Source organism: Porites lutea, chromosome 5 (genome assembly GCF_958299795.1).
Source record: "Porites lutea chromosome 5, jaPorLute2.1, whole genome shotgun sequence".
Taxonomy (NCBI): domain Eukaryota; kingdom Metazoa; phylum Cnidaria; class Anthozoa; order Scleractinia; family Poritidae; genus Porites; species Porites lutea.
Window position 1 is genome coordinate 19,729,512 of NC_133205.1, and position 72,089 is coordinate 19,801,600.

The 72,089-nt window shown below is 39.3% G+C and overlaps 2 protein-coding genes and 2 pseudogenes across 2 annotated transcripts; 3 read left to right on the forward strand and 1 right to left on the reverse strand.

Moving 5' to 3' along the window:
* Positions 1-20,491: 20,491 nt before the first annotated feature.
* LOC140938043 (uncharacterized) lies at positions 20,492-23,055 on the forward strand (the record flags this gene model as incomplete). Its single annotated transcript, XM_073387587.1, has 3 exons — positions 20,492-20,573; positions 21,032-21,216; positions 22,747-23,055. Coding segments are annotated over exons 1-3 (576 nt in total), but the record flags the coding sequence as incomplete, so codon positions are not given.
* A 49-nt stretch (positions 23,056-23,104) lies between these two features.
* Positions 23,105-31,515, forward strand: LOC140938844 (fibroblast growth factor receptor 2-like; annotated as a pseudogene).
* Positions 31,516-34,314: 2,799 nt separating this feature from the next.
* LOC140938044 (SUN domain-containing ossification factor-like) lies at positions 34,315-47,000 on the reverse strand. The gene is given in 8 exon segments (XM_073387588.1): positions 34,315-35,340; positions 38,422-38,534; positions 38,979-39,282; positions 40,874-40,961; positions 42,513-44,578; positions 45,173-45,773; positions 45,943-46,298; positions 46,983-47,000. Coding segments are annotated over 8 exon segments (4,101 nt in total). The 3' UTR covers positions 34,315-34,785.
* Positions 47,001-61,959: 14,959 nt separating this feature from the next.
* LOC140938845 (uncharacterized) lies at positions 61,960-63,817 on the forward strand (annotated as a pseudogene).
* The last annotated feature ends 8,272 nt before the right edge of the window (positions 63,818-72,089 follow it).

Sequence of the window (72,089 nt, forward strand, 5' to 3'; positions counted from 1 at the left end):
TAGACAGTCAGTGGATGGTGGCATTTATTATATTCAGAAGGAATATAGCTGGAGCGGTCAGCTCTTAAATCTTTTTACGGTGAGAAATCAAGTTTACGAACTCCGTCGATAAAACTACCCCCCCCCCCCCTCCCTCCGCCCATACCTCTGCAGCGCCAAAGTTCCAAGTAACCTTGCGATATTAAAAAAAAGGCGTGTTTTTTTTTTCGCGAGAGCGCGAAAATCACCTAAAAGTCGCCTCCAAAGGGAGAAAAGGGACAAAAACCGCCTTATCACTGGTTATTTCTGAGTTAAAACTACTCAACCAGGTCCTTAATTTCTAAGTTGTAAGTTACAAACTAAGAAAAATCTTGCAAGGCAATGTATCAAAAAGGTATAACGTAGGAAAGTACAGGCGCACTTATTTTAAAACACTTCGAAATGACCGACGTGCATATTAAATCAGCAGTGCACGAAAAATTTCTAGATTAACACCAAATATTTGCTTGGGGCAAATATGATGCAAAGAAGTGCAAAGTACAGTGTAGGAGGAAATCTGGGTGAGGGTAAATACCGCAATTGAATCCTAATGTACAAGATACGGTTGCAAATTCAGGGTCAAATGCGGGATTTACCAACTTTGCCCCTAATTTCCTCCTAGTTTGTACTTTTCAGTATTGTGTTTGCCCAGAGCAAGTTTAGTGCAAATCTTATTTTATGCGAGGTGATGAAATATTTAGAAACTTCACCGGATTTTAAAATTCAAAGATGTATCTCAAATCTGAATTTAGTGCCTAATCTGTAAGCATAATAGGGAATCAGCCCAGTCATAAACTCAGTTGAAGAAATTACGACCCTGACCTCAATTTTTATATAATCATCTTTTATAGGTTGCCCTCTTGATTGGACTCAACACCAATCTACTTGCTATAAACTATCCTCTAATACCCTGGAATGGAAAGCGGCAAAATTTGCGTGTGAAGCACTCGGATCTAATCTCGCAATGTTGGATTCACCAGCTAAACAAGAAATTGTTTGGGGAAGCAGGACATGGATTGGTTTGCACCGAGACTCAAGTAATAACTCACTCTGGCAATGGATTGATGGTTCGTTAGCGGTTTATCTAAACTTTCCTGATAACCAGCCAGACAACTGGAAAGGCACTGAAGATTGCGTAGAAAGGCATCCAGGCTGGAAATGGAAATGGAATGACTTGAACTGTAATACTCCTCTTCATTATTCTTGTGAATTGTCCTCGGGTAGGTCACGTTATTTCCGGACAACGAGAAATGAAATAGTTTTATATTCAAAGAGACGTATCTCAAATGTTTTCTGGCAATTTTTTTTTTTTTTTTAAGAAAAGCCACAATCTTATGGTGTAGATTGAAATAATAATAGCTCCTACAGGACTAGCTTAGTATTTTATATTTGATAGTAACTAATGCCATGCACTTGTGTAGCGCATTTTCAAAAGTTACCAGTAAGGGGGCTTACCTACCTATTTATATTTTCTACAAACACACATACACACACACACACACCCACACACACACACACCCACCCACCCACACACACACACACAATCTTTACTGTCTTTAAATCGCTGTTATTTGTCTGCGGTCATTGCCCAATAGCGGTTTTCTGGAGAATTGGATAATATTTTACCAGATTTGTAATACGATTGCACTTGGTTCGATTCTGCAGTAAACACATCCTCGTTCCGAGGGTCCTCTCCTACTCACAGGAATGAGAGACAGAGGCGCTCCGGAGAAAGAGTAGAATACTCCTGACCCTGGAAACTAAATTGCAGCAAACTACGGCGAATCGCGAATTTAACTGAAATCAAGGACACAGATAACTCCTCCGCGAAAAAGTATGTTGCTAAAATGGCCTTACGTCCACGAGCACAAGGCCGGTGACTGCATGGTCGAGCAGACAGCGAAAAGAAAAGTGCGATTTATTTTTCCTTTTTTGGCTGGTGGAAGAAGTTTCATTCCATTGTCTGGAGTATTCTAATGAAATTGAATTAAAAAGACAACAAATGAAAGAAAAAAGAAAAAAAAAACAACAGCAACAACAAAAAACAGAAATTTCAATTAATGAAGAGCCTAAATTGAGGATCAATTCCGAGATAACAGTTATTATTAACTACAGTAGACAACGGCAAAACACGGTTATGAACTTTTTGACACATTTAAAGTTCCATTAAGTAATCTACTAATCAGTATCTTCATTGTTTATCTTCTTAACTTTTTTAACCTTGCTTCATATCTCCTCTTTTAAAGGATTTACGTGCGGAAAACTCTCCTCCTTAAATGATGTACAAATTTTGCCCGACAGTTGTGTTTTAAACAATCAAAGATACGGCTCAATTTGCTCAATTTCCTGCGCTAATAAAAAACAAATTAGTGGCCCTTCATCTGTTCGGTGCGGAATAAGAGGATACTGGAGCGAGAAAGTGAACGAAGTCAGCTGTAATGGTTCGTATAACTCAAATTTTTGTTTCGTACTTCTTTTTACCATTGTTTTTCTCTTGATGTTCCAAGTGGCGAGGATGTTGTAAAAGAATTAAAGCGCAAAGTCACTGGTTAAGTCACGTCCGCCATGTTGGTGTGCCAATTTGCGTAGCAGCTAGCCACGTGGGTGAAAACGCTCTATAGGTGGTTTTCACGTTACGTCATTGCCGCCATGCTGGTGGACGGGAAACAAAAGATCGCTCATTAGCTCGCTTTGTTTGTCCACCAGCAATTGTTCATTTCACCATTGTTATTTGTGTCTCCCGAGATTGCATGAAAACCACCTATACCAAAACATTGCGAACAGTGAAAACGTCGCCCTAATGATTTCTTTTTTCAGACCCAGTTCAAACGTCGAACTTTTCATTACCGAACCTAATCCTTCAATTAAGTACAAGAAAAAGATTAGCGTTTGAATCAATTAAGTCTGACATATCTTATTTGGGTCTACCCATGTGCACATGAGAATTTCGACTTAGGAGCGACGTCGACTGACTTTTCATGTGCCGAACCTAATGCATAAATTGCTATAATTTATTTTCACTGGTAAACATTGTAGACTATGTACATCTTGAAAATGAATCGAGTCCAACTAATTAAGTTTGACGTAGGAAAAAACCATCGGATTTCATCAATTGGGTCGACCCAAATAGCTATTAAGTTCGGTATAGATGAAAAATTCGATGTTTGAACGGGGCCTTAGTCCCTCTCTTTCCCATTCGCCCTTGGTGAATTGTCGTTTTCAACACTTTAATGTATTGTTTCATAACTCTTAAAAAGGGCAAGGCAGCTTCTTATGGAATTTTTCATTAACAGAAACACATCCATGGGATTTCCAAGTAGCACTCAATCTTTGTGGCATTGCCTTTTAATTTGTTGTGTTATTTAGAATGTCAAGAGGCTCTAGGTATGGAAAAAGGAGCGATCTCCGACGGCCAGATTAGTGCTTCGTCACAGCTTGATGCCAACCATGAAGCCAGCCAGGGTAGACTGAATTTGAAAGGATCGTGGTCAGCTTACGCTAATGACGCTGAGCAATGGCTACAGATTGATCTAGGTATCAATCCTGTCACTGTCACACGGGTGGCAACGCAAGGAAGTAATTTAAAGAGCCAGTGGGTAATAAATTACACGCTGAAATACAGCGACGACGGTGTGAATTTCCAGTTGTACAAACAACAAGGACAAAGTCAACACAAGGTTAGACAACTCTGCAGACATTTATATTGCGAGGAGTTTGTTACTTTTTTAAAGAAGTGATCGTTGCTTGTCCAAAAAAAATTAGTAGATACAGCAAATAGTTGGCTAAGGAAGCAAAATTAAGTTCAGTAATCTGTTTCACTGCATGTAACCGTTAAACCCCAAAAAGTTATTATCAAAGTAACGATCTTGTACGTTTTGAGATCTTGTGCATCCTTTAGTGAACTGTACTTTTGTTCTTCGTCATTTCGTTCACCATACTTAATATCCCATTCAACTCCCTCTGAGGAGTCAGTTGGGGTGAGTGAGGCTGAAAAAAGTTTCCAGCAACAAGCTAACAAGAATGGGGATCTTTTGGGGTCGAGGATAATTTTTGGTCCATTTTAGCCACCCTTTCCCTTTTGAGGTGTATTTGTGGTCGGGGCTCATTTGCGGTGCTGTACAGTTCCCCTGTTCCCCACAATAATTTTGAATTTCACTCTGTTTTCTAAAATTAATTTCAATTAACATGTTCCCCAAAATTCAATGTTGTCAGCTTTACGAATTCGAAGTTTCCAACGCATAGAGTTGTGGTGGAGATCAGGCCTAACCTATTGCAGAACCTGAAAAGGCATCCGGGTAACGCGTAAACAAAAAATAATCAGCAGTTCTTTTGAAGAAAAAAACGACTTCAGGCCCCAGTCTACTCGCAACCAAGTCACAACCGACTGCAATAGACCAGAGAAGCATCAAAATTGTCAAACAATAGTAGTCTGACAGTTAAAGTTTATTCGGAAATGATATATTTTAAACTAGCTTGAACATCAATGTCCCCCTGTTTCTGTTAACCCTTTAACCTGTTCCCTGGAGGTCATTTCAGGACACCTCTTGTTTCGTCCTAAAAGTAAATGGTCAAGGTCCCTTTTGTTCCCCATACCCCTGCTCAAATTTCATATTCATAGTGTTTGTCTCAAAATCCCTTGTAGAAAAGTACGATAATCGAGTGAAAAACTCCTCCATACTATTACAACATCTGTAACATTCACCAGAAAGCACTAGGTTTCATCCGTATCAGAGGTTAGGTCTAGTTGTGCAGGGACCAGTGGTGATCTGAAATTCAGTGCCTAGTGACACAGAATGTCATCCTTCGATATTGAATAGCAGGCAAATGGCGCCAAAACCGCGACTAAATGTCCATCTAACTACTGTTTTTTCTTTTGTTTTTTGTTGGCCTGCTTCAGGTGTTTATTGGCAACACAGACGAGAATACTATCGTTTATAACGAACTCAATGGGTCGATTGTAGCACGCTACACGCGTTTTCAACCAACAGCTTGGTGTAACCACATATCAATGAGGGTGGAACTATATGGCTGCAAAGGTAATTTTTGTTGGTAACATCCTTCTTTTGTGGAATTCGGAAAAAATACAAACAAATCCTTATTTATTTTATCACTTTTGGCGGCCTTTACTACTGTATTGTTAATATAAATAATTACATTTACCGTCATGGTGTTTCGCGACCTTTGAAGAAACCTATTCAATTTCCTATTGAATAGGTTTCTCCCATTGAAGAAACCTTGAATTCTGATACTTTGACTTCGGCGTGACTTCATAGAATGCCCAAGATAGAGAAGAAGGAATTCATGACACAAGTTGTTCCTAAGCATTGTGGAGACCCTTTGGGAAAACAACAAACAGTAACAAACAAACAAAAATAAAGTTCAGACGAACTAAGAAATATTTCATCTCAAAGTTTTGTTATTGAGCGTATATGTTGTGGTTCAATTTTTTTCTTGGTTTAAATTTCATTTTCCTGTGTTTTAAACTCATTATCATACATTACCATACCCCGAAACTGAGGAAGATAAAATTTAAACCATGGATAAAACTAAACCGCAAAATAAACATACCTTTTTCGGTCGCAGTTAAAGATTCCTAGGTCTACTTTAAATCCTTATGATTCTAAAGATTATAAAGGGCCGAGGAAGACCGAAGTATAAGGAAATAGAGAGTAGCATATTATTACAGGTTTGTTTGATATCGCCATCTTCACAATTGGAATGAATTGCGAACATGTTCGTTTTGTTAGGAAACCCTGTATACAGCCGCTGGTTTCTAGATGGCAGTGATCCAGATGTGGAGTAAGTTGGATCATATATATATTGTTTGTTCAAGGTTGGGGGATGGGCGGGGGCGGAGATGTGGCGTTTAACTTATGCCTTGCCCTTATTTTCGGATTTCTCTTACCTTTTAACTTTCTCTAACTCTTAAATATATTTTCTGATTAATCATTTTCTCCTGATGACATCCAGGTTTCAGCATCGCCTCAAACTTATGCATTTTTCTTTCCGACTGCTGCAGGTGGCATTACACTCATAGCGTTATCTGGTTAAATTTTTGTCTTATTGCATAGGATTCAACATGATATTAATTTGAGGAGGACTCGGAAAAAAAATCCGAGTCCCACAAGAAGTGAAGAACTCACTAACAGCATCGCGCTGTCACCTTAAAGCATATCAAAGATGCGGCCAACCAACCTCCAAAGTGAGTATATTAAAGATGAAACAACAACAACATGATATTAATTTGAGGAGGACTCGGAAAAAAAATCCGAGTTCCAGATGGGATTTGAACCCACGACCCTCCTCCCTCCTCTTGTGTGCCTATCATTACTTGGCTGTGTAGCCGCGTGATGCGGTTCCAGTCGAGACCCACAAATTGGCCCTTGCTCACCATAGAGTCTCCAGTAGCTCAAGTGGTTAGAGCATCCGACTAGATCACGGAGGGTCGTGGGTTCAAATCCCATCTGGGACTCGGATTTTTTTTTTCCGAGTCCTCCTGAAATTAATATCATGTTGTTGTTGTTTCATCTTTAATATACTCGCATAGGATTCGAGGGTAAAATAGTGGCTTGTATGTTCCTATGACGGGTAATTCTTTTACTCACAGCTAGATTCTATTTATGGTTTTGGTGATCTTACAGGTATTTTGGTACCGTTAACCATACTGAAGGCTGGTGTCTTGGAAGCAAAGCGGCGACTTTCAGTCAGAATGGTTCCTATGCTACTGTGCCCAACATTAACATAACAACCTGTGACTTTACAATTGCATTTTGGGTAAAGTATATTGGTGATGACGGGCCTATACTGGCACTTTGGTCAAAGGGTGGAAAACTATTTTACGTTACAGTCAAGAAATCCCGTCTTCTTTTATCGATAGACAACACTTTCCACTTACAAATCAGTTACTGGAATCACGTAGCAGTAACTTGTCAGCTGCATAAGATCAAGGTGTTCGTTAATGGTACGGAGGAGGCATTGATAGACCAATGGAATGAGTATTACTTTTCATCGTTAGGCCATCATCAGCCAGAGTACATCATAGGGAATGAACCAGGTTTAGTTCAGATGCCAATGGCAAATGGGGTGTTTGCTGGAGCAGTCATGGATCTTTATGTGACTGGAATAGCTTTATCTGCGAAGCAGGTCTCTGACCTGAGTAAAGGTGAGGGTAGTATCTATTCAAGGGTAAGTCTTATTCTTCGACTGCAGTCTCAAATTCTCAATAGAGGTCTGTTGGATGTTAAAATGCGTATATTGTTCTTTTACAGTCTTTGCTTGACAATGTAAGGGCAGCTTGGAACTTTTAAAAAACGCAAACTTAATTTGAGTTATGCGTGGAAATAAACAATTAATTGTAGTATTATTCTCATTATTTAAAGGCAAACCAATTACACCCATAATAATCAAAGAAGAGTCGGAAATACATGGTTGCAAAGTCAATGTAAAATGGAGAAGAAAAGAACTGTGCACCATAACGAAGAGCACTGTACGCTTCAGGGAGATAAAGCCTCGAGGCGATGAAGCAGAATGGACAGAATATAATGTTTCTTCAACCACCACTTATCTCCTATGTCTGGAATGCGGCAAGAGATACGAAATTGCAGTATCTTCTTGGTTTGAGGAAGTTCAAAGCGACTGGTCAGTCTCTTGGAAATTTAAAACCCGCTCTGCAGGTGCGACATTATCTTATGTACACTGTATGTCCAATAGCTGGTAGCTATAGGGATTTGGTATTTGACATGAAACTATTTCTAGTCCGGCAAACCTCTGCAAGGGGCCATGAGCGGAGCGGTCACCTCTTTTTAGTAGCCTGCGTGGCAGGCGCAAAAAGGGGAGGGGGAGGGGGGAGGGAGAAAGGGAAAAGGGAAGGGAGCGCCTGCTCTAAGAGCCTATGTTTTTGCATAACGCCTACCAATTTTCTAGTAATCCGATTACGCTTACTGTCAATTAAGTGTCGCTACACTCGCCATTGCAGAAAAACATTACACTCACGGACTAAAGAAATTCGCTTAGTTATTCAGATCCAGAAGGCACTTTGAAGAAAATTGGAACCTTTATTCAGCCGTAATAAAAAAATCTTTACGCTTCTAAAGAGGTCAAAGAAATTGCGCTTGCATCAGAGGGCAAATCCTGCCGACCAGAAAACAATAACTACAGTCAATCGATATGTATGTCATGACCTCTCAGTGTGAAACATGCAGCTAAAATATCATTTGCTCAGTATAAATGCAGAACCTTCCAGAGCTTAATCTACCCAGCAGATAAAAACAACTTTATTGGAATAAGCAGCATTTTGGCATGAGGTAAAATCACCTTCTTTTATTGCTAAGTTACGCGAATGTCATCGTTCGATAAATTGGCTGAAACTTTCACTGGGTAGCCCAACAATTCCATCTCCTCCAACTGGTCTTCAATAATACTTTTCAGTGGCGAAATGAGGAGAATCGCCGCATTACCATTTAGCTCGTAGTTCTTCGCGCGTACAAACATTTGGTAAATTAAACTCTTGCCGTATCCGGTCCGCAAAACCGCATCTCTGTCGGCTAAAAGAGCCCTTACTGCTGATTCTTGCTCTGGTTTTAAAACAGTTTCTCTACCACTAGATAAATTCACATCTCTCAAAGCACTCTCTACGACATCCACGTCTACCGCTGCCATCTCGACTGTTTGTTGATTTGTGAAACGCGCATTTCAATATGTTACTCATTACGTCTCAGCCAATCAGGAATTTGCGGACGCCAGCGTCCGCAGATATGAACAAAAGGGGGTTCTTAGAGCAGGCGTCCCCTCCCCCTCTCCCCAATCCCCCTCCCCTTTTTCCCTTCCTCCCTATCCCCTACCCCCTACCCCTTGCGACGCCTGTTACGCAGGCTACTTTTTAGGGAAGCGGATACCCCTTTCAGCTCCCTCAGAAGCCACGTGGACAACAAAACAAATCAAGACTGAAATTTATCACGAGAAATCCTTTGATGTTTTAATAGCAACAATAAAAATGAACAGATTAGCCTCCGCGTATGGGAAAGTAATATGTAATTTTTATACTTTTAACGATCGTTCTCCTCCAATTAGTCTGTCTCGACGTTGTATATTTACATTTTTCACGGCATCTTGACTTTTGGGCCTGCAGTTGGCAAATTAGCGACGAAGCCACCGTAAATTTAACAATGTCTTTTATCTAAGCCGCTTTCACTGAATGAGGTGAAAAAGCTTTTAAGAAACGTTTTCTTTATTATCATTGGGAACGAGGTTGTAGTGTAGTCAGTTAAGCGGAAATGATTCATATATAGACTATTTTAATAGTCTATATTACGTAAAATCCTGTTAAAGTTCAGAAAAACTTCTGGGTTGGTAAATTTTTGTTTATACGTTTCAAAGTTATTATTGATCTAAGTCAGCCCGGTTACTTTGACACGCAACCTCCCTTCTCCCACCCCCCCCCCCCCCCTTCACCCTTCCCCCGACCGGCAAAACTAAGCGAGGAGGACAAAACTGATGTGACACTATCGCTGTTTTAGACTTTGACTCGTCTGTATACCGTAAATACTTGATTGTCGCTCAGCTTAGGATAGCTTTCCTCCCCCACCCTTACTACTGATGGTGCGTTTGATAGAACTTATCCTAAAGGAAAACATTCTGGATTACTCTGTAATAAACTTTAAAAAATCTATCGTTCTGTTTTCAAATTAAAGATGTTACAAAGATGGCGAAATGGAAAAAGCAATGATCAACATCGTTGACAGGAGATAAATCATTATTTTTTGGTTTTAATTTGTTACGTTTTGTTTCGTTTATTTTGTTTATTTGTTTTTTTTTTCTTTTATAGAAGACATTCTAAAGCAATATCTGAAGGACGAAAATTGTCATGACCATTTTCCTTTTTCCTTAATAAACAGCAATGTTGGCCAATATTCATACGGTTTAAATTCTAAAGAATTGTATATGAGTTTCGACATTTAAAAAAAAATCGTTGTTGTGTGTTCAAGTCCTCCATAAAACGTAAAATTTGGCAGTTTTACGCCTTGGTCGCACTGTGACGGTAAAGCACTGGGATGTTACTAAAACGGGAAACGGAGAGCAGGGAACGAGAAAAGGGGGATGGGAAAATGAAAAGTGGGAACAAAACAGAGATTTTGAAGGGTTGAAGTTAGGTTTTGTTCCCATTTTTCATTTTCCCGTTCCCGTTCCTCGTGCTTGTTCCTTGTTTTGGTTAAATTCTAGAGAACTGTAAAAAAAAAAAAAATAAATAAAAAAGCGTGCTGCACCCCAGGGGGAGGGGGGGTACTCCGGATTTCAAGAGACAGGGATGATCGAATAGGGCAAAAATGGAGACCTAAGAAAATCCCTTGGGCTTAAAACACCCCCCCCCCCCCAAAAAAAAAAAAAAAAAACCTGGACCAACATTTAACCGACGCCCCCCCCCACCCCACCAAAAAAAGCAATAAATGATATAACACCCCAAAAAATCCGTAATTAAATTAACCCACCCAAAAAATTACTTGCCAAAATTTTCCTACCCAAATAAAATCCCCAATTCGAAAATTTCAAACCCCAAACAATCCTTCGATCATCCCTGTCACTTGAAATTCGGAGAACCCCCCCCCCCGCCCCCTCAAGGAACACGTACAAAGTTGTTGTTCTGCCAATACCAACCTTGCACTTTTTTGCCCCTCTCGTTGCCTTTTTGCTTATTGATAACCGACAACGTCTACCATTATCCTTGTTGTTGTAATTATTCCGTTTTATGCTCCCAGAAGCATTAAAAGTAACAATGAAAGCAATAAGAAAAAGATAAAGATTACACACGATATACGTATTCATATCCCCAAAATAAGTTTAATGGAACGTATCCTAAGCAGGCTCCCGTGTTTGTTCTGTTAGGAAACCCCGTATACGGCCGCTGGTTTCTAGACGGTAGTGATCCAGATGTAAGGTTAGTAGCGGTTATCAGGAGCCCATCCTGCGGTTATACATATCTAGTATGTTCAATTAATGTTGCGGGCAGGGGTGGGAGGAAGAGGAAATGGCGTTGGATTCTTATACCTTACCCCTATTTTCAGATGTCGGGTTTTTTTTCAACCGATTTTGCGCAAGAAACTCTTCTTTGATTCTTACTTTTTTCAAACTCTTAAATAAATTTCAGATCGACCATTTCATATGACATCCACCACATCCAGCACTGCTTTAAACTTATGCATTTGCATTTCTGACTGCTGCAGGTGGCATTATACTCAGCGTTGACCGGTTAAATTTTTGTCTCTTAACGTAGGATTATATTCCAGGGTAAAATAGTGGCTTGCATGTTCCTATGATAGGTGATTCTTTTATTCAAAGCTAGATTCTATTCATTGGTTTTTGTTATCTTACAGGTATTTTGGTATTGTTAACCATGCTAAAGGCTGGTGTCCTGGAAGCAAAGCGGCGACTTTCAGTCAGAATGGTTCCTATGCTACTGTGCCCAACATTAACATAACAACCTGTGACTTTACAATTGCATTTTGGGTAAAGTGTATTAGTGTTGACGGGCCTATACTAACACTTTGGTCAAAGGGTGGAAAACTATTTTACGTTACAGTCAAGAAATCCCGTCTTCTTTTATCGCTACACAACACTTTCGACTTACAAATCAGTTACTGGAATCACGTAGCAGTAACCCGTCAGCAGCATAAGATCAAGGTGTTCGTTAATGGTACGGAGGAAGCATTGATAGACCAATGGAATGAGTATTTCTTCTCATCGTTAGGCCATTATCAGCCAGAGTACATCATAGGGAATGATCCAGGTTTACTCCAGATGCCAATGACAAATTGTGTGTTTGTTGGAGTAGTCATGGATCTTTATGTGACTGGAATAGCTTTATCTGCGAAGCAGGTCTCTGACCTGAGTAAAGGTGGGAGTAGTATCTATTCGACGATAAATCGTACTCTTCGATCCTTAATTGGGGTCACTTGGATCTTAAAAAATTGAATGTTCTTTTTACAGTCTAGGTTTTAGGCTTTTAAAGATTGTGCTAGCTTAATGTTTTGTCATAATTCGTCATAATTTTCATCAATTTTAAAAAAATTATTGTAATAATTTGCACTTTTGGCTAGTTTTACAGCTCAACAATCATCATGTTAGCAATTATTTTGGCCCGAGAGCAGAATTACAGGCAAATTTAAGTAACAAAATCAATTTTTTGTCTGCTTATATTGTCACATTCATTGGACTTAGGTCCCGCAGGAATTAATCAAGATAATCAAGAATTCTTTTTACAGGACTCAACGCATGCGCATAATTAGCTCGATTACTTAAGATGGCGTCAGCGTGCTGGTCGTTAATTCAGGTTTCAGTTTTTGTAGTTGTTAAACAGTTTTGTAGGTTTAGTGGTGTACCTTTCTACATTCATTTATCACTGCAAATACGTCAGTGGAAATCTATAAGTAATCTCAGTATTATTCTCATTATTTAAAGGCAAACCAATTACACCCGTGATAAACAGCAAACAGTCGGAAATACATGGTTGCAAAGTCAATGTAACGTGGAGTAGAAAAGAAATATGCACTATAACAAAGACCTCTGTACGGTTTAGGGAGATGAAGCCCCTAGGCATTGGAGCTGAATGGACAGAATATAAGGTTTCTTCAACCACCTTTCATCTTTTATCACTGGAATGCGACAAGGGGTATGAAATTGGTGTGTCTTCCTGGTTTGGAGAAGTTCAAAGTGACTGGTCAGTTTCTTGGAAATTTAAAACCCGCTCTACAGGTGCGACATTACCTTATGTATGTTTAATAATAGCTGATAGGTTTTGGTATTGACATCAAACCATATCCAGTTGAACCTCTGCTTTGGGTCCACAATAGCCGGGTTCTCAAATCCCGCTTTCCGGCTAGTTTTGTTCTTCTTAATTCCGCTATCCCGCCTAGTATGCTACACAGCCACAAAGGTTGTGGGGAGGAGCGTTGCGTGACGACACTAAAAATTGCTGTGTAGCAGACTAGATCCGGCCCTAATTTTTTTACGAGTTTCCTGCTTTAAGTATTGAAATATTAAAACGTTATACAATGTTTAAGAGCTTTCTTGCAATAGGCAGCTTTCATGTTTAAGACTCTTTACTTAACCATTAATAGCCTGGGATCAGGCTTCATAGTGGGGAAATTAAAAAGGCAAAAAATGGGATCAATTTTGTTCCCTTTTCCCCCCACTGCGGAGCCTGGTCCCAGGCTAAACCATTAACGATTGTAACTTTATTTTCTGGTTTGCTTATTATTTTTTGGGAGAGCATCAGTACAAAAAAGAAGGTCTACTTCGATCTGAGTTCTGGCCATTTGGAAACAGCCAGTTGAGTTGGGTAGATGAATGTTTCGATTGCTTTACTAATAAATTGCATGAGGCGATGAAGCCAATTGTCTACGCTGCCAACGGCTCATGGAAAGTGTGTATGAACACACTGGTTGGACAGATTGATACAATTTTCTCTTCTATGGAAACCCAAACTTCCAATGGAATAGAGCAGCACAAGCAACTGTAGACAACTTCCTTGCAGAAAGTTTACTTTTCCACCCTTCTTGCACTTGGTCCTCGATTTCTCCCTCTTTTGTACTGCTATTGTACCTTATTCCTGTTCAAAATCTCTTTACTTTCTTCCATTCTTAAATCCACTCAATAATAGGTGCGTGTGACCAGCCAGTTGAGTTGGGTAGATGGATGTTTCGATTGCTTTACTAATAAATTGCATGAGGCGATGAAGCCAATTGTCGACGCTGCTAACGGCTCATGGAAAGTGTGTATGAACACACTGGTTGGACAGATTGATACAATTTTCTCTTCTATGGAAACCCAAACTTCCAATGGAATAGAGCAGCACAAGCAACTGTAGACAACTTCCTTGCAGAAATTTTTCTTTTCCACCCTTCTTGCGCTTGGTCCTCGATTTCTCCCTCTTTTGTACTGCTATTGTACCTTATTCCTGTTTAAAATCTCTTTACTTTCTTCCATTCTTAAATCCACTCAATAATAGGTGCGTGTTACCTGCAATAGTTTGCAAACCAGTCCTTTTTTCTCACAATCGGTTTTAAAAGGTGCGAAGTACAGGCGAAGACTGTGTAAAATTAACCGCGTATTTTTCGCGTCTCTCCTTAGTCTAATTCGTTTTTTGGCCACACTCCAGACCTTTCCATTGACCGTTCGCGCACACCGTCAGTTACCAAGTACCGGAATAAGACGAAAACACGCAAAGGTGATAATGGATAAAACTGACAGGCTTCATTTCCTTGGCGACTAGTAGTTCCTAGTACATGGGCGGTGTACACCAAAAAGTCAAAATGTGGTCACGACAAATCTTAATTCCCGTGTCCCGCTACTTTTCCCCTACGATTCCCGCATCCCAACCCCATAAAAATAGGAAATCCCGCTCCCGCTCATAATCAATATTTCCACTTCCCGCTCCTTTTTTTGGCTCGCATCTCGAGTATCGCCACAAAAAAAAACAGCCAAATCCCGCTTCGCGCCAGACCTATTGTGGACCCTTTCTGCTAGGGGAAGACCTCTAGGAAGTAGACACCCTCTCTCAGCTCCCTCATAAGCCAAGTGGGCAGTAAAACAAATCAAGACGGAAATTTACCACAACAAAGCCTTTTGAAGTTCAATAACAATAAAAATGTACAGATTAGTCTCCGCTTACTGGAAGTTTATCTGTAATTTTTGAACTTTAAGCGACCGTTCTTCTGTGATAAATAGCCTGTCACGAGGCTGTATGTTCATGGCCATCTTAATTGGCCTGCATTTCTACATTTTGCAAATTGACGGTGAAGCTGGCAAAAAGAGACCAATTTCAATATATCAAAAGTCATACCTTGGGGAAATAAAATAAAAGAAATGTATTATTCATTGTTGTGCCTCAAGTGTGAATTTGAAAATGTCAGAATTGTTCTATAGTATTTAACATTTTCTTTTATCCAAACCACTTTCAGAGAAAAGAGGTCAAAAAGCTTTTAGGAAAGGTTTCTATAAGAAAATCACAATCAACTGCAAAAGCGGTCAACTGGTAATGTTTGCTTCCCCTTTAAGGTTACGTTAACACGGTACCGGTCGAATTTTCAAACGGTTCAAAAATTTGACAAGGACACTTCGTTCACACAGAACCGTTCAATATTTTTGCGCTATTCAAACGGAACTGTCGAGGCGTAATATTTCCAAGCAAAGCGAGTAATAACATGACTCGTAAATCCATGTTCGCAATATCTGGTTGCTATTTTGGTATATACTTAATGGTGGAAAGCCACAAATGCACCGGTAATACTAGTAGTTACCTGTAGTTCCTAGTAGTAACTGGTAGTTACTAGTAGTTAAAGGTAGTTACTAGGAGTTACAGGTAGTTACTTGTAGTTAGCTATATTCCTCTCTTTTTCCAGCTGAGTAACCAGGCATCCATGCAGCCACGCATTTGCCGTGCAAAAATTTTGCCGATTTTGTATTCAAAACAGAAGCAAACAGGTAACCAATGTAGCTCGCGAAGCAGAGGCGTGGTAGGGCACGACTTTCGACCGCAGTAAGTTAAGCGAGCACTAGCATATAGAGAACAAGTCTCGTGTATAAATAGTAAACAAAAGCGGTCCGAGACAAGAACCTTGAGGGACACCCCATTTTAAGTCAAACGGCTGCGAAAGCGTCTCCTTTATGCAGATTCTTTGACATCTCCCTTCCAAGTTCGATTTGAACCAGGAAAGAGCAGTACCACGGACACCTAGTTTTATTGAAGCGATTGTAGTAAAATCCCATGGTCAACGGTGTCGAAGGCGGCACTTAAATCCAGCAGTAGTAAGAGTGATACATGGCCCTCGTCCATATTCACGAGTAGATCATTCCTTACCTTTAACAATGCAGTCTCCGGACTGTGATGGGAGCGATAAGCAGATTGTAATTGAGGGAAGAGATTTTTTGTAATTCTGTGACACTGAATCTGAGAGGCCACCACACGTTCTGTTAATTTAAACACAAACAGCGAGTTGCTCATTAGACGAAAATTCTTGAACAGTATATAGAAGCCGGGCTTTATAAATGATGTGTATACCACAGCAGTTTTCCAGGTTTCAGCAAAATATCCAGTCTCCAAGGAGAGGTTGATGATATTAGTAATGGCAGCAAGGAGTGAGTCTAAACATGCAGATAATAAGGAGACAGGTATTGGGTCCAAGATGCAAGATTTGTTCTTTCCAGATGTAATCATATGACGACCTGTCTCAGTCGTTTGGCACTGGAAGTGGGAAAGTACAATATCACCAGATTCAGATTCCAGGTTGGGCGCGGGCGTTGACAGCAAGGATTTCGTCCAGCTTTGACATGATACTGGTAATCTTGGCAATAAAAAACTGACCCATATTGTTTGCAAGCAGTGAAACCGAATGTGGGGAAGAGATCGATCTTTCTTCATATTCAGTAAACTCTTACTTGCCGCGAACAGCCTCCTCTGGTCTGTGCTGTTATCTTCGATAAACTGATTATAGTAAACACGGCGTGCCTCATTCATCAAATTCACCACACGATTTCTTTCCTTCTTAAAAGCAGCAAGATCAACAGGTAATCTTGTAGCTCTCCACGTCTTTTCAGTATTTCGTCTCAAGCGTTTGGCATCTCTAATATCTTCATTGAACCAAGCAGCAAGAGGCCTGACATTAATGTCACGAGTTAAGACAAGTGCATACATATGCAGTTGAGACCGTAACGACTAATTATAACAGCTGACTAGAGAGTCTAAGTCGTTAGGTGGATCACGATAAAGCTGAGAAGAAGGAATGGCCTCAGAAAATTGGTTGGGGTCAATTGATTTCATTTTCCTGAACTGCACATGCAAGACATTAGCTTGAGGTCTATCAAATCTTGACAGAAGACTGGAAAATGGTCGGAGAATAACTCACCAATAGAAGGGCAAGCAGCAATGATGTTATCAGATGTACGAGTGATAATCAAGTCAAGTGTATGACCAAGTTCATGCGTAGTAGAAAAACATGCTGCGTGAGACCCATCGACTCCGGTATATCCGACACGTAGGTCCATACGGATGTTAAAATCGCCCAGAATTATCAAGGGCTCACTTGACATGACCAGAAACTCGAGGTAATCGGTAAAGGGCTCAGTGAAAAATGTGGATGTGGTCACAGGATGTGTAGCAGAATGTGGAGGCCTGTAAACTATAACGAGTAGTAAACGGGAAGTAGTTACTAGGAAACTTTTAGCTTATTCCGTTTATAGGTTTACTAGGAAACTAATTCCGACCATGTTTATATAGCAACAGCTCTTTACTTTTATGATTGTTTGTATCCCTCAGTGCCCAGAGAAGCTCTTACAGTTTTACTCTCCTACAGGAGTTCCTATCAGTAAAGATGATACTGCAAAAATTGTCTGGATAGTGTTGGGAGTTTCTGTGGCTCTTTCTGCTTTGATGGTGGGGATAATTGTCTACCGTAAGAGAGCAAAGAGGAATGAACGGTATTTGATAAAATGATATTGTCTATATGAATGTTGTGTATTATGATAATGATATGCATGTCTTTAAGTGTCTGTCTCTCTCAGTCAAGTCGTGCTGGTGAGTGACCATGCTTACAAGACCAAGGCGACGTAACATTTATCACCTTGTGAGCATTACCACAAGCCCATGATTAATGACGACGAATTTCATTAACATTTCATTTGCACTATTTTCCTTAGATCCAGTGAGTCTGACATTGCTGAGTTTATGTTGCTGGAAGTCCCACACGAGCGGGTTACTATCATGGAGGAACTGGGACGAGGCGCTTTTGGAAGAGTTTATAAGAGCGTGATGAGGGGGTTACCTGAAAAGAATACATCCTCCAAACCCAAGGATCACAGTTTGGATTCGAATGAGGGACGTATTGTTGCTACAAAAGTTCTTCCAGGTGCGTGAGTTCAGAATATGGAAAAAAAGATAACTTACTCTTTCAGCAAACGCTTTTTACGGGAGTAATTGTTATTAATAACAGGCAAGAGAGGCTCTCTTGTAACAGGTTTGAATATTTAATCCAATAGATAGCAAACATTATATCGTGGAAAGCAGCATCTCAATGCCCCAGTCGGTAACATTGAGATGTACAGTAAAAACCCGCGTATAAGAACCTAGGTTTTTCCAAGTTAGCCTAAACAGGTTCTTATATAAATGGTATTTAGTATAAAATTAGGCTAACTAGGTTCTTAATTAGGTTCTTAACTTTTGTTCAAGAAATAAAGCTGAATTTTTAAATGATCTGCTGTTTAATGTCCAAAAACAGTATTCTTGGAGGCTTTCTTTAAGCAAAATACTATACTATTTTAATCTGATTCTGTTACAATCAAACCCATGGTAAAGTTTTACGAAACCATGCTATAGTGTTTAGAGTATTATTGCATACAGACTGTGTTATATATATATTTATTAAAAACTGAATCATGCATTGGATAATGCAATTCTAGCATTTTGATTGGCTTAGCCGTTATGGTATATGAGCTATTATACCATGCTCTCCATATATGGTTGGTGTACGCGTCAGTTTAAAATTGGAAGCTAACTGAGATTTTTTTTTTTTGCGAAGGATAGAACGGTGCCCGAAGCAAATCGTTTTAATTCATTTCTTAGAATACTAGAAATGCAGTTTCATCGAAAGAAAAAAGACAAAAACAAACAAAAAAGCCACAAGAGCTTGTTTGAAAGTTTGTCGAAAAACACATGAAAACAGATGGAACTCAAGTACCTTGACCAGCTACGAAAGAAGACAAGTGTTGTTTCTTCATGATCGCGAAGCCATTCGCCGATCGAGTTACTCGCCGATAGATAACTGTGGCTTGTTTATCGGACATCAAGAATTTAGATCACAAGTAACCAGCTGCAAATAAAGGCTATGCAGCCATTCACTAGAGCCATCGAGGCGGCAGTATAGCTTCTTTTCTCGTTCAGCAAAACCAGCTTGTGGCTTCAAACAACTTCGTAACAAGCGACCGAGGTAATAGTTTTTCTCCTTTGTTCTGCACCAAAAATCCAAATTCACAGTAATTTCGACGACTGTCACTTAAAAATTCCTTTCCTTTACATTATCTGCCAGGTTTTTATAGCTGTCCTGCTGTGTAAAATCCTAGAATCCCGATGAGTTTTTAAAAAACTAATGTTCATCAATGTTTTGATTTTTCATTCATGCAGTCCAGGCGAGTCCGTTCGCGCGTTGACAGTTTTGATAGACGTGTGACATGTGAATAGCGGAAGTCCCTTGTCTTTTCCGGTTTGTTCTAGCGAGATTTCTTGGGCGTTTTTAATAAAACAATTATTCCACTCGGGCTTGTTGGATATGAGGTGATTATAGCCAACTCGGCGCTACGCGCCTCGTTGGCTATCCATCATCTCATATCCAACGCGCCCTCGTGGAATAATTGTTAAATATATATACATTTTTTTTTTTTTGAAAATAAGAACCTGTTTTAGGATTTTAGCCTAAAATGGTTCTTACGTGAAGGGTGCTTAAAAATGAAAGTTTAGCCTAACAGGTTCTTAAATGTTAGGTTCTTATACGCGGGTTTTTACTGTACCTCAGGGGGCCCATTTTAGATCTAAAATTTTGTTTTCTACTTATATGTTCTGACCTCACTGAATGTTTGCAATTTACCACACGATTTGCAATGAATAGATTAATGTAGACATAAAAACCTTCAGTGAGATCAGAACATTGATAAGGTTTCTTCCAAGGTTGGTCGTGTTCAGTTATAAGTGGTATTAGACAGGCTCCAGATTATGTCACATTATTTAAAAGTACTAAGAAGTATATAGCGCTTAAATCGATGCCCGTGTTCAAGCGAAAACCGAGCGGGCACCTTTTAACAAAACCACACATATATAAAAAATGCAAAACAGAATAGGCTGCATGATCTCTTCTCAGGGCTGTGACATGATAACAGATTATTTCTTTAAACCAATTCAAAATGTTAGTGCATGCCTTCGTAATGTGTAGATTGGTCGTTCTGTTATCTGATCTTTCGAAATACGTTATTCACATGTTTCAGTCACTTGAGAACTTGGTGTGGTTTTAAATATGACCAAATTATTGCTTTACTTAGAGAACTATATTGGCTTCCCCTGGAGCATGAGTAGCGGAATTTTAAATTATTTATGTCCGAGCTATAACCATCATTTGTTTCAAACTTACAAGCCTGGTAGGAGTTCACGATCATGAACAACGAACATGTTAATTAGTGACACCCAGATCAAGGCTAAAATTTTATCGGGCGATCATGCTTTTTCGTTTGTGCCCCTAAACTTTGCAATAATTCTCCAGAGCACATAGAGTGTAAAATGGAGTTTGAATATTCGTTCTTCTAAAAGCAATCTTAAAGCTTTAAAAACCTCTTAGCGTTATTTTTATTTCGTAGTTTTGTTTAACAATTTTTCTTTTTTGTAATGTTACGAGTTTAATGCTGCTTTCTAGTCGTTTAAGTTTAAAACATTTATTTGATGACGATGACGGTGAGCCGAAAATCCTTTATGAAAGCCAACTACAAAAGCATACTGGGATGTCCCTGTCTATGCAGAGTCAATGAAAGTGAGCCAATTGGATAGATGCGTTGCGATTACAAATGTACACTCAAGGAAAGTCATATTACTGGAAATAAAGTACCCGTGGGTCGAGAATTGGGAAGCAATTAAGGAACACAAAACTTGACGTCTAGAATTAGAGAGACAAGTTTCCGGACGAAAAGATCTTCCAGTATTCCATCATGTCATATGTTGTGCTTGGTGATCGCTATATGAAGAGAACTGACGGTTTTTTCTTTGTGACTTTCTTTTATGGACGACACTTAACTTACGAAACCATTTTTTTCTCAAGCAGAAATTAGGACCTGAGCTATTGACTGTGTTATATTTTCATAGGTTAAATTTACTTTCATTTTAATTAGTTCTCTTTTTTCTTTTCATCTGGCTTTAGTTGTTTAGCACTAACTGATATCGTGTAGCGTTTACGTAGGTCACTGGATTTTCTTTAAATGTCTTTTTTTTTAGAAAATTCCACGGAGGAAGACAAACGGCAGTTAGTTCGGGAAATTGAGCTGATGAAGGAAGTTGGAACACACCGTAATATTGTGAGCATGCTCGGGTACTGGATCCAATCACCTCCCATTATGTTAATCATGGAATATGTTCCAAACGGAGATCTTCTTCAGTGGCTCAGAAACAAAAGGCAACAGGTATAATTACTTTATCGGCTGTATCAATAAAAATTTGCTGCCCTCTTTTTTGCCTTTTGTTTAAAAAATATTTTCTATCCATTCGTAATAGGGCTGCGCAAAGGTATTATTTATAGAACTCAACTCAGACAAACAAATTCCTCAATTTTGTTTGTCTTTTTGTCATTAAAATGTCAAGTTTGTCTGACTTTTGTCGTGAAAATAACAAAAATGGCAGATTTCAGAGAAACATAGCAAATTAGTCACTCTGAAGTCATTAGTATTCTGTGCTGCACTTTCTTATGAACATCGTCCTGGGCGTGTATGTTCTTTTTCTTAAATTGTGTGGTCTCTTAAGGCAGAAGGAAAATCCTCTACCTCATCACACGTCTAAAAACCATCGTCTTCAGTAAAAATAGTAAGATGCTAAACAACTAGATGCTATTCATGTATTCGGAAAACAAAGATCTGTAAATACACAAAAATTTGTATTCAACGCTGAGTTAATAAAGCCAAGCTTGCCTCGGTAGGATCAGTTAAGGTTTTGCGGGAAACTGCCCACTTATCCTTTCCCTAACCACATTTTGCCCTAAGTGAGAAGGTGATGTTAATGTTGTCTTAGGGGAGGGGTAGGTGGTCAGAAAAGACCACATACATTTTGTCTTGTTTTTCCCTTGAACTGGGCTTCGTTTTCCACGTTTGGGTCTTTAATAGGATATTGGCTTTCGCTTGTCTCAACTATTCGAAAGTTTTGAGAGTACCACCTCCCCCCAGGTGGGCGTTAACCTTTTCTGGTCAGCATGAATCACGGGATTACTAATGGTGGAGCTACGCTATTGTTTGAACATGGTAACAAGAAACGAATAGTTTACTTCAACGAACGCTTTTCATTCTGGTAATTTACTTATTTTTTCTCTCATTTTCTCATGTATTCACCATAGTTGAGCTCCGCCATTTGATAAACCGTCCTTGATTCCAGCTAACAAAGGGCTTCCACTCAAAATCCCTGTCAGCTTTTCCATCCACGGTCTTTCAATGGTGGCAAGATGAGTTATTCAAATTAACCCATAACACCAGTGAGAGTTTTGCTTTTCAACCTCCGACCGACGTAGTAGAAAAGTTTCTTTTTTAAAAAACCCTTCAAAATATTTTGGTGGAGATAATGATTGTGCATCCCGGAAGCCCTGTACGAGATATGACGTCACAAGTGGCATTAGGTCAAGCCAAATATTCAAAAGCACACGTCGCGTTTTTGGGACTGTCTATCTTAAAATGTCACAGAAAATTGTAACAAAGCAGAAGAAAAGCTTTGTTTCTATTGCAGCTTAACCCATTTGAATTTTCCGTGGACGATTTAAATAAAGTTGGCCCATAAGGTATTCCCCGCTAGATTTTCAGTTTAACGTCGGTTAAGTAATCTTTCAATTCACATGGTTCCTTTTAAATGCTGGGTAAAAATATTTCGGCTAACCAGCTGATATTGTTGAAATTGTTTCTGCTGACAAAACCGTTTCATGATCAGACGGAATTCATTTCAATATTTTTTTGCAGCTTACAATGAACAAGAGTCGTCAAAGTGATGTCGTTGAAAGGCTTAAGCCTCCTGTTCCTGAGAGGCCGAAATTGGTGTCCAAGAACCTGCAAACAAAAGATGTCCTGGATGAAAACCTGAAAGAGGAGAACAGGGAAAGAAATAATGAAGAAAGTGGAAAAGACGGTGGTTATCATTCCAGTGCGACGAAGGAAATTAAAATGGACCTGGACGACGTTGAAAGAGGAATTCTAATCAACGATGCTCCTCGATCTGAGATGGAACCTTCTTGCCTAAACCTGCGTTACAAAGATGACAAGGAGGAAGAAGAAAGTGACGATGTCAACACGTCATTTCAACAAAATGAACGGCGAAAGGGGTCGGTTACGTCGGTGATGGTGTTACCTTCGATCAGTATTGCCCATTTCTCCAAAGAAAAAGGGCTCACTCCCGCTGAGCCTTTGAGAAACGTCGAAGAAAAGATCACCATCGAGAAAGAAGAAGGCAGCTGTGAAGGCAAGGAAGATGATGAAGAAGACATTTCTGGGAAAGAAGTTCTTTGTTATGCGTGGCAGATTGCTAAAGGGATGGTAAGAACTTTTTCGACTGAAGAATGTCTTAAGCAATTTAGTCATCGTTTGCAAATCACAAAAATCTGCCTCTTCCCGGTATTTAAAATACTTTACTACTAGTTTTTTTCTGTGTCTGCAAGTATTATGCTATCCGGACATGAGGCGGCAGATTTTTGAAGCATTCAAATTGCTGCGTTAATTATAACAGACCATTACAGGGCTAACTACTATCTTGCTGAATTTTTCGTGAAACATAGCACATATAAAATTGAGCCATTTGATTTAAAAAAGGTCAAAAACGAGTTTTTTTATAGCCTGAGAAGCCTAAAAATCACATGGAGCCGTCGTGAAGGTATCTATTGAAAAATCAGGTCTGTTAGTATTTTCGAAAAGGTGTCTAATGAATACAGCCATATGACCTGAATAAGGCTAAGCCATCAGTTATTTGATTTGAATCGTACAAGCCTGACATTCAGGGACGTAGCCAGCTTTTTTGGCTAGTTGTAGGCCTGGCTGACTTTCATTTCCAACTATTCCGAAAATTGCGCGTATGACCGGTACGCACTGACTTCACCAACACTTTGAGCTCTTATGTTTTTTAGCTCAACCCAACGACGCATAATTTATTACAAGCGGTAGGGTGATCAAACCAAAAATTTGAAGGCCCAGGACTACAGGGCTATGGGCTAGTTACGCCCCTGAGAAAAGAACAGAAGTAGAGGAAAGAAAAAGCAATGGTATAAATTTGTTTTGGGGACTGGATGACTGAGCAGCAAGGACTTTCCAGGTAAATACTCCTGCATGTAATCGGAATCTTGGAAAGCACAAAAAAACGGTCTGCAAGTAGAACTGAAGGCTGAAAGGATTACTTTTTGCAAACGGCCACCATGATGGTATTTGCTAACTATTGGCAGCTCATTTGATATATCTGGTGGCTCAGCTGTATATTTGGCTTTTTGGTTTCGCAAATAACACCCTCCCGGTGATCCACATAACTCTGCCTCATCCGATAATTGCTGTATATTCATTTGTATGCATGAACATTATTAACGAAAAAATCTAATCTCTAAATAAATAATGTTCCCTGAGGTGTACGTTTTGGATAACTTCGAAATAGAAATCAGCAGTATAGTAAGAACCAAAAGTTTTTTTTTCTTTTTCGGGCGTGGCGGTCTAAGGAGGGCTTTATTCCACTCACCATAAGTCTCTCTGAAAAACAGCATTTAATTAACTGTCACTGGTGTCAACGGGCTTTCTTCCGCGATTGAAATCTTAACTGAAAACCTTATTTTTCAGCCAATATTCATTCCTTCGAGTTATCAAGGGTAAAATTGTATGAAAGTGATCTGAAGGGAAACAAAAATTACTTTGAGTTAGCGCGAGTTTCGAGTTATCGAGGGTTCGAGTTACCGACGGTAAATTACAGTAAAGGAAATCCAGGGGAAATCGATTCTGGTTCGAGTTAGCACAAGGTTCGAGTTAGCGACGGTTCGAGCTGGAGTCGACTGTAGTTCACTTAGCTTGTTCAACTTTGACGGCTTTTTGTGCTGAGAAGTATACGTCGCGGGGATTTCTTGGCCAATTCCTTAATTTGTTTCTTGTTTTCCAACAGCTGTGACGGAAATCCTCCCTCCATTCTTCATGAATAGACCGACGATCACTTCCTCCAGCTCTCCGGACCGTTTGCTAGGCACAGCTTGCAGTAGCCTGTTCCAGTGTCTTAATAGTAAGGGTGGCACTGGCAAAAATAAGGCAAAAAAGCGTAAGGCACCGGCAAAAATATAAAAGCGTGATCTAAGAAAAAGGGGCGGTGGCGGCTATCTTTGAGCCTGGAACAGACGTTTCATTTCACTTGGTTGCTTTTCCGCCAGGTAGTTAAATCGGGAGTTCGTCCCCCTGCTATATCGTAATATATAGATTTAGCCAGGGCTAAAAGCGAAGCTCCAATTTTAATAAATTTATAATTTAAATCAAACAATAAACTTTTAATCCACAAATCATTTAACTTAAGGGCACATTCATGTGACTTTTGAGGGAAAGGCTTAGTTATTTTAGAGTGAAACATCTTACATCGAATTGATAACCTTATATGTACACCCAAAAAATAGCAAACATCTTCGATCACACTCAAGATCACAGTAGATTAGGCCTCGAAAACAAATTCTTGGAAAACAAATCACGCCCAATTTTTTTGCGTTCGACAGGTTTACTTTACAAATTCTTGCCAACAAATCTGGGGGTGTTTAAACCAACCTTTTATAATTTTTATACACCACATTTGAGGTGAAACAGTACTATTTATCATACAGAGCTCGGACAGAATGCGGTATTTCACAATTTTTCAAGACAAATTGCACTCAGTCAATATTCAGGACGAGCCAAACCGTTCAAAAATTTCAGAAAATTTCCAAAATCACCCATACGGCCAGCTGGTTCTCGTTTCTATAGTGCGAGCTGTCAGTGTGGTCGAGTGTTTGAATGAACTTTAACAGAGTTACGCTTCAACATAATAGCGAATTTATTATTATTTGTTTTGTTATTAAATGGTTTCAGTTATAACGATGTGTAATCTTATAAAGCGTTTGATACGCGCGACATTTTTGAGTACTCCTGCAAGCGATGGTCATGAACGTTGAAAACAAACGGCACGGACAAGCGATTAAAATTGAAAGAGAGACTACTAACAATCAAAAAAAGAGATATAATTCCGTGAAACATTTACAGACACAACAATTTTCATTCACGAAGACAAGTATTAAATTGTCTCTAAAAATCCTAAGTCTTTAAGCGTTAAGCTTAAGTTTATGTTTCAGCCGGTTTCCCGGCGCGGTGTTTGCTGTTTTCGAAGGTGAGCTCCTCGAGGCAAGAAAATCGCTCAAAGTTTTCTTTCTACAGCCAAATTTATAACTACATATTCTTCGGAACGTTTTCTTTCTATTTGTGGTGAGCAAATATATCTGAAGGCTTTTTAAAGTTCTGTAAGCTTATATCAAACCTGATACTAGGTCAGATCATTGACTCAAATCCTACAAACGTGCATAAACTTGCCGCATAAACTGTCAGCGTGAACTGTGCAAGACTTCATGAAATACAAACATCAAATACAATAATTACTTAGGCTTACCATTCGAGATTCAGTTCCTGAAAGCTATCAAGGGACTTTTAAACCCTCTTACGCATTAAGCAAGGTGAAAAACGAAAACGATGCCATCCGAAATCGAATTACCGAATTTTGACAAGCGACGCATTTCTCAACCAAAACCCAGTAAACAAACCAGCCATGAATAACAGAAGACACTTCATAGCAGCTGTATCTCATTTTGTACATCCAGAGGAAAAAGACAGTTAAAACATTACAAGTTGACACAAAACTCTGTCAGCTTCAGCTGTCAAAGTAAACTACTTTCAAGATGCTGCATAATTTTTCCGCATGAACTCACCTGTCAAATTTTGACCAATCAGAGTATAAAAATTGGACGTAGAGCGTGACCAACGCGTGACCATGGTAAGATAAGGTCTTCGCCGCCTGTACTTTTAAAAAAACTGGATGAATTTTCGCTTCCGAGGTCAGTTTGAAATCAAAATCCTAATAGTGCGGGGCCATAGTGACAAAAACACAACATATTTGATATGAATCCTTGGAAAAAATAAACTTGAGCCTGCGATCATTTGAAACTGGTAATTTGTCAGCGGATAACTTTAAAAAAATACTCGACCTCGATGGGTGGACACTTGAGCCCGCGGTACGGTCAGGTGATACTGGTCAGCGGATACCCTGTTTTGATAGCTGTCAATCGATCACAGCATTGATGTGCAGCCTGTGCAATTAGTTTTCTCTTGGGCTCCCAAACTAGCCAAAAGTGTGAGATTAAGCATTGGTTTTCCTGTGGTGCGGACGGACGGGCTGTCGGTGTACGGTCACGTGATTACCAAATTTTCTGGGATGGGTAGATTTACTTAGGAATGGGGCTCCGCCCACGCGCGCGCTTCGCGCGCACGTGGAGCTCCGCTACAATCGAGCTTCCATTTTAATTTCATATTGGAAATTTTTTCTTGATCTAAAGGTATCTGGTAACTAAAAATTGTTTGAGAAATAATTTCGTCATTTCTCTTCCAGGAATACTTGGCCAGCAAAGGATTCATTCATCGTGACCTAGCAGCCCGTAATATCCTACTTGGTGAGGACAGAGCGGTGAAGATTGCTGATTTTGGTTTGTTACGCCACGCAAATGAGAGTGAAATATACGAAGTTAGGAGCGTACACAAGCTACCAATGAAATGGATGGCACCTGAAGCGCTGGAAAGCGGCATTTTTACTTTCAAGACTGACGTGTAAGTATATGTTAACGAGGTCACAGTTGGGCCAAGCTTAGGCTTCCTGTAATGCAGTGTGAAGTTGAGATTTTAGATAACATAGACCTTGCAATATACTGTTTAGAACTGTCTGGAAAAAAAGAGCACAATTTTGATCATGACACTGTCTACATTAGCGGTTATCACTCTATCTAAAGAAATACTCAAGTGTTTGGACAATATTAGCCTGTTCCAGGCGTGAATCTTGAAAATAAGATATATAAGCAGAAACCTTGAGCCGATGAAGTTAATCTGAGACCATCTTGGGTACTAGATTCCACGCTCCACATCCCGCATTCCAGATACTAGATTCCGGATTCCAACTCAGTGTATTCCAGATTTCAAAAGGCCTAGATTCCAGAATTTCATAGTTAGCCGGATTCTGGACTCCAAAGTCCATGACTCCAAACAAAAATTTCCTGGATTACCATCCATGGGGCGAGATAAACAAAACTGATATTTCTATGAATTTAATTCTTGCTATTTCTTTATCTGCTTCCTTTTATTGCAGATGGTCGTTTGGAGTTGTTTTGTGGGAACTAGCCACCATGGGTAAGCTAGTTTTATAAATCTTTGTATACTGATGCTGGTAGAATAATACTCTAGTCATTTTCCTATACCCGAAGGAATTGAGAGGAATCCCCAATGACAGTAGTAAGGGAAAAGCTGACTGTTCAGTTTTCGGATAGCAGTCACGGGAAGAATCGAACCGCTTTATAAAAGAAGCCATTCTCGCATAATGTCGTGATTGATAAACAACTAGAAAAAATAATAGGCTAACTTCCGCCGCTCTCCCAGCCGTCTTTACCGGGGAGGAGCGCAGGCTCATAATAATCCAGCCTATAAGTGGAGTGGGAGGTCATCTAATTAAGACAGTTCGCTTTGCGGATGATAAAGCAACCTTAGCCAGTTCAGTTAAAGGTCTGCAACTTATGATGGGTAAAATGCAGGAAAACTCCGGGAATATGATATGAAGATAATGTTAAGGCGACTAAGGTGAAGAAAATCAGTAAGAGGCCTGGTGAGGAATTCACGATCTTTCTTGAGGGTGAACAGTTAAGTCAAGAATCGTCTCTCTTTAACTACCTTGGGAGCCTCATTACACAGGATGGATCCCGTGCAAAATAAATTAGATCGAGAATAGCCCGAAAACGCGTTTACTAAGAAAAAAGAACTGCTGACAAAAGCTTTCAGCGCGCTAGCCTTTGCCTGAAGAAGATAATTATAAAGACGGTCATCTGGGGTACTTTTCTGAATGGAGCCGAATGATAGACCTTAAAGAAAGAGGATCTGCGAAGGCTGGAGAGCTGTGGGATGTGGCTTTGGAGAAAGCGTTTTAAACATAACTTGATCTGTACCCTGCGAGTAGAGGCTACATTTTTGCGGTATGAGCTGGCGTGCGAAAAGTAGCCTCTGCCGACAACCGTTCAATTTTCTATCGTGCATGCGCAAAATTCGTCACGCGATTCGCAAGCAACTGGTTCGTCATATCTGCGTGAGTTTCGCGGGAATCAAACTTGCGAAAACTACCTGCGAACTACTCTCCTGGAGCTTTTGTTTTGTTTTTCTGCTTCGCCCCTTCTGGTTTTAAGTATTTTAGCCGCAAAATTTCCACGGATCGTCTTTTTTAGGAAAGTATTTTTATGCTATCAACTGTAGTAAGTTCTGTCTGTTTTGCGGGGAGCACATTTTTCCGGCTTTAAAATGAAATTCGCAGACAACGCTACGCAGAAGTGATGCTTGAAATAAATTGGATGCTGTAATCTCACGATTGTGTTTTAAACTAATGTTATGAATGAACATAGACGAAACAGTAGTCAGAAAAATTATTTATCGAAAAATTTTATTCGAAAACCCATAATTTTATCCTTAAAAGCAATTCGCGTAATACTAACTGGATCGTGGATCATTTCACGCGAGTAAAAGCTGCCGAAGACATCAAATAACAACGCCAAAATCCGTCTCAAGTCGTATAAAACATCTATAAAACAACTATAAATACTTAAATTTCCATTTAAAAACGGAACTTCCTTGACCATTAATGTGCAAGTTGTACCTGAAAATTCTTTTAAAACTTTGCCGCTTTGGTTTCTTTTCAGAACAGGACAAGCGTTCCTTCGTGAAGAAGCCAACCAGGTTGAAGTCCTTGAGGGCGAATCAGTGTTCAGTTAAAAGCTTTTTTTCTGCTTTTTCCACTAAAAGAAAACTGATCGATGATTTTTTTGAACATTCCGGTTCCCATCTGTGTCTTAAAACAGTGCATTTAACCTCGCATTGAGAGGCGGCACAAAAATAACCGCAGTATCCATTTTCTTTTCCTGGCAAACAAAAACTACCATATGATAAATTAACGATCTTTACACGGTCCCGTAAGAAGCACCGGCAGCAGCTTGTTTCGGTATTCCGACAGCTTTAAAATACAGAGCTTATTCAAGTTGTTGACGACGCTCTTTTAAATACATAAACAGGGATTTTTCCTGTTGCTACGTTTGAGCTGTGTTGATCCGCGTTCGTATGCGAGAATTTGGCGCGAAGGGATGCATGAAGGCGCAATAATAGTCAGCGTTCATTCGCTGACTCAAGACTCACGCAATCCGCAATGCTCTAAACCGGTCAAGAACAAGAAAAAACCCGGTTTTGTTAATTTATTTGTCCAGATTTCTGGACGGATTTGAGCGGTTGTCGGCAGAGGCTACTTTTCGCACGCCAGCTCATACCGTGAAAATGTAGCCTCTGCTCTTAGGGTACTTGATCTGACAAAGTCTGTAACGAAGAAGTATTGAGGCGTGTAGGTGAGGAGAGGGCCATCACAGCTTTTATCAACAGAAGACAGAGAGTCTGGCTTGGTCAAACCCTACGACATAGTGATCATGTCCCATTAGTTATTGAGGGAAGAATACGAGGAAAGAGACCACCTGGAAGACCTCGAGCGGGAATGCTGGATAGAGCGAAGGATGGCAGCTCTTACGTAGCGGTCAAGAGGCGTGCCTCACATCGAGAACCACGAGGAAGGACTTGCCTGTGGGCAGATCAAATAGCCTGTTGAAAAACGGAAACAAAAGGGCTTTTACATCTCATTTTGTATTCGAAACAGAAATGATGCGATATAAAGCAAGGTGCGACGGTGCGACGTGGTTTAGAACATAAATAACGCGATTTAGAACAGATATGATTGTGTGATTCGCAAATAAATAACACTGCTGAGAGCCAATCAGATTGAAGGGATCACCAGCGATTTCAAAATGAAAAATAAGAAAAGCCCAAAAATCTTTGATAAGACAGCATTGATCTTTATTTTGTTATTTTAGGGGGTAGACCATACCCTGGGATAAGCCCTATGAGGCTATGCAGTTTACTAAAATCTGGATATCGGATGGAGAAACCCAACACGTGCAGCGATGAAATGTAAGTCAGAATAGAAATAATAAAAGACCACCGAATAGAGGGCACGATGAAGGAATACTTACAAAGTCCTTCAAACAGTTTTTTTTTCTAAAATTGTCAGCCTTTTCGAGGAGTGGAAACTTCAGCTCGCCTCTTTCCTTTACGTTGCCCCCATTCTAAAAAGAGCCTATGGAACATAAGTGTATTCAATATTCAAAGTAAATGGGCACATATCTTTGTGTAGTGGTATTTTTAACTATGTTTTCCTTTTTCAACAGATACAAATTGACGATGGACTGCTGGAAGGAGGATGCAAATGAATGACCCTCATTCGCTCAACTAATACCGATACTGGAAGAGATGATGACAGAAGATACCCCTTACTATTATTTCAGACTATTGGATCAGAGCCAACCATGTTACCGTGAGGCATCCGCTTCTAACACCAGTAAAACTAGTACTCTTGATACGAAGCTGTAATTTCTGTAGGGGCTCTATGGTTTAATTTTTTTTCTTTAGATTATTATAGGGGTCTCGGGAGGACTCCAATATAAAGGAAATGCTTGACGGATAAGTAATTTAATAATTGCAGTTGCACCGTCTGCAACACCAAGAAACTATACCCATAAACTGAACACCGTTGTTTTCATCTTCACTGTTTGCCAGTATTCATAACCAGTCTCCTCAGTTACGATCACAAACGGCAGCCAAAGTAGAACACTCTCTAACTCATTATGACAACGTCTTTTCGTAGTAGATATTTCTTTACCCACAACCCTAAAGCTACAGGCAAACGGACGCAACAACTTCCAACAATGTTAAACAATGTTGCGAGTTATTGGCCAACACGGTTACGTCCGTTTGCAGGGGGTTAAGTGATACATTTATAGTTAAAAATATTGGCTTTTTGTCTTGCACAGTCAAAGTGAGACCACAAACTGTAATGTCTACGTCTAAGAGAGACGAGCAACCCCGTCATTTTCACATTGGAATTCCCTTGCCCACCAAGGAACAGGACAGAGATGACGAGCGCAATTAATGTTTAATGGGTTGTTAAAATAAGATACCTAATAATTTTTTAATTTCATTTGAAAGACATCGAGAAAATACTGAATAGCACTGGTAATATAACAATTGTAGGGACTAAAATCGGTTCATCCTCTACAAATGACTATTAAGTTGTTAGTAGTTCGGATTGCTTCTTTTACTTTTTTAGTCTGTCCACACTATACTGGAAATAGATTTTCGTGTCGACATGAAAATGTATCCGGCAGTTTGAACGACAACCGTATAGAACTGGAACAAGTCGTCCACACGTATCGAACATCGCACCAGAGCGGTCGGTTGGCCGAGAGGCCAGTTTTGTGAACTAAATCCCAGTGCTCTCTCCTAAAAATAAACTTTCATATCAGGTGGGTCCCAGCCTATGCTCGCTTCTACTCATTTCACTTGAAAACATGTTCACACTGCGACGAAAAGTGGCAGAAACCTATCCCGGTGATATGTGACGATCCACTTTTCAAGATCGGCGGTGGCGTAACGCAGTTTCGCTCCTTAACAGAAATAGCCGGAAAATTACTGTTCTTTTATGTGAACTGACAAAAGCAAAATCCGCTATTCTTTTCAGCGTCGGTGCGAGGGCTATCAGGTATAGTGTGGCTGATCATAGCCTTCAGAGTTCCTCAGACGCCAGATATTAACCTACCAAATAATTCCGTGGCTACAATTCAATGTTACAAACGTTTCAATCGGTTAGGTTAGATTACAACATTGCCACTCGCTATAAACATGTCATGTCATGTCATGTTGGAGAAACGAACTATTGACTCAAAAATGTGTGATCAGGAGTAAGGTGATAAAAGGCACTTCGGTTCACCATAACAATATTGCGACAGTAGAAAAAATTATTGTAGAGACCTTTGCTGGTGTTGAATAATAATTATAGTGATTATAGTTTAGATTTTTGTGTTCTTTCAAATAGTGTCATTAGCAGATCACTTGGGAAACCCACGTCTGGGTATGAAAAGTGAAGATTCGGATTATCAGGGCAGTTCGGAGAAAATAACATTCCATTTCCGACCAATGCTGCCAATACAATAAGCAATGCAGGAACCTTTGTTACAATTTCTACAGCTAAGGTCTGGTTTGGAAGTCAGTATATATAGCACACTATTCTCTACAGGCACACAATCAGGGTCAGAGACGGGAAAGAAGTTATCCACCTCGGCGTTCATCCGATACCCACCCTCGATCTGCATAATTTATATAATTCTTTTACTTAATGGCTCATACGCCAGGAACGAAGTCAGCACCAGCAAGAACGTTTCAATGGTCAATTTATACAACTATACATTTATTCATTTAATACATATTGCGTATTTACATAATAATATTGCTTCATTTTATAATGATAATAATAAATTATTGAATGGCAGGAGTAAGATAAAATATTGTAGGGGCTTCGGTATGAATGGGGTCACTGATATATCGTGCTATTATTCCAACTCATAGCCAGGCCAAGAAAACCAGAAGAAACGAAAGTCATCACCCTTCTTCCTCGTGTTCTCAGGACATGACGTCAATGGATATATCGACAGTGGCCTATTTCATAAACGAATGTCCAGCTTTTGTCAGTTTCTATATATTTTATGTCATTCTTTAAAATAAATTAACGGCTTTTAAACTTTATCTGAGTTTGTGGTCATTTCTGAGTGATACGCTGAGAATCTCGAGAAAAGCAATCTCCCTGTTCCCCACAGGACAGGCTATTCAGCCTAATGATTCAAATTAGAGGAAAAGGGAGACCATTATGTTGTATCTTTGTGTGCTAAGGGGTTAATCCGAATTACACATGTGCTAGATCACATGCCTTACATGTCGCAAAAGGCAAAACAGGTAGTGCAAGATCTTTTTCTCGTACCAGCTAACTGATAAATAACCAATTGTCTAGTCTGTGTATACAGCAACCCCTTAGGAGTTTTCCTCAGGAGGGCTATTTTGAATGGACCGCCACAATCATAATTGGACTGGAGAGCGAACTGAGTGAGACAATTTAAGCATGAGTCAAAAACGAGGGTTGTAAATGAGCCGGCCACTTGGGCTCTCTAAGAAAGGGCATGACAGATTTCGGAAAATATATTGGAAGTTGGTGCGACAATAAAAATGCTTGTGGAAGATGTGAAACGTCGAACGCTTGGCAAAATTCTTGAAACAAGACAACCTCTCTGACAATGACTCCTAAAACAAGCAAAACGACCCGTTCTATTTATTCTTCCTTTTTATATCTGCCTTAGGATAACAATATTCTAATCTTAGTAATATTCTACTTCACCATAACCGTAAGTGGAACAACTTGACCACCATATTTTTGGCAAGACCGCAGCAGTCTTTATAGGGCAAATTACGTTTTTTTAAGTAAACGACAGAACTATGCGCCTTAAAATACAAGAATTTACAGTAGTTCTGTAAAAGCAACCAAGGATTTGCCAAGAAGAATAAAGCTGCGACTGGATTTGGGAGTTCTCGTCAAGTATGTCCACAACATTTAACAAAGATATTTTTGTACTTGTATACCAATTACGAGCCATTCGTTGTAAACCAAGAAAGGTTCAATAACTTTGACGGTTCTCCACAAAGTATTTTTCTACCAGCACCCCCGAAAACCAAACGAATTCATACTCCAGTGATCCTTAAAAACGGACCTTCAATTCCATGGAGTGAGGAATGCGTGAGGTTCTCGAGGGGCCTTAGTTATGCCAACTGAGAATCTAATACGCCATATTTCCCATATTTCACGGGACCAGGAAAAATGTTCTTTGCGGGGTCTTTCTTAGGGTAATAACAATCTGGTGGGCGCTTCAACATCACGCCAAACTCGGACGAAAGGGTCGGTGCTGGTGGTGGTGGTGCAGGTTTTTGAATTGATGTATTCTCTGGAACTAACTCAAGACTCTTTGCTCGGGATAAACCCGGATTATTTGGTCTCGGCGAGCTTTTGCTCGCTTGGCTGAGTTCGCTTCTTGCGGATATATTGGGATCACTATGGACAGTGGAGGGTTTTGATTGTTTCCATGGATTGTGAAGGCCACCAAAGAACCCACGAGCACTCGAGAAAAGCAGCCCAGCTGTACGACTGACAACTCTTGCTGACCTAGGTGCGTCAGCACTAGAATGACTTTCAGGGGAAGGCTCGGGTCCGTTGGACGTTTCATAGCTAGGACTGTCAGGCAGAAGTTCAGGTGTACTGGACCCTTTACGCTTGCGATGACGTTTCTTCTTACTCTCACTGGTATTGAAGGTATTACCCTACAAGAAATAGAGTACTACAGTTAGTAATCATTTCTAGATTTAGAGTGTTTCTCAATAGTGACCGTTAGATTCTAAGACGACGACGACTACAAGGAAGAGATTTTGTCAATGGCAAGAAGTGCGAGGCGTGAGCCAACATCATTTTGGCGGGAAAACGTGACAGCCGTGGTCATTCTACTACGCGTTTTAACGAGAATGTCATGGAGGCGGAAATAAGTTGTCAAATGTTAGAAGTTTTATCATTCTGCGATCGGGAGAGGGCTCAAACTCCTTCAATAAAAATAACCGTTCTAACTTTTCTAGTAAAAAAGTGCAATAAAACTTTTCGGGATTACTATTTTCTGAGAAGAGGCAAAAAAAGCTCTGAGTCGTCCATACTCACAAATCTAAAGGTCTCTATTTTAGAATTGCTCCCTGCGAAAGAAATTCGAGCTTGATCAAAGTGGTGCAATATTTGTCGTGTGAGGAAGCAGCATGAAATCAGAGACAAGAAATCCTACTATCCTGTAAATACAGCCTACTCACATCGCTCCACGCCGTCCGGTCGGGACATTTATTAGGGAGTTTAAGATACGGCGACTACGGACTACGACTACGGTTAAACATGCTATTGCGCTTGATCAAAACCACGTGACTGTTCATTTTTCCCGCGTAGTCTTGCGGCTACGGTGAGTTGTTGAGCTGTTCCGCGTAGTCGGGACTACGGAGAACATTTTGCTCGTATTTTGCCGTCTCGGTAATTCAAGAATCTCTTCTTTTCGTAAAAAAGTTTTCAACTCACCTGCTGAAGAGGGAAGCGAAATATGTAAGTTGTGTCTAATTTCTGCTCAGATTTACGCTTTTAATCCACTGTTGTGACTACATTTTTATCTAGCTAAGCTCATATTTAAATAAGCTAAGAGACCGGTCATTATTTATGTGGGGGGTGGGGGGGGGGATTTTTTTGTTTTAGCATGAAAGGAAAAACGTGACCCACCCCTTTAAGCTCATTAGTTAATTCTTGACCCACCCCCATATAACTTTATATAAGAGGTGACCCACCCCCAACCCCCTTCAGTCTATACCTCTATAAGGAGTTCCTGTTCACTGAACGAAATCAGCATATCTTGTGGACCAGTGTCCTACTCTGCGGCCACTTCTTGTTGATGTGCCTTTTTGTATTGTTACAGTATGACAGTCATCGTCTGATTCACTTTCGCTTTCACTTTCACTTTCATCACACAAAACAAGGTCATTGTCACTGTCACTCTCATCACTGTCCTCACCAACACTGGCGCTTGAAGGAAATGTAGATTCCTCTGAAGTTTCATAGTAGTGTACTGTAATTCGCTGGATTTTGTCAATTTTCTTTCCGTTCTTGCTAAGTTTATTATGCTCAATGTATTTGTCCAACTCGGGGACTTTCAGAGTGTCAAGCTCCCCCTTCTCTACGAGTGTTTTCCAGTCATAGCAACGTACATCTTTTAAGGCTCGAACTTGCTTTTCTTTTCTTCGCTCTTGCTTATGGATCTCATTGACACTTTGCAGCTGCGACAAGTGCTCAATGTAATTCTTCACCAGTTTTTCGTCTACAACGAACTTGGAGGAAAATTCTGTGATAGCATCCGATGCATTAATTGACAACTTCCCTTGCTCGAAGAGCTTCTTAATATTTGACCGTGGCTGCCAATCATCGGGATTGTGACATGTGACATCCAGTTGTGTTATATTTTATGTCCAGCATTGCATTAGAATTTATTTAGATCTTCCACATGAATTGTAGTGAGTGTGATTCTTTACAAAACACACCATGACCCACCCCTTTTCTCTAAAAAAAAAATAGGCCTAGCCCACCCCATGATCCCCCCCCCCCCCCCCCCCACATAAATAATGACCGGTCCCTAAGCTGTTTATACGCAGAATTCAGATTGACGGCCGAGGAGAAGAGAAATCATGCAGGTAATTTACTTTTTCTTCTTACTTGAAAAGTTTCAATGTTTGTTCGAACTGATTAGTGTGTCTTTCTACTTGTGTAACCTTTGTTTATGCGAGTTTTTGTATCGCATTTGCTGAATGAAAATGACGTAAACATCTTCGAGACAATCGAAACTCGGCATTTCAATACTTCAAACAGATCAGTCCGTCGGAGAATCTAATAAATGAGCTATTATACTATTTCTGTCTATTTCTTTAGTATTGGACATAAGTATTCATGGGCGAAAAAAATAAAACCTGTGTAACCAAAACTTTGTTCACCAATTTCACCCGACGTAATTGCGTCCTTCAAATATGGAAGAATTTGTTCATTGATCTAAAGATAAGATCACATGCAAAACTGACTTGCATTTTTGTGAACTGTGATGAAAACAAGAAAATCTTTGCGTGTTGTTTCCCTCTCCGCCTCTTCTCTCGTAGTCTACTGTCTGTAGTGCAATCTTAACGTTCTATATTTGCACGACTCAACCCAGTGCTACAAACAAAAGACAACGCTCGTCCAGCCGTAGTTCGTAGGGAGCTTTAGCAACGACGACGGCGACGGCAAACAGGACGTCAAAAAAGCAATAGGTTTATTACGCAAAACAACAACTTTGCACGTATCACGCTTTTTTGTACATTTCTTTACCGTCCTTGCACGACTACGACGTGAAAATGCCTAATTGCAAGTTTTATGGAGGACGTGAACAAGCGACGACGAATCTCTTTTTCTCTCTCTAAACTTGAGTGCGGTCCTCAAGAAAATCAACTCGGGGATAATTCGCCTAAACTTGCCATTTTCAGCAAATTGGAGTAAACGCGACAAAGATTGAAAAAACGGGAATTCATTTTAAAACTGACGTTTTCCCTGCAGTTGCCGTCGTCGATGTTAAAGCTCCCTATTTCCTAGCGACGGAGAGCGACGAGAGGCGGCTGTATTTGCAATGGAACAGTATACAACCTATTCTTTCCCCTTCTGGAAATAAACAGAACTGGCGAATGACAATTCGAGCTTACTCTAGAAACCTTCTAGTGGACTAACATTTAACATTTAAATTCAAACATCAAGGATTAGCTTTCACCATTCAATTATAAAATACACAACTGCATTGTGTGAAAACCTACCTTTACTAATTTGCTGTCATGGTGATCTGTATCAGTGCCGCCTCCGATACTCTCCGGTTCCGCCATCTTGACAAAACTGAAAAGAAGCTGTTCTTTTCCACTTAACCTAGGAACTAAAATAAAAAACAAATAAATAACTAAAAAAATAAATACGTTTGTACACTGTAAACATTGACCGACAATAGATGTTTCAGTAACTTGCAATGTGGTGGTAAAAATGAACAAATGAATGAACAAAATATATTGCTTCGATATCACAAATAAAGGGTTCTGAAAACCTCTTGTTGCATAAATGCGTTCTGAAGTATAATTGGTATGAAAATAATATTCATTGTCATGCAGATTAAACTCATTTTCACGAGAAAACAATGTCACTTAGCCTCGTTTTGAAAATGAGATTTTTTGGAACTCAGAAATAGCAAACTAAAAAGTAATCCAAGTTGATATTTTTAACTACTAAGCAGAACGTAAGGAGGTATGTGGGGAGACACTTCATGTTGATATCACGTTGATAAAATGCCAGATGAATATTCCTAGAGCACGAACGTAGTACTCACCTTCAGACAAGACAGTGGCTTTGCTGCGTTTGCTTTCTTCAATTGCAAGTCGAGGGGGGCCATGACCGTTCATAAGGTGCACTGACCTCCCGGGTGAGTTAGAAGTCACCTGATTATTGTTTCTCTTTGCAAACAGGACAAACAGAAGAAGAATTAAGACAATTTCAATGCAAAGACCGATAACACGGCGCTCCATCACTTCCTTATTGAGTGGATCCATACGGGCTTTCATATCAGCAACTGCGTTGGTCAGGTTATCCAGCTTTGATTGTAGTTTAGTGATCTGTTCCTTTTGGTTGTTGATCTGTAGAAGGAATGAATAAAGTTTACATTTAAAAAGAAGTAACATTGGCTCGATTAATATGTGCATGTAAACAAGGCATTTGCACAGGAAATCGTCTACACTGTAGAACGTATACCAAACGAGGCGCTTGATGGAACGTGGCGAACGCCATCAAACGTAAATGGTTGTGCTAAAGGTTCTACCATCATTAGACCAATGTTGACGTTATCTTCAAGTGACGGGCCAATAGAGAGCATCTGGGTGGGAGTAAGTTTGAAACTGTCTTTCACAGCAGTTAAAGGAGCTGTGTCAGGAAATTCCGCCGAAGTAGGAAATTACAAAATGCCCGTTAAATTAAGAGAAACATAAAAATAACCACTTAAAACATAAAAGGAAGGTTAAAATAACACAACGGAAACAACAAATGCCACGGATGGGCAAAACTGAAGAAGATTGAAACGTATTGAAATTAGGGTTTTTGAAAACTGTTCAGCCTAACACTTTTTCAAAGTTGATCCCTGCTGCTTGCAACTTTAAAAATAATACTCGGGAGACATTTGTTTGTCTCGGATCTCTGATTTTGTCATTTACATTTAATTTCTTTGCCTACTTTAAGTTCCACAGCGATTGAGGGTGAGTAATTGGCAAAATTAATCAAAATGAACTGGACTGCCGTGACAAAGCCCCTTTAATTCATCCAACTCGAGCTTATTCCATAGCTTTAATTCGTTGAGCACTTGAGATCGTTGACAAGGAGCACGCTCAGTCGAAATCCGTGTGTTGCAAAGTAGGGCATCCACGCCAAGTTATTTTTATTGTACTAATCTTGTCCAATCTCAAACGGATAATTTTTAAGAGGATGATAAACAAAATTCCTGTGAACGTTCATTTTTGAAAATTGAGGGGTAGAAAATGCGCGGAAGAGTAAACACCAGCTAATAAGACCCTTCATTATTTGAGGCCTGGCAAACAAGGCTCTTTTATTTTGGGGTAGTTATTGGTAATTTAGGCTAAGAACATTCTTTATTAGGTTCTTCACTTCTATGAAGAAGATATAGTTGTTGACTACCAGAAAAATGAAGAAACCTGAGAGTTTGGTCCTTAAATATACAGTGTTTATTCACAACTGTACATTGCAAAACTTCATGCAAGGTTCAAGAAGACAATTACAATCTGTACTTTTTATAAACTTTTTTTCGTTGTAGGAATTACAGTAATACGTCTATCTGTAATTACAGTTTGGTGTGAGGATCTTCTTCAAATATCACTTGGCAATCTCGAAGCCAAACTCCTTGGTCAAAATGTTTATCTTTATTTACAGTATTTACCTGTAAGACACATACAAGAACCTGCTTGATTTGGCTTGGCTAAACAGGTTCTATCATTTTTGGGTATTAAAATGCCAAATTTCTGCCAGCAGGTCCTTAATCCACAGGTTCTTATTAGCGGGTGTTTTGCTGTATTTTGTGAAGGTTCAACTTCCTCAGATTATTCTTAAGCTAAAAACATGTCGTGTAGGCAACACTCGCTTCGACAAAGATTAGAGTTACTGATTGCTTCGTAATTCTAACCATTTTTTCCCAGCACTAGGAATTATAAAGATTATACATACAATAGTTTCTGCCTTCTTGGTAGCATTGGTCAACAGGGCAACTTTCTTAGCTGAGTTCTTCTGTAATTCTTCCACTGACTTGCGGTATCTGTGACCGGAAATAAGGCAACTCTTGTTAGCATCATAAAGTATCAACTTTGTTTCTCTTGATAAGATCAAAACCAGACAAACACAACGTGCATTCTAACAAGAAAAGACACAAGGCACATGCTGCAGTTCTGAAGATTTAAACCTGTTTACCTTCCCCCCCCCAGAAAAAAAAAGAGGGCGGGGGCGGGGGGGGGGGAGGAGGAGAATCTTCACAATGACCTTAAACATAAGCCTGAATTTCAGACAACTATTTTGAGACGTTTTTGCTCCCTCAGTAACGTCTGAATTTCAGCCTACATAAACATAACTTCTCTGAAGAAGGAACAGATACAAAGTTATAGGATTGTCCCTAGCATTTTCTCTGAGCACTCTAAACTACTTTTACTTCAATCTGGTCATGTACAATGGTTTTAGAGCCCAGCTACAACTGTGAGCCAAAACAGTTGATACAAATTGAAAAAGACCTACTTTTTCCCGTCATTCGGACTAAAATGAAACCCCTCGCTTAAATGAATTGCCTTACTCCCCCTTACTCTCTTCCAACGATTTTTCGAGTAATACCAGGGCCCGGTTCCTCGAAAGATGGTTACGTTTAACCCTGGATTAAGCCTAGTTTTAAGGAAGGTTTTCTTGTCTCAGGACATGCAACTCAAGCTAAAAAAATACTGTTAAACCTTTACCCCGAAACACGAAAGGTTACTCTAAGCAATACGTAGGAAGGTAAATTACAAACACGGAACAAAATTATAATCCTGGATAAGCGCTAATCGACCTTTCAGGAACTGGGCCCAGGGCCGGATTGTTCAAAACTGGGTTAAGATAACCTAGGGTTAGTGCGAAATAAGAATTCAGATATGAAAGCTTAAAAAGTAAATTCAGTTTAATTCTTTTTGTCAACAAGTTGATGATTGGATGGTCTTAAAAACAACAGAGCAAATTATCTGAGAAAATGCTTTTGAAAAAAGAAAAAGAAACCTGGGTTAAATTTAACCCTGGGTTAAGCGCTAATTGGCCTTCGAACAACTGGGCCCAGAATTATAATTATACACTTGTTTAAGGGCCAAACCACTGTTGAATAGGGGAGAGGTTGGGGTAATTTTAACTGATGTTTAGAGGAGATGGTAATATGGCGCGTAATTCTAAAAATTAACAGATGGAACCATCTGAAGAGTTTTGTCTATCAGGTTGTACATGTAGCTTTAGCCTGGGACCAGGCTCCGTAGTGGAGGAAAAGGTGAAAAAGGGTGCGAAACAGCCAAAAAAAAAAAATAATAAGACAAGAAAAGAAAAAACAAACAAAGACAACAACAACTACAACTACAACAAAATCCATGGACTGGGGTGTGGGAAAGGGCAGCAGAAAAAAAGAATTCCCGTCCCCAGCTTCCCACTTTTTTGTCATTTCCGCCCCTTCATTTGCTGTATTTTTTTTTTCGCCTTTTCCTTTTTGCAGCTGAAGCCTGGGCCCACACAAGTAAAGCTTTAAAGAGAACATGGTGCTGTAACCACTTGTATCAACAAGGGATTGAAGAGATTTTGTAAAAGTTACCTCTGATGCAGCTGTTCCATATACAGGGTGCTCATGTTCAAATTCTGTTCCAGAACCTTGATCTTGTTACTAAGACGGACAAATATGGATTCCTTCTGCCCTCCTGACCCAACCCCTGACGATGCTCCAGCTGGAGAAGAAACAGCGGCTTGTTGGGCTTTGCTGAGGATTGAAGTATCAAGAGTAGCTTCTGCTGACAATGCTGCAGTTGAAAACTCATGGCTAGGCAAGCTTGTGTCTCCAATAACAGGAGGAGCTGGCAATGGAAGAACAGGGTCTGAAGTGTCAGTAATGTCAATACCAGGAGGAATGGTAGGCTGAATAACCGGATCCACATTTTCAGATTCCAACATTTTGGATGCCGATTTTGTGCTCTCAATACCTGGCTCCTGGTTGTCCAAATCTGGTTTCAATCCCTCACCTTCTGTTCTAACTGGCTCTAAATTTATACTTGAAAAATCAGTTGCTTTAGTTGATTCTGACGCTTCAATGGCACTATGTATAGGCGCTTTTTCTAAATATACCTCTTCAGGTAATTGAGCAGTACCCTCTCGTCCATCTTTGTCAGTGAGTTTTGTCTCCAAGACGTCAATATCTGGAGAAGATTGAGATATAATGTGAATTGAATTTGGCCCTTTGCATTCCGATCGTGTAGCTTCGGTTTTATCTTTACCCTTGCTACCGTTTAATTCATCAGTAACAGTTACATTGTCTTCTATTTTCTCTTCATCTTTGGAACTTATATCCTTCGCATTCATAGGTAATGGCTGCTGAGAAGTGCCTTTTGTCACAGAGTGTGCCTGTTCACTTCCTAACACAGTTGACGGTCTGTCAGGAATGCTTTGTACAGGTTGTTTATTTAACTCCTGCTGATCGTGTAACTTGGATTCACCTTGTGGAACATCATCAAAAGAATCCTTAATTACTGGCACTTGGGAACTTTTAAGTACCACAGACGAAGAAGCCAGCAGAGTGGCATTTAAAGGTAAGGACGTAACAACTGACACTTCTGCTAATGAGGGGGTTTTGTCATCAGTTTCCCTCTTCTTCTCATCCTCTGACACGAAAATGTTTAGTGACTCGCTAGGCTGCAAAACTCCGGGCGAAGGGTCAACATATTCTGAAACTCCCGATGCGCCTGAGCTAGTAACTTCATTTGACATTTTCAGAACGCTGGAAGACATTTCAGGAATGATAACAGGGAATTCTTGGTCTACGATATTTAATTCCGCACTCTTCTCTTCTGAGTTGTCAGCAGTAGATGGCTCTCCAGCCTCTTCTGCAGGAACTTTCTCTTGGTCTTGACTTTCTTTCTTTTCATAAGATTAACCTTTATCTTTTTCATGAGCTACAATTAACTTTCGCTTGTAATCACCACTCGTGGCTAAATTCATTGATACTGTAAAGTTTTCATTCTTTGAAAACAGTATTCGTCCCACAAAACACCCCAGACTGTAGTGCTCCAATACCTGAGCAAACAACTGGCATGCTGACGGAGCAGGGCTGCATGTACGAGTCTCTCCCTCCTTATCTGCTTTGCTGCAAGGTGGACTATCTTCATGGCTTATATTACCAGACACACATTTTCCTTGTGAAGCATTTCTATCACGACTGTGACCTTGCTTTACTATACAGGCATTGTCACCACTCATTTGTGAATTTTCATTGAGCTCTTCATGACCAACAAGAGTGACAATTTTGCCCTTGCTTTCACCTTGGGATTCCTTCTCAGAAGCAGTCATTTTATTGTCTTGGGCGCCGAGTTTACTATCGTCTCCTTCCTTATCTTGCTTGTTATCATGCCCATTTCCAGTGAATTTCTTGACCAGATTAAAAACAGCATCAGCCGCTCTTTCCAGCAGATTTTGCTCCTTGGGTTGATCTTCAACCTTGGCACTAGGATTAGGAGGTAACACTGGCACATCACTGTCACTGTCACTGTTATCGTTCTCTTCCTGTCCATCTGTTTCATGGTCTTCCAGCTCTTCCATCATGCTGCTGCCGTGCACACGCAGAAGGCTCAGTGGGCAGTAATGCTCTGAGCCAAAGTGACTCAACATCTCAACCTAATTGAATTAAGGACAACACATAAGGTACCTACAGGGTTTATGTAACACTATTTGCAACAATGTGTCTGTTTAAAAAAGCTAAAAATTGCATCGACTGAATTCCAAAAAAAGAAAGAATTTTCTACCTACAAGGTACTTAAAATAAGGGATTTGTTAATAAGACAACCATAAGCGTCATACGTGCAATGTTTTGTTCTTTAAAGCCTTAGACAAAACGAGCAAGATAAATGTGTTGTACACTAAATATGTCGCTCATTAAGCCACAAGAAGGCGAAAAAGGCGCGAAATATGAGTAATATATCTTGTTTTTTAAGCCTTGATGAAAAAAAACAAGTGCGATTAACGTGTAACAGGATTTCAGAAAGTTGCTGAGGACAATAAACCTTCTGGCCACAGCTGTTTAAAACTTGGATAGCACTATCCACCATATAAATCACTATCCAGTAGATAAGTATTAAGGAAACAAGTTATGTTATCCAGTAGATAGTGACATATCGGGTGGATAATGTTATCCATTTTTTAAACAACTGGGGCCTGATGACTAACTTTGGCTTCGGGCAACTTGACAGCAAACTGTTCACAGATTCATACCTTAAAGTACTTGGCATAGATTGGCTCACCTAGTGGAAAAGTTTGTATTGTCCTTTCCTCGCGAGCTTGAAATGTTCCTAACATAGTCCACTCTCTCGTGGGATATCTTTTACTTACATACACCCGAAAGCTTTCAGGAGTGGAAGAGAATAGTTCAAAGTTTGCAATTTGTATGCTTTTGACTTGAGCCAGATCACATAACTCCACAATAAACCACACTTGTGCACTACACGGATTTAACATATACAAGTCTCTATTTTCGACCAAAATACTGTCAACATTAGATGCTTCACTATTGTGATCTAAGATCTTTGCACCACAGTCTACTGAAGCATAATTGCTTTGTTTTCGTTCCTTTAATTTCTTGGGTTTGGGTGCAGCTCCACTTGAGTTCTCAGCACTCTGCTGTTTACTTTTCTCTTCTTCCTCCTGTAAAACTCTTCTTTTAAATTCATCAAATGAAGGCATTTCTTCTTCCTTCAGTTTGGTTTCCTCTTCTGCTGCTTGGTTTAAAGCTGCCGTTATGCTGTCTTCTTCCTCCTTTGGACTTGTTGCTGAAGGTGCAGTAGGCGTGGGCTCACTGCTGATTGGATTTGGAGGGCTGTAATAGTAAACAGATAAAAATTAAAAATTATCCGTAAATAATATAATATATATAAGGTAAATAGAGGAAACTAATGGTGTCTTATTTTCATTCTTTAAATTTACCCTTTCATCTGTTTTTCACCTTGTGGTAGTTTTTAATTCATTGCACTGTAAAGTTTACTTACATGGAGTCTAAAACTGAAGAGAACACCTCTGGCTCTTTTGTTGCTACCACTCCCTCAGAGAAAGTGCCAGCTCTAACATTTTGACTTCCCTGGGATGACTGAATCTGGCTTGGATTACTGGGAGGTATAGGGATTACTGATGAAACCATGTATTCTCTTGGTTGTGAGTATGAGTCACTGCTACTTGCGTGGTTTACGACAGTAATGGACAAATCAGCATCACAGCTTGGGGTAGCTGGAGCCACTGTTGGTGTAACAAGTTCTTCTAGTTCTGATTTGGACAGGAAGACACTTGAGGAGGCTTCTTGTGATGTGGTCGATGAGTCTTCTGATAAAGGCAATTCTTGAGATTCTTTCTGTAACAAACGGAAGAGTGAAATAAATTTTAAAGAGTCCTTAATTATGCCACTTATGTAAAGTCACTCTGCCAAGGCCCCCTTCCTCCCTGTGGAGGAGGAGAGAAATTCTAACCAATAAATTTCTACAAGACAAGAGAGTTGTGAATCACAACACCCATCTATCTGAAGTTCATTTCCCTACAACAGGGCTTAAGTGTGGAATGAAATACTCAGTGCATGTACTTTAATAGACAATGTCACTTTTGAATTTTAAGGCAGCTACATTTCTGTAGCCAGTAGATGGTAATGTACCAGCCAGTTGAACATGTCAGGGCAATTTATCATGTTAACAAGTTAATTTACTAAAACGTGTTAATTGATAAGTCAAGCTTTTATTAATCAATTGGTTGTACGAGCCTTCATTGACAACAGCATTGGTTGTCTTCAATCTTCCAGGCTGTGCAGTTTTAAAGAGTCTGTGGCAGTGCTTTAGAGAGGAGGGTATTCAAAACTACTGTATTTACAGTATACAATTTACATGTACTTTATCAACAAAGCACGTACATTATAAAACCAGACCCAGTAATTGATTTTAAGGTGTTTCAAGGGCTGAAAGGTCAAGTAAAACAGGAAACATTGCTGTTCAACTTGTCACAATCCAATGTGAAATAAGAAGTTAAAAAGTATTGTTGCCCATATTACCAGCTGCACACGCAACATGTTGCCCAACAAATTTCAGTGCAACACCCAAGAGTGAAGGCACTGTATTTGTTCACACAAATAACTTACTTGAGGCCCCAAAATACGAGTTATAAGTCACTCCTTGTAACCAAAATTATCTCTTTTATCAAGCCCCAGTGTGCAATGAAATTTGTGTCTAATAGCCTGCTGCTAGTGGATTGTGCTATTGGGCTAGTGAATTCTGTTCTTAACTTACCTGCTGGGCAGGTAAATTTTTTTGGGGAGTTCAAATTGCAGAAGAACTGTATACAATCCTGCTCATCAAATATTTTTTTTTAAGGCAGTTAATGAGACTCTTAGGCTAGTACGTGCTAGATACAGCTTGCCCAAATGGCAAACTGTAAAGCTGACTTTCTTTACTCCCCGAGTCCTTTACAAATTGGTGGCACATCCCTCATTATCCAAAAATGAATCAAATCCCCCATAAAAAAACTTTGCAGGGTTATTGTTTCCCGTCCGCTAGTATTAACCTTAACACAAGGGTGGCTATACACTGCGAAACTCACTTTTTGAAAGGCCAACATGTGTGAAAAAGACTTGACTTATCACAACGTATATATGTAAGGATTTTCTCAATTAGCTGCAACTTGCAACACTAAGAGTTTTAACATACATGCAAGTGCAAATTTTTTTTTTTTCTGTGACCTGAATTTTCTTTATGGTTATTAAATCTATATTATTTTGTGTGCTTTAATTCATGAGAAAATTTATTTGCATCTTTAATTTCAGGATTTTTTTTAGAAATTGCAAAAAACACAATTGGCAAACTCTAAGATCAGTGAAATTTAGAACCAATAAGGTATATACATGTATTTAATACTTCTGCCCCAGTATCTGGGTACAAGAGGAACAAGAAGTTGTCCTTTGGGCAAGCAGCTCTCAATGATTTAGTTGGAATTTGGTTCAACTTGCCTGGATCTATCCCCATCAGGCAAGTTAGCTTTACAAGTTACTTGCCAAGCAACAAAATCTAGTCATCCTTGAATACCAGACAGGACTTTTTTCGAGCCCTGAAATAGTGACCTTTTTCTTTGTTTGTCTACAAATCTACATGACCAAAACTAGATGATGTCTTGCAGTTTGTGTTAAGCATGGCTCCCAATGATTGCACCCACTGCTATAAAAAGTTAAACAAGCTGAACAATCATAAGAAATAATATTGTAGTCATTTTAATCAGGGCTTCTGATAGGTTGCGGAGAAAAAGGTCAAATTTTGCGGAAAATCAGCTGATTTTGCAGGATTTTTGTGGGAATTTTCAAGGTAAACTTCACTGAGCAACAATCAATAAAATATGGCCGATTTGAGAGAATTCGCTAAAAATTGATCGGTTTTGGGATTATCTGACCAGAATGTTTTACATTTTTTTTAAAAAGAGATAATCATTTGCTCTTTCAACAACTATAACATCGAGAAATGAGCCTACGGCAAAGCTTTTTATATCATGGCTAGTGCCCAGTTTTTTGCAACATAATTTACGCCTGGTGGTTTGGGATGTTGTTCGCTCGTTTCAAGATAAATTCGCAAGTTTGCGGCAATTGAACAGCACCAATAGCTGAGATAAGTTCCAAATATGTTGCCGTATCTTGTGTGTTTTTGTGAATTTCGAGGGATTTTGTGGATTTACCTGAATTTCACGGTTCAGCGACCACGCAAAATAATCATAAGCCCTGCATAATTTATTATCGAAACCCCCTCTACATAAGAATGTGATCAGTGATTGTTGTTGCAATAACCACTGTGACGGCTATAAGATGCCGTCTATAAGATGCAGTGGATAGGATATTTTCATACACTTTAATTTCAGCGATCTTTATTAGTGATTGTAGTTGATTGCAGTAATTAGGCTTTTTTGGTCTTTTAATCTACACCACATGTATCAGAGTTTTGCCAAATAATTATTTTACAATTCATGTTCCTTATTCACCAGTAAAATTCACTAGCAAAGGACACAGGTACATGTCAAAATCACTCAAAAGATATCATAAAATGCCTTGAATAATGAATAAATTGGTTAATTATTTTAATAAAAATATTGTCTTACTCAAGAAATAAAGGTTTTGAGCCAATATCCATGGAATTAACCAGGACTAGCAAATAACTCTAAATTAAAATGCAAATCCAACACAGTATAGACAAGATTAACAAAGCAACCTTCACAGGCAAAATTTGTTGAGTTTTACTTTAACTGTCTACCATACAATTAAAATAATAATTTCAATAATTTTCAAGTCGCACCCATGAGGGTTACCCCTAGCAGCGAGTCATCTGACCCACATATTTATATGCATACACTTGAGAGAGACGTAGAAGATAAAAGGTTCTCCTTTATGAAAACAAGAAGATGGCAGAGCTTGAACCCAGATCAACAGATCTGAAGTTACAGGTGTCAACTACTTGGCTAGCAAACCTCCACTGCGGTACAGTACTTGAGAACAGAAAATTGTAAATTAACAGAAAGTTTTTGAGAATGAACTACAGTAATCATTGAAACTACTGAAGGTGGTAATATTTGAACAGAAATTTGAGGTTATTTAACATGTATAACAAAATTCATTACAAGTCTCAAAAACAACAAAAACAACTAAGATAGAAAGAGCTCTGAAGAGTACTCGAGTTAAGTTAAGACGAACTGAAGTAAACACAGCAAGAAGCTGCTACTAACTATTACATGAACATGTAAACAAGTTAGCTAGTGCTAGGCACATTTTAAAACATAATTTATGAATTACAAATGCCAGAAAAAGAAACAAAAATATAACCAACTGGTAAACATCATTTCAACAAACATCATTTCAACAAGGTACATGTCCAATGAATACTTGTACCTCGCTGAGCTTGCTGAGCCTGGGTGTCATGGCGACCGGACGCGACTTCTGAGCTCCGCAACAAAAATGGCTTCCTCCTCAGAACCGCTCACTGTCAACAACATTCGAAAGATCTGGAAGACAGAATTCCTTCCCAACATCAAGAAAGAAATCAGAAATAAACTGAAGACTGAAATTGAAAAGGTAAACTGCCTGATAACTAATCTGTCAAAGCGTTTCGACTCGATTGAGTCGTCACAGCAATTGATCAGCTATAAATATGATTCCATTTTAAAGTCAGTGCAGTCAACCAAGAAACAGATAAACAATCTTAACAACTGGTGCGAAGCTCAAGACAACAAAATCAACCATCTTAATGGCTCAGTCTACAATGCCGAAGCAGCCATAGACTCCATCCAAGCAGGACTTTTCGATAGCACACCGATTGCCCGATACTAAGGGTAAGAAGGACAGATTCATTGTCAAATTCGAGACAAATTCTACAAGTCACGCAAGCACCTTGGCAGGAAAAAAGCAAGCATGCTTCCATTCGTGGCTTGTGAGATGGGGAAAAGCATTCACCAAGACTCTGCTATGTGCATTAATGAATCCCTAACCCAGTATGGCAGTGAACTCTTTGGAAGGGTAAACAAATTCAAGAAGGAAAACAAGTACAAATTCCTATGGATGAATAATGGTAAGATCTATCTACGTAAACATGAAACCTCACAGACATTAATTTACATTTACAACATTTGAAGAATTCGAAGACTTCATTTCTCCATCACAATGAAACTTTAATATCTGGTTAATACTCCTTGTAGTAACTTAGTAGTTATTTAATAATGGCTTCTTCAAATGTTTGGATTCCCCCATTTAATGATTTCCCAGGTAAAAAGGCAGGCGGGATTCAGGTGGGATGAAAGAGAATTTAGATTTGTACTCGGTTCTGGTAATGTCAGTGACTTCATCAACTCTGGTGTTGATTTGTACAAAATCCTTCCAAATCCTGACAAGTTCGATGAATCTGACCCTGATTTAATGTTGTCAACCTCTAGCTCTGAGCACTATTCCATAACTGATGCTAATAACCTTTTAGCTGATGTAGATAACGATTCCATTTTTCTCTTTCATTGTTATATTAGAAGTCTAGCAAAAAACTTCGAGCTCTTACACGACCTTTTATATATATTATTGCTTTGATAATATACCTGATGTAATTGCTGTAACTGAAACTAGAATTAATTGTAACTCATCAGCAAACATAGATCTTCCTAACTACAAATTTTGCAGTTCTGATTCTAAAACAGTGGCTGGTGTATTGGTATTTACATCTCATCCTCCCCAAATACAATTCATAGGTCAGATTTAAGCTTTAAATCTGTTGAGGCAGAATCCTGCTGGATTGAAATCTTACAGGAACACAAACCTAGCATTATTGTGGGATGTATACAGGCACCCCTCGTCTAATCTTGATAATTTTATATCTCAACTGGAAAACCTCGTCAGTCCTTGGAACCAGTCCAAGCATCAGGTCTTTATCCTAGGGGACATGAATATTGACTTTCTAAGAGTAGGTACGTACACATTCCAAAACTGAAGACGACCTTTATATGCTATACAGTAGTAACCTCCTCCCAGTCATAACCAAACCTACTAGGATCACAAGCCATACCGCAACTCTTATTGATCATACTTGCACAAATGCCTCTACTGACCAAATCATACCTGGTATTGTAACCACGGACATATCAGACCACCTGCCCACTTTCTGTTTCATTAGAAGACAGATAACAAGGCTAAATTATAAAACCAAAGAGATTCTTCAGGGACTATTCAGTTTTGACTCTAAGACCTATCTGAATGACATAAAGTCAGTTGACTGGAGTAGCATCCTAAATGACCCAACCGACATCCACACTAAAGCCAGCAACTTTGTCAATAAACATGCGCCAATTAAACGCATACCCCGCAGCCGTCTGAAACAAAAGATTCACAAACAATGGATAACAGATACCTTATTAAATTCTATGAGAAACAAGCAGAAAATGTATCGCATGCACTTTCTTTCTAAAGATCTAGACAAGGTAGCTTACTATAAAAAATACTCAAATACTCTGAATAAGCTGAAATGGACCTGTAAGTCATCCTGCTATACGCAGCAATTTGAATTAAATACGAACAACCTAAAAAATATATGGAAGTTAATTGGCACCATTATAAACAGGAAACCTAAAGGGCACACTGTACCAGCAAAGTTACACTACAATGGAAAAACCTACACTGAAAAACATGACATTGTCAATCAGTTCAATGAGTACTTTATAAATATTGGTCCAAATTTGGCATCTACAACTCACTCAAGTATAAAACCTGATGCTTTCCTCCAAGCAACTCATAGTTCTAGTGTTTTTCTTTCCCTGGTGGATTCAGCGCAAGTTGAGCTAGCACTATCTGACATCGATAGGCACAAAGCCACTATAGATATTCCTAACTATCTAATCAAGATTGCCAGCAATCTGCTTTCAACTCCCCTCACAAGGTTATTTCATGAATCAATTGAATCAGGTATTGTCCCAGATATTTTCAAGATCTCAAAGGTTACCCCAGTCTTTAAGACTGGTGCAGTGACAGACCCTGGCAATTACCCTCCCATTGCTGTCCTCTCTCCGTTTGCTAAAATCCTTGAAAGACTAGTCTACAATCAGCTAAGACATTTCCTAGAAAAGGAAAACATTCTTTTTAAACTCCAATTTGGTTTCAGGAAAAATTATTCTACTGAGCAAGGACCTTGAAAAAACTGTAAATGAGGAATTCAACCATCTTCTTAGCTACTGCTCAGCTAATAAACTTTCTGTAAACTTTAAGAAAACCCACCATATGACAGTCTCCAACCCCCAAAAAACAAATAACTTAAGCTTAATTTACACAATATTGAAGAAAAGAACTACATCAAATACCTAGGTATCTACATTGACAAAAATCTAAATTGGGCTCCCAACATTCAGCACATTAACAGCAAAATATCTAAAAACTTGGGAATCCTTTTCAGATTACACCATTTCTTAACTTTAAACAACCTCAAGCAAATATATTACTCACTTATCTACCACTACCTTCATTATGGAATAATTTATGAGTTGGGGAAACACACACCCAAGTAGATTAACTAAAAGTTCAAACAAAACAAAATAAATGTATACGCTGCATATTTTTTAGCCATAATGGAGAAAGTAGTGCACCCTACCTCAAACTTCTAGATATACTTAACGTAGATAGCATTTTTAAACTCAAAATGTCCTTGCTAGCTCACAAAATCTCACAAAATGAAGCTGGTATCCCTGAAGTGTTTCAAAACTACCTCGTAAAGGTGTCTGATATCCACTCACACAATACCAGATATGCCTCAAATCTTAACTTTCATGTACCACGTGTAAGGTCAAATTACAACAAACACACATTTAAGTTTGCCATAACCAAAACTTGGGAAGAGATTCCTACTAAGATAAAAACACTTAGCTACCATAAGTTCAGAAAAGAATATAAGCGAATTATAGTTAACTCTCAAAGGTAATAATTGTAGTATGACCGTCTCACATAACCTGCCTGCTGGCATAATCGTCCATAGTTGCCATGGCACCAAGTGCATGTTTATTATGTATTTCCAATCATAATATGGTGGTAGTTAGCTTGAAAGCTAAGCTCCTCTGACCACCGTACACTTCTACCCAAGACATTAATTTTTTTTTTCCTGCTTCTTCTAATTTATTAGTGTATTCCTACCTTACTATATTATAATGTAAATATTTTATAAAGTGTGAATAATAAAATTGAAAAAAAAAATTTATACGATCCTGAAGTTTAAGAAGGTTAAGCTTAGCAAACAGAGGACTTGTATGTGCATCGAAATTGGAGAAAGTAATTAAACAGACTGCTTTCCGTTGTATTATTTGAAGTGGTTTAATGTTATGCTCATAAGTGTTGCCCCAAACTATACAAAATCATATCCTTCAATAGCAATGTTGCTAGTTAGATCACGGTTACTTTTTATCTTTGTTTCCGAAAGGCCAATAGCATCGAATGAATGTTGTAAATCTGATAACAGCATCATGGTTAGCAGAAAGACTTCTTATGTTGGAATGAACTGTAGAAAAGAAAGGCACAGATTTGTTCTGAGAAATATCCTCAATGATAAATAGCGTTTATTGCAATTTCCCTTGTGTTTTCATCTTCTGCCTCAAGAATGCCAGAAATTTTTACACACTCACAGCGAGAATACTGTTCTAAATTATTCAACGAAGCTTCGTAGAATTGCAGTTTACTGGCCAGTTTAGCATTTTCGGCTTCTAAACTCGCATTCCTTGCCTCAAGTGAATCAAGTCTTGCTTGTAGAGCCTTGTTCAACTTTTTTGAATAGGTCGTCTAGCCTGGAATGAATCGACTTGAGTTTGCTACCGAGCAGCCACTCAAGATCCTTCAAAGAAGGCTTGTCATTAATTTGATGGCATTTTGCTTGTTACATAAACGGACACACGGAGACACCAAAAAATAAAGAAAAAAAAGGCTGTAAGAATCTGCATTAAGCAGTGAACGGAAGACATATCACATGCAGTAAGCAAAACACATCTGCCATCTTTGCTGATCGCTGACCATGTTGTAAATGTCTTGAATAAAGTATTATTATAAAGACTTGATGTTTCATGTATTTCTGAAGGAGCCTTGCCTATGGTTAGTTTCTCCACTGTCCACTTTCCAACACACTTTCATTTACTATAACTGCTCAAGGAAAATCTTTTGGGGTTAATTTTTAATCTCTAACTAAATCACAAATTGTTCTTGTATTCACCACCCTTTCTTTGAAGTTTGCAGTAGATCTGGTGGCCCTAAGAAGGCTTCACTTTCATGCTTACGTTGCAAGCGTGCGTGACACTGTTAAAGGCAGTTACAGAAATCATCTTAGGTAAGGCCCACTTTAATACCTAGAGTTATTGTTGATCACTGCAAATTTTGGGGTTTTTTAATTCTTTTTATCTTGCAAGCAGATCGGGGGGGGGGGGGGGGGGGTTACTCCAGATTCAAATGACAGCAACAATGGAAGGATTTTTCTGGGTTTGAAATTTTCAATTTCGGGATGCTTTTAGGTGGGAACATTTTGGCACGAATCTTTTCGGGTAGCTTGATTTAAGATGGGACTTTTTGGGTATTCAAAACTAAATGGTTCTATTTTTGTGTTATATCATATAATGCTTTCTGGAAAATTTTTATGGTTCGGAAATTCGGCATGGGATTTTTGGGGGGTTAAATTTTGGTGCAGGGATTTTTTGGTGGTTTTGTTTGAATCCCAAGGGATTTTTTTGGGTTTTGATTTTTGCTCCCATTTGATCATCCCTGTCACTTGATCACTTGAAATCCAGAGTACCCCCTTTCCCACCCTCAGGAAGCAGATCAGGTTCAATTTCATTCATTTCCTGCATGAATTTCTATGGTAGTTCTTGGACAAAAAATGGGCCAAAGGAATAATTATGAAAACATAATAATATTATATTTGCTGCTCCTTGCACCTCCTCTGTACCTTCAACTTTTACTTCCCCCTTCCTTGCCTTAATATCTCCTCCCTGTCAATGAAGCGACTCCCCCCATTTGCAAATTATTATAAGTAACACATTACATTGACACACACTTCCTTGAGCATGCGCTACAATAATAAAATTTTACATTAACTGCTACATGTTATAAAACAATTAGTTCATGCGTCAGCCGTGCATATTTCAAGAGGCTAGAGATGCTCTCGGCTGTGCCTCAAGCAACTCTCACACTCTCTTTTGTGCTCTCTTAACTTCCCGTGCATTCAATATCTCAACACTAATGCATGAACTAGTTGTTAAATGATGGAGATGATCATATACAAGCGAAGTGGTCAGAGATGGAGGTTTGACTGTAATATTCATTTTATGAATGTGTATTCCCAGAAATTCCATACAAATAGAAAAGTTGCAAACAATATCAAATTTAAGATTGATGAAAGTTCAGGAGTTTAAAGCGAAAAACACTTTCACTTTAAATTTCCCGCTTCAAGCATTAATTTACAGCGCAGTGTTTTGTAAAATGCAGACTGCGGACTATTGTTTTTAGGATTTAAAAACAATGGGACTATTGTTGTCACCTGCTCATTTGCATGGTGAAAACAAGAGTCCGCAGTCTGTGTTTTATACTGACCGTTAACCCATTCGCCCCTGAACCGCCCGTAACCGCCCGTGCGGATCCAGGTCCTTTCTACCCATTGTGACGTCATCAGTTTTAACGGTCAAGGACAACTTTCTTCACTAACTTGTGCAGAGTGAAGAGATCTTTCAAACCATACCAGAATGAGCACAATTCAGTCAAGGACACCGGAGAAACAAGCAAAAAACCACGTGACATTGACCTGAAAATCTCCATGAAAATCTTGTCCCATTACCCACCTACCTTTCCTTTCGCCTAATCCTAAGATCCTAAAAGCTTTCCTAAAAACTCTTCCCACCAAAATCAAGCCTACTAAATGCCCAGCAAGAGAAAAAAAAAATGAGGCAAGAAAAGCAAAAAAAGAAGGGAGGAGAGAAAGCGAAAAGTAAAAGTCAAGACTGCTGTGTCACTTTTAAACCCAAAAACTGTCGAAATTTTGCTTTCTGCGCATGCCCGAACTTCGCAAGCTGATATTTTGCATCTGGATCGGAAGACCGCGAAGTGTTCGACCTGTAAACCAGTTTGTGGTAAGTTTTAGCTCTTTATAGCACGACAGTGACCAGAAAACCACTCGACTAGCTTCAAAACGCGTTTTTCGGCAAAATCTCTAGGAGCGAATGGGTTAAGCAAAGGACCAAGCTTTTTGAAAAAAATCCACTTTTCAGCATAAAACAACCAAATCTGTCTATTTCATGTGAAATCAGGTGAAAAAGTTGGTAAAAGGCCATTTTTAGGTTTTTTGATTAAGCAAAGGACCAAGCTTTTTGAAAAAAATCCACTTTTCAGCATAAAACAACCAAATCTGTCTATTTCATGTGAAATCAGGTGAAAAAGTTGGTAAAAGGCCATTTTTAGGTTTTTTGATTAAGCAAAGGACCAAGCTTTTTGAAAAAAATCCACTTTTCAGCATAAAACAACCAAATCTGTCTATTTCATGTGAAATCAGGTGAAAAAGTTGGTAAAAGGCCATTTTTAGGTTTTTTGATTAATTTACTGAATTAATTAAGAAAACAAACATTCCATGTTTACTGAAACTAAACTTTCAGACAAGGAAAACTCTTCTTAAAAGAATATAACTAAAGATGTTCTTTATATATAAAGGGAAAATAAATAAAAGCTTACCTGTAAGCATAAGCCGAATCCTTTAATTAAATTCTAAAGCCACGATGAGGTTTCATGGACATAGCGCAAAACGTGGTCAACATTCCAGTGATTTGCAGCTACACCGGCGAATTAATTTGCCCACAAATGCCACAGAACGAGGAACGTAATATTTCCACTGATAGTAGTAATAGAACAGTCCATTTGCAGGAAGTTTTGCCTACAAACTTTACCATTTTCTCCTTATTTTCGATGATCACGCCTGCCATTGCACACAACAATGGATTCTCGTTCCCAGAATCTTTGCGGCACTAGATTTCCCACGAAAAAATAGGTTGACCCAGGTACTACCCTAAATGACCACACCCAAAATCGAAAGTTGGTTCTCTTTTGGACTTTTTCAGCGCCCTGAAACATGCCTATTGTAGACATCATTTAAGATCTACACTCGAACCTCCCGTAAGCGACCAACCAAAATGCAAAGACTGAGTGGTCGCTTATGAGAGGTGTAGTTTACAAGAATCGAACTACAGGGGGTTTCTTCCTAGAAAAGGTCCAGGCACATTGTTGTTTTACTTTCATGGTGTATTAGAGCATCTGAAAACTAATTTCGAACAAATTTTCGCTTCAAAAGGGTTCTTGGTTTTGTAATAGAGTACGCTTGAATTTCGAAGCTTTTGCGTGACGCAGCATTTACATGACGGCCGAGGGAGCTGTCATGAAAGTGACTTTTTTCGAGGAATTTTGCTATCAAAACTGTTCAAGTCTTAGAAAAAGTATTACTTTAATGTTTATGAGTTCCTCGAGGAGTAAATTCACGCTTTTGTAGCAAAACTCGGTAACAGATGTTTCTGTTGGTTTCCGTCCGCCATGTTGGAGCTCATGCGGATGAGCTCCAGCATGGCGTCTCCATGAAAGCTCTATAAATTTGGGTAAAACATTTCCTCGGATATCTCGTAACCGAATTATTCCTTCGTCCCAAATCTTGGCGAGGATCTTTGTATATTTACCTCCTTTCATTTCCCAGATTCTGGACTTTATCTGTCGAATGGTTTTGAGTTTTATTTTGATCTATTTTGAATGGCGTGAAACTTAATATGTGCAATTGCACGTTGTCACTAAAGTTCTTGGTATGTTCTAAAGATAGGGCATACAGCGAAAATAGAAATCAGAGAATGCGTCAAGTGGTCGCTTTTTTAGGGGGTTAAAAACAATGGAAAATCTTTAACCGTCAGGTTCAGAAAGTGGTTGCGGTCGCTTATATACCGAGGAGGTGGTAGTTTACAAGAGGTTCCAACTGTAAGGCTTTGACTGGGAAAATTTTGGTGTTGTGGATTGGCGGTCGCTTATGGGAGACGGTCGCTTACGAGAACTGGTCGCACATGGAGGTTCGATTTATACCCTGTGCTGCAGCTAGCTCTTGATTCCACCCATAGTGCAGTTTTTCTGGGGTCTTTTCTCAGCCCTTCAATTAATTGAAGGCTTCTGACAACACTTCTTTTCGATGAGCGGAAAATGCTTTATGAAACTTTTTTGACACTTGGTCTTTTCAGACTGTTGTTTTGCCGAACCAGCGATCAGGCAGTCCTTTTTCTCTTTTGTTTGCCGAGTCAGTACCAAACTATGGTTGAGGTCACACTAGAGACTTTACTATGGTAAAAAGGGCTTTACTATGGTAAGTCTCGTAACGTCTTCTTTAACCGTAGTAAACCTGACAGGTCCACTTAAAAAGGCATTTGAAACTTTCCAGGCGTTTTTTCTCGCGTGATCGGCAACGTGAGAGTGAAAAGTAAAACAAATGATGACATGCTATGAGAGCTGACTAAATTGAAATTACTGAACTGTAACTTTCTGAGCGTGACTCTCACAAGTGTACAAAGATGGTTCAATGTGAGAGAGTATTGTTTTCTGTTGTGAGCATTTTGCTTTTAATTCTGCTGCTCAGACGAGCAAAAAGAATGCGCTCCCTTATTACCTACCTTGGTTTCGAATACGAAGTTAGTGAAGATGCTTTAGTGACAGGTTCATTGATTAGCCATCGACGACGTACTCTTAGAGAAAGAGCGGCATTGCGAATGTGACCGAGCCGCGCGAGTAGGGGAGGCAGCGAATGACGACCAGTGAAAGACAAAACGCATACGAAACAAACAAGAATTTAATGGCCAATTAGTGGAAAAGAAATACAATAACAACAAATACTAGAAAAACCGAATAAAGCAACAAAAAGGGAACGAAAAGGGCGATGAAAAGGGCAATAGCGCTAAAAGGAAACAACGACGCTAAAAAATTACTAAGACGGCTAAACAATACAACTAAGAGAACAAAAGTACACTAAAATGTAAAAAGGTAAACAAAACACGCTAGGAAACATGCTAGGTCACGAAAGAAGAACAAGCGTGACAAATAGCACGTGACTCGTGTCAGGAGTCATATGATACGAAGACAAGAAAACAAACGCTAAACGAGGTCAAACTGAAAGGTTGTGATCTACGATCTCGCATTAAACGGCGGCAAAACTAAGCAAAACACTAAGCTAAAGGAATAACAACGGCTAAGAAACTAAAGGACGGTGATTTCAGAGCGAAAGTGCTCGATACAACAGCGGAAAACAACAAAACCAAGAAACGACGAAATCTACAACAGCAAAGTGATACTACGGTCGCTGGACGTTTCATAAACACGATGACCTCGGAGGAGAACGAAGAACATCCTACGAAAAACAGCAAAAGGAGAACACTTACCCACTCCAGCGAGGGGAGAACTCTACAAAACTATGTCTTACGGCTTGACTAGTGAACGCGGCAACTGGAACTGTAGTAATGCGTAGAAACGCTACGTGCAGGCGTATTTATATCGCGCGGAACACAAACAGCTCGCATCCTGTTATTAGCAATACTATTGGACAACTACAGCTAGGTAAGCCACAAAACAGTGAAATCTTCCTTTTGGCAATACGCCTGTTTGTACAACACTATTATCGCTTTACCGCAGAATACATACGTGTTCTGTTAATACAATAGGAGGAAACAAATGGAGAGTTTCGCGGTTAACTACAGCAATGGAGGCAAGTTAAAGCGAGCTAAAATCAATTAATTTCTTTCCTGTTTATGGGTGTAAAGGCGGAGAAATCACAGAGCTAGATAAAGCACGGCTAACCACAAAGCACAACTAAAGAAACGCGTACCGTGGGAAAACGATAAACGGAACCGCAAAAATAATACCGAAAAGAAAATGCTTTGTGAGCTAATTATCGAGCTCGGTTACACGAAGGCAAGCATGGGTTTACCCTCGACCCCAAGAATGGTTTAAAGAAATGTACAGAAACAGAAACCTTGAAGCACTGTGGAAAAAGCAATCACCGATGTTCTAAAGGTATTATGTTATGTGACCGTTTTTGAAACTACTTTCCTCAAAAATCATGACAAAATGTCAACAAAACAAACAAAGTTTAGATAGACTAGAGATATACCCACCTATTTTTTTTGGTAACTAGATGGTTATCAGTGATGGGTCATCTTTGTTCTTTCCGCGGTAGTCATGGAAATTAACCAGGGTAGAGTTTACCATAGTAAAGTGAAAAATGCCGGTCACACTTACGGCGCCGTTTACTATGGTAAACTTGAGTTTACTATAGTAAACTTTCTCTAGTGTGACCTCAACCTATGACACTGACGGCCGGCAGTTAGGCTTTAGATCTTTGAGGGAACAGATGTCATGACGTCAAAGCAAAAGAGTCAGACGTTACACACTTGATAAAAGTGGATCATTGCGGCGTTCTCTGCTTTCAAAACATTGATTTTGACTCTCACATGGCGCGCGCGAAATATCTTTTAATTTTGTCAGGTACCAGCAAGGAAAAAACAGATTACACCAGTTCTATCAGTCAAAAGCATTTGACGGGCGTCGGAAAACACACTGAAAACAAAGAAATATATCCTTCCTTGAAAAGTGGAGATTCGGGTTTATGAAAAGCAACGACATCTGTCATTAATAACGTCGCAGCCTACTCGACTGACTCCATTACACCCGATTTCAGATTAAGAAAAGGTTATCGCTTTCTGATTCGATGTCACAGTAGGCTGCAAACATTCTCAAAACAAAGGTGTATGTTATCGTGCGATTCTTCACCGACGGTAATTTCTATCAGTGTTTTTATAAGGCTCATCGCGTATCAACGCCGCTTCTCAAATTAGCCTAAAAAAGTTTTTTCGATCGGGCAAATTATCGATTAGTTTCGGTTCTGATCGCCAGCTGTTTCAGAAGCAAGGACTTCTTATGATCAAAACCAATGAGATTTGCTAGATAACGTCAAGGCTGTTAATCCACATGCATATGCATATTCCATGATATTCGGTTTTCAAGATCTTGTTTTAGTCCAAAACCCCGTGAAGCGATAGTGTATTTTTATCGCTGAGTACACTCCATTAATTAATTCCTTGAACTCAGCTTCCCGTGAAGCATGAAATGAAATGTTAATTTTCCAAGACTTGATCATTAATTTCAGCCAAAAGATCTCTTGACGAGCCCACCCATTAACTGAAAACGCGGTCAGCAAACTGCGCACGCATTGGTCTTGGGTTATCATCACACCAAATAAAATGACTCGACCAAGGGTCATCGCTCGGCAGGAAATTGCATTGTAAGCTGTGATGTGCTTTGATCTCGCCAACAACGCGCTCTTAGGTTAATAAAATCAAGACCATGGAAAGCGACTGTTCACGAAATTCGGAGGAAAATCTAGCTATGATCGATGGATTTGATATAGGAAGAAGGTTCCTTGAGTAGAAGGCGGAAATTGTTCGAGGATTTTATGCACTTTAAAAGTATATCAGATGCCGAAATGAGCCTGGATAAAGAGGAGCCGTTGAAATCGCTCAAACAAGAGAAGACCAAAATGCATTCTCACTACGCCAATGAGCACAAGTTAGTTGAGCACCAGTTCGCGTTGGAAATCATTGACATGGAACAGAGGTTCAAACAGCAAAAGAACGATTTAATGAACATTTTTAGAAGAGAAAAGTCGGACATGGAAAAGGGCTTTATTAAAGAAAAGGAAGACATCAGACGTAAGTTCGAGGTGGAATTTCGCAGAATGCTTCAACAACAGAGGTTGAAATTCGAGTCGGAAATACAAGGTTACGAGCACGACATCTCTATTTTGAAGTATCAAAAAGAACAGCTGGAGAAGTGCTTTTCCTTGGAAATTTTATGCGAACATTGAAATTAAAATTCGACCACGAGAAGCTCGAAATTGAGAACAGGTTTAAAAACGAGAAGAAGGACCTTAAGAGGGTTTTAAAAGGGCAGTACGAGAGAAAGCTGAGTGGGGATAAACTCCGGCTTGAATGGCTACTAGATCAGTTTCACCTTGGGAGAAGAGCAAGCACCGATCAAATGGACTCTAATGGTTCGGCGCTCAGCACAAGTTCTATTTATTCCGATTAATCTTTACAGAAAGATGATAAAGTGCCGGGAAAACTGAACAGGTTAACTTCTCAAGTACCTCAAAACAAATAGCAGTTGATACGGTAAACATGCCTCCGTCGATTTCTACTCGCGCGACTATATATACTCGGTCTTTCACAAATAGTCGCTTAGTTTAAGTAAAACGAGCTTCCCCCTGAACAAGCCGATTGACTGTTAAGTGTAGTGAGAAGCTTTTTGGCTAATTATCAAGAACAGGCTACACAAATCTAAAATGTTGTGTCACTCGAACAAATACAAATGTACAGGTTTTTTAATTTATTATTTTTTTTAAATTTTGCTATTCAGTTTCTCACTAACTGTTTTTTTTTTCGCTCGCAAATGACATTAAGCACCTTACCTTGCCAAATGAGACTGAAACAAGAAAAAATAAAATAAATTAAAATAGAAACTAGAAAAAGCCACCGTAAAATTAGATAATAATTTATATTATATAATCATTATTCTGATGTATTAGTAAAATTTTGCTTTTTCGTTTGCTGTATGATCCTAGAAACACTGGCATACGGCAGCGTGAAGAGAATATCTCGCGCTGTATTAAAACAAAGGAAGAATTATTCCTGTTATATTATCAGCATGAGTGACATTAATAATTGATGATATTCGTATGGAATATAACTCAGACTCTCATACTAGCGACAAAATAACATGAGATTGCTGAATAGAAGTGAAGACTGATTTCAGGTGATAAAAATAAAACGTGGTTGCCAGGGATGTAACTTTATACCTTTTTGCAGAGGATCTTAAATAAACTGTATACTGCGAATATATATTCAGTGAATTTAATTTTAGTGCAGATGTTAGTAAATACTACTAATTTAGAATATACGTGCACTGGATTGAATTTTGGTCAAGGTGATTTATGATACCCACCTCGTTTAATGCAAGCCGGTCACACTCTTCAGGTAGAAACTTCATCTTTTTATGAGACGGACAAGTTCATTTATTTTCTTACTCACGAATCGAATCAGAATCGACCACGACGTTAGTAACCAAAGCTACAAATACAAGGCTGGAGCAACAAACTTTTCAACCAACTGAAACAAAGAAATCCTTAAATCTCTACTTTATAACTTTAGGAGCCTTCCATTCACCCTCTGGTCAAGGGGTTGCGTGATTTAAAGAGGGAAAAAAATCCCTTTTGAAAACACATTCACCATTGTCACATTGCCCTTAATACACCTTGTTCAACACGACCATTGTTTCCAATTTCACCGGGGGAGGAGGAGAGGGGAGTGGGGGAGGGAGGCTAAAGAAGATGGTAGGTGCATATGGGCAATGTTAGAATGGTGAATCAAACAAAAACAATCTCCAAATCTCCACTGATCTAAAGAATCTTATATGCAAACAAAAAAATACATCCGATTATAAGCCCATCCGGATATAAGCCCCAGTTACAGTTTTGATTTTGTTTTGAAATTTAACTGAATTCGATTTATTGCTGCCTTTGTAAGGCTTCAATTGTAAGAGTAATCAATTTAAATCATACGTCGATCAACAAGGCTGTTGCTCATTGCGAAACGTTTTTTATTTTCGTCCGCTTATAAGCCCATCCGGATATAACCTCCCCCCTTTATAAGTAGGCTTTTGTACATTATGCTTTTGCTTCCCTACTAAAATGCTCCACCTTAATGCTCCATTTTTCCTACTAAAATGCTCGGTCTCCCCAAAAAAGTCACTAAAATGCTCGGTTAATGCTCATTATACAAACGGTTTTTTAAATTAATTTCAAAGTTTACACTTACAAAAACGTGCAAGTGTTGCAAGTAACAACGACAACGTGTACAAGTTCATAAATTCAGCCAAAAAAAACAGCTGTATTAGGTTTTTTTGTGAATTTTGAGTTTTAGTCTTAATTTTGTTTAAAAAAGCAGGAGCTCATGGGGCATGGGCTCCTGAAAAAAGTTAATTTCTATTTTATTTTCTCGGAAAAATTAATTTTCCGGGCAAAATGCCACTAAAATGCTCGAATAATGCTGAATGCTTTTGCCTCACTAAAATGCTCGAAAATATGCTAGCATAATGTACAAAAGCTTATTTATAAGCCCACCCAAAACCCCTTACGAACTTGTATAAGCCCAGGGCTTATAGGCGGCAGTTTACGGTATAGCAATATTTTTAAGCCAGATTACATATTATTTATATTAACTCGAAACTAGCTTTCCTCTGTTGTAAGGGAAGGAACAGAGGCAGGAGCTACGGTGATGGAACAAGGAGTAAACTTGTCGGCCAATTTCCCTCTTTCGTCGCCATTTTTTCACAACAGAAATATGCGGACGTCCTCGAAAACACATTAATTTCGCGGGAAAGCCTGTTCTAAAAATAATTCTTTATGGGAATGGGTTGACTCAAGGGTACAGCACATATGGAGGCTCCAAGTAAACCATTGCGGAAAATACCATACCGGTAATATTCCTTAAAATGACGTTTGGGTAATGCTTCATGTAAAACTTACTTTTGAATATCTTTTGTAATACAAACTTAAAGCAGGGGGCACACATACACCAACCCACGGCCTAACCAGTAACTCACGCATGTGCGCAGCCATATTAGCCTGGCAGTGGCAACCACGGACAGCTGTTTCGCTCTTATTGGGGCTCATCAGCATGGCATAGCCGTCGGGTGAATGAACGGGAAAAATCTCCGCGTATCAAAGACTCTTTACTGCTGAGGCGAGGGTAAAGGGTAAAGGGTCTTTAATACACGGGGATTTTCTCGCCTGTGCATGGCATGTGAGCTTTCTCCATCGAGAAAAAAAGGAAAAAAGGACGGATGGATAACCCGGAAGGTATTGCGTGCCCTGCCGCCAACGGGATCTCTCATTTGACTTTTGACAGGAGGAGATGGGTCATTTCCCCAGTGCGGATCTAAAAGCTTGTTTGATATGCGATTCTGGATGTATTACTCAGAAAGGACTGATACGCAATTTAATTTACGTTAGAGCTTTTAATTGAAATCAAATATAGAGAAACTGACAAAATTGGCTACTCTCGATTTATATCCAGATTAGGTGAAAGCAAGATGATGTCCAGAGAACATAATGACTGAGAGGGGTGAATTGAAAAAAAAAAATACAGTCACTTTATTTCAGTGTCAATGTATTTAGCACGAAAGTATACTTGGTAGGGGACACTATTTTTGCGTCTCCTACTCACTGGAAACGGAACTGCATTTTATACGAGTTCATCCGAGGGCAAGCGTAGGTCTAGTCGTTTGCAGCTAGGACAAAGGCATGACCTTTTTTAAGACCCTTGGTATTGGTCCGGCCCCAGGAATCGAACCCAAACGGTCTCCCGCTCTGCCGTCAAACTTTTTTCTACCGACTGAGTTAATCCTGACGCAGTTTATTCTCATCCTCTGCACTCAGTGTTCTCCAGTCTTACAATAGCGCTTTTTGCTGCTGACACCAACACAACTGTTACACTTGATATTTAACTGAAATACCTCTTCGAGTCTTGGATTTGTTGTTGTTGTTGTTATTATTTTTCTTTGTGCCTGAATTAACATTGAATTAAATTGTTGAGTATCAGTAAATCAAGAAAGTTCAGAAACTCTTCCGGCAGCAGCAACAAATAAACATGCATGTCACTCTCTACAAAAAGGCAATTTGGTAATTGTGGTTTGATTAATTGTGGTAATTCTTTTGTTTCGTTCGAAAAAGTATCACTGGAATAGCTTTTACGAGGATGGTAGACGTTTTAGATACTTTCGTTTGCTGCAATTCGAACCATGACCTCTACGATACTGGTGCAGAGCTTTTCGTGGACATACGTTGCGTCTTAAACAGGAACAATCTTGCATTTTTTTTCCTCATTCCGGGGTTCTAATATAGGAAATTCATGTATTTGTCATTTCATCTTCATCTTTCCCGGGTATAATACGAACAAATTTAATGATCAGCTCCCAGTTACGTGGCTTGCCGACGCAAATTGGTTAGAGCCCTGCCTAGGTATCGCAGTCAGGGTTAATCCGGGTAAGCCCCCGATTTTTTCAGGCTTTTTTTTTTTCGCAACTGCATAAGTTGAGACTGTAACTGTGCATTTGTTATATCTACGCAACTGGCCTTAGATCAGCTCCTAGTAGTACCGGAAGAGGCGTCATTTTTTATGAATATGGGTCCAGTGTAAAAATTTGATAAACTACTTTCACCTCACCCGCTGCCCCTGAATAAGTTTGAATACATCCTGGTCATCATCAATTCTTGCGTCTCACCAGGAGCCCATCAATGCGTTAGAATTAAGTAAATATTGGGAGTTGAACCACAAATTGACGATAAAGTTTTTAAATTAATCTGAATCGAAGCTGGTGGCGCTATAAAAATAAATTTATAGTAAATTATGCTTCGTTCATTATTTGAGGCATATTGTCGGTCTCTGCGATGTCAGAGGGAACCGTTTTTATTAGTTTTTTCCTTCAAAAAACACAATATTATTGCAAAAATATACATAAATTTTTATTTTTCTTAAAATGCATGCATAAATTACGCGAAATTTATCTGCATGAAATCTTTTGGTAAAATTTCATGCTTTTCTACAAAGGGTAAAATGGTATTTTCTTTTTTTTCAAAACGTTATTTTATATTTTTGCCTTTTCAAAAGGGATACAACAATAATTAATAGCTTCAGTCTATACCGCTGTAAAAACCTGCTGAGGAATTATCGATCCATTTCAATGGTGAATTTCCTACAATTTCCAAATTTACTTGACGCTTTACTTAATGCTCGTTTCAGTCAAACGCTTTTAGCTTTCAAAGTTGTTATAAACAGCAGCTGGAAACGTTTTAAAGTTCCTGTTGATAAGACAGAATTTTTGCTTCAGTTTCAAGCTTTCCCTACGGCTAAAACTCAGGATCAACATTCCTAATGCTGTATGATCTTTCAGGTATTTGAGCCTTAAAAAACTATTTTCCATTTTCTTTACTTTTTCTTTGTTTGTTTGTTTGTTTGTTTTTTTCCTTTTTTTTATTTCATGAATGTCCGTCGGACATTAATTATAAGACTGAGAAGAAAGGAAGAGTTGCTGCCTGTAAACGTTGATCAGAGCTCATGATTGTAGTACAGTTTAAGGCCAATGGTTTATGCTAAACTTTAAAAGCAAAGTACAATAGGCAAATAGCCTTTATATAAAAAGAAATGCAAAAAAATTAAAGGGAAAAACGTAAGTTATATCGAGTTATGTTACTTATAAACAGTAGACCTCAACCTGATTGTAGTGTCAATGCCGTGTTCTTCAGTACTGCTCGCTAGCCCGCGTAAATATCCTACACGAGCAAATATACAGAGGAATCGATCGCGCGCGAACTTCTCCGGAAAGTGCGAATATGTACATGTAGTTGTTCAATTCTATATCCTCGGCTTCTATTTATTTTATTCTCTGTTTTTGAATGTTGTACTGAGTTAAGGGTTGAGACTGTCGCGTAATTTCTGCGTGCGAACGCACGTAAAATTTACGCGCGTGAATGGCATAGAGGTAATGTATGAAAGAGGGTCTCAATGGGGTGGTGTCTTTTACGGTTATCGGCTAAAATTTTGGCTCTTTTACGGCTATCGGTTAATTTTTTGCAGTTACGGTTAACAAAAAAGTTAAAAATTAATTTCTTTTGTTTCAAAAAGTTAAATATTAATTAACCTGTATTTTTTGTATCTTTAAAGCAAAATAAAGGCCTTCGGATCATCTCGGGATAAAATAAGCTATTCTATTGAAAAATTTTCACATTTGATAGATCAATATACTTTTATAAAGTATTCCACTTCTAATATCATTTTACACATAGAAATGCCAATAGTGAGCAGACACGCGAACGCCCAACTCAAGGCCGGGACGCGACATTCCACACTAGAGACGGCTTATTCGTTTGAGACGGGTTATCAGTTTGATGATTCGCGTCAGATAGGTAACACGTCTCAATTTGAAAATGGAATAGTTTTAATTTTGAAATGAACAACCCCCCTGACTTTATCCGTCAATTTTGAAGTACGGAAGATGGATTATCCGTTACAGACTGAGCCTGTGTACAGCCGCAACCTCCCCGCAGAAAAAATTGGAGAAGGGGTGTATAACGCTGTGGAGGAGAGGGCGACTGTACACAGGCGAGTCTGGATAATCCCTTTCTAGCTCTCCTGTGAAAACGGCCAATAACAAAATTCCCGTGTCCAGTGTTTTTAATCATAGCGAAGGACTGTACAAAACGACTGCCTGTTGTTGCCTTGTCCGTAGACCTCATTATTCCGCGCGGCTAATGCGTTTCGGGTCACGTGGTCAGAGCGAGTTCGCCACCAAAATGCCTTGACAGAGATTGCGTGGGAAGACGCCGTACATGCAGGGACTAGGCATGGCAATGTCTACCGTAGCGTCAGAGAAAAACAGGAAAATATTGTTTATCGGCAACGTGTTTTACAAACAGCTCTGCGTGTTGTTTCACTAGTGTTTCGAAGGCACGACCTTCTGAACATCGCAAATATTAATTCCCAGTGAGAAGCCCTCTTTCGCTATAGGAAAAATTAGTTCCCCGAGATACACCTAAAAGGCTTTTCGCCTAACGTGCGTACGGAGTCAAAGTAGCCGGAAAATAAAAAACGCAACCATAAGCGAGTTAAACACCTTCCATAAAAGTAACAAATCTAGGGGACAATTTCTTTTACGGTTAACTCTTTTTTACCCAATTTACGGCTAACGGTTAAAATTTTTCAATTTTTACGGCTATCGACTAAATTTTTGGCCGTTTTACGCCTATCGGTTAACCCCATTGAGACCCTCATGAAAGGCCACGCGTAAAACGTGAAAGTTGAGCGAGGTTCAGCTTTTACGTTTACGCTTGACCTTTCATACACTGTCTTTACGCCCGTAAAATTTAAGTGCGTACGCACGTAAAAATTATGCGACAGTGGAAATCCGCCTTTATCCGAGTCAGTGCCTTACCGGCAAAAACACGGACAGGCTGGCTGTAAAGAAAAGGAGAAGTTGAAATACCGAACTAGGCGCAGTATAACATAAGATTTCCGTCTTTGTACACTCATCTTGTGGGTTCATGCATTCGGCTTTATTTCCGCCGATCTCTCGTGCCTGGTCTTTTTCCATCCCGAGAAGAGAGCAAGAACAAGAAGTCTCTAAACCTTTGAATATTTAAACTAAGCTGAGTGCTCTGCATTGCAAAAGCGACTATTTCTATTTGACCAACAATGGTCCCAGCTGCAAAAAGTTTAGAAATATATTTTATTATCAAATAGCAACATAAGCAAAACTGAATTTTAAGATTTCAAATGAAAGTTTAATCACATTGTAAATTAATGTAAAGTTAAAAAACTCTGACTATGTTTATAGAACATCGCTGAACAGAAAAGATGTCATCAGTGCGTGAAAAAAACTGAAAATGGTGCGTTACACGTCATTGATATACTTCGGTTAGCCAATCAGCTCTCGGAATCTTTCTCAGAATTATAAGACAATGAATTGCAAATAAAATGACAAAAAAAGAAATCAAACCATAGGTAAAATTGCACCTCATCGAGCATTGTCAAAAAGGAAAAGCTGAAGACCGAGATGCTCGAAAAGAACGGGTGAAAACGCAGCGGAAACCAGCACAATTAAAACGGAAGTGAACACGCGACAATACATGTGACCCGAAACAGATGCAGATGTTTATTTCTAGCGGACTGACTGTTATTAGCCTGAGTATCAGGCGTTTCTGGGGAAAAGGGGAAAGATGGAAGCGAAAAAGGAAGAGAGCTGAAGGAGAGAAACGCCTGACACAGATGCTTTTACTGGAGCCTTCCACCCCCACACAGCATGATTCGATACCATCCAATCAAAATCACTTCCGGTCATTGGGTTGTCAGCTTCACGTGTCAAAAAGCTAGCCTAAAATAAATCTCACCATACAGTCTGGCCGAGCTCCGGTGCTCCGGTGCTTGTGTTGCTACGATTTCGCTTTTCCTGAAACCTCCAATGAGGAGTTTTCGAAAACTTGTAATGGAAAACCTGCCGTTTTTGAGGAATTATAACATGTTTTAGGAATTGTGCTAATGTAAGATCGCCAACGCTCTCTTTGTAAATAAACGTGTGCCCGGAAAACTGTAAACTGCTTTTGTTTACAGAGTTACAACAGCGGCGCTCATTAATAAGCAGGTTCCTGAGAATCTGGCAGCTAAAAAGCTGCTGTAGATCAGGCCGAAAATCGTCCGGGGGAAAATCTAAAGTCAAGCTAAAGCCTTGGTGCTGTCGGCTATTCTCAATACATGGCTACCTCGCTCTAATTTTATTTACAGTAACAATACCCTTTTAGCGGCAGGATGTTGTAAATCAAAACTTAGATATCTGAAGCACTGATATCGTCTTCTTTGTCCTGGTCTTGTGAAACCAATACTCAGACATAGTATAGGTAGAAGCTGGTATATGACGCTTTTCCATACTCCGAGAACATCTTTCCTTTTAACTACGAGGCTTTGAAAACACAATTCTTGCTCGAATTTTATTTTTATTCCCGGAAAGAACTTGAGAGCGCTCTCTAGAGTTTCTTTGAATTCCTCTCTGCGTCTCTATCCATAAAATTACCACATGAAATCAAAACACTCTGCTCGTGTTTACTTGCGGGCGGCGACGTCAGGGCGTATTGTGTGTTATCCAATCACTGCCACATCCAGATTCTGGATGTGTCACACGATTTGCTGAATGGTTTTGTGTCAGGCCTTCCTTTCTCTTCTCCCCCTCCCCCCTCCCCCATCAAAAATCTCCTCTCCCCAATCCCCTTAGGAAGGCCCTTTTTGTATGTCATTTTAAGAATGCACGTTGCCAGGGATACCATTACTCAATTAAAAAGGTTGTAATTTTTTTCATCGCCCCTTTCTTGTTTCTTTAAAATCAGTTAATAATCATGGACCGAAGCAATCCTTTTTTGTGTTACTATTTCCATTCCAATAGTTTCCTTTCAAACTGAATAAAGCGACTTCTTGTATAGTGCAACTGATGGCGTATGCCGTGATCTTCGCGCCAATTAGAGGTGTCATTAAATGTAGCCAGGGGACCATTTGAAAAGAAAATTATCTAAATTCATAAATATTTAATGTACGCCTTTCAGACGTTAAATGACTTGAGGGAATGAATAGGGATGTCTATAAAACGCGAAAATTTAAAAATTGTTCGAAAATTATTTTTACCCACTTAGTCAAAAGGAAAAAAGCGGTTGGCTAGAGCGTATACGGAAATACGGAGATCTCGGTGAAAATTTTCCGTCAAACTCAAATGGTAGTTTTTTCTGGTACGAGAAAAAGTAACGGGATTTAGTTGTACCAACCATAAAATGCCACTAAATTTTCCGTTTTCTTGTTAGCGGGAAGCCTGGCGCTGGTTGTCCACACAAATGGCTCAGAAATTTTCGTTCGTTTCTGTAAAAGCGGGGGAAAGAGAATACCAAATGGAATGGTTCATCCAGGTGGAATGTGTGCTATGCCGGATATTTGC